The sequence below is a fragment of the Ursus americanus genome, chromosome 2 (assembly GCF_024610735.1).
Source record: "Ursus americanus isolate L20-20 chromosome 2, mUrsAme1.1.p, whole genome shotgun sequence".
NCBI classification, from domain to species: Eukaryota; Metazoa; Chordata; class Mammalia; order Carnivora; family Ursidae; genus Ursus; species Ursus americanus.
Window position 1 is genome coordinate 4,672,109 of NC_142128.1, and position 60,827 is coordinate 4,732,935.

Sequence of the window (60,827 nt, forward strand, 5' to 3'; positions counted from 1 at the left end):
GGGCGCCTGGGTGGTATAGCGGTTAAGTGTCTGCCTTCGGCTCAGGGCGTGATCCCGGCGTTCTGGGATCGAGCCCCACATCAGGCTCTTCCTCTATGAGCCTGCTTCTTCCTCTCCCACTCCCCCTGCTTGTGTTCCCTCTCTCACTGGCTATCTCTCTCTGTTGAATAAATAAATAAATAAATAAATAAATCTTAAAAAAAATAGGGGATTAGTGAAAAAATTATGCTTGCCAATGAGTGACCCAAAATACTAAGACTGGTCTCAGATTTTCACTTACCAGTTGGTAGAAGTACTTGAAATACATAATACTTGTAAAAAACATACTACCTAGTTACCAAAAGCTGTCTAAAGTTCCCAGAAATAAATGAGAACATTTATACCTGCCTCAAGAGCCATTTCTCACGGGCTCGAGAAAGTCATCCCAAAACCTTGGTTAGCCTTTCCTAATACTAAGGACTAACTGATGTCTCTGGAAGAGGGTGTGTAAGTGGACACTAATTAATACAATGCTGATTCGGGAGCAGAACTACTGAGTCATAAGGGATCGCTGGTATAGGAGATATTTTTAATTTTGTCAGTTTTTTCTCAGGAGAAATGGAAAGCTCCATCCTGGGAAACAATCGGGCCCATTGTGTCCTGGATGCAGAGAGTTTGCCTAATGAAAGGCTGGCTGCTGGGCTCTTGTGTTATTCTGGGTCTCCCAGTTTTCACCACTGAAGAATTCTTATCTTCACATTCTTCTCAGTTGTCATCCTTTCTTCCTTCTTGGGATCATTTTCACTCTTCTCAAGTGCATATCTTACTTAAGAGCTTTTTTTAAAAAAAAGCTTTTCTTCATTAATTTAAGTAATCTCCACATCCAATGTGGGGCTCGAGTTCAAGGGTCACATGCCCTTCTGACTGATCCAGCCGGGCGCCCCTATTTTAGAACTTTTTGTAGTGAGAGCCTGTCGGGGGTAGTAAATTCTTCTGGTTTTTGTATCTGAAAATGTCTTTTAAAAAAAGATTTATGTATTCATTTGAGAGAAAGAGTGGGGGAAAGGGCAGAGGAAGAGAATCTCAAGCAGATCCCCCCACCGAGCTCAGAGCCCAACTAGGGGCTCTGTGCCATGACGCACGAGATCACGACCTGAGCCAAAATCAAGAGCCCTGCGTCCAGGCTCCCTGCTCAGCGGGGAGCCTGCTTCTCCTTCTCCCTCTGGCCCTCCCCCTGCTGGTGCTTCCTTGCTCGCTCTCTCTCAAATAAGTAGATAAAATCTTAAAAAAAAAAAAAAAAGAATTCTCAAGGGAGGGTCACCTGAGTGGCTCAGTCAGCTGGGCGTTCGACTCTTGCTTTCAGCTCAGGTCATGGTCTCAGGGTCCTGGGATTGAGCCTACATTGGTCTACAAGCCGGGAGTCTGCTTCAGGATTCTTTCTCTCCTTCTCCCTCTGCCCCTCCTCCCTCTCTCTCTCTCTCTCTCTCTCTCTCAAATAAATAGATCTTAAAAAAAAAAAAAAAATTCTCAGGGAGACTTTGTTTTTGCTCCGTTCACCCAGACCCACGGCTAAGAGAAACCCTTCACCCTCTGTGCTTCCCACCCTGGTGCACCTCCTGAGAATGCCATCTCTTGTGGGACCCACTTTATAGGCAGGTGTCCAACCCTCAGCCTCTCCCATATTATACAGGCTTTTTCTCCTGTGTCCTTCTGAGCCAAGACCCACCCGCACAAACCTCCCCATCTGATTCTAGATCCAGGCCTTCTTTTCTTCTCTGGAGTCTTGCTCTTTTGTCGTTCTGGTTTTTGACAATATTTTACCTTTCTTCCAGCTCAGCCATGTTGTGTAGGTCTCTCCCCATAGCCTGGCGTCCCCAGCAGGGTAGCCAGAGTCCTCAAAGAGCTGCCCAGGGCTCCCAAAAACACATTTCCTAAGAGCGAGGACAGGGAAAGTGCCAGTCCCCTTGAAGGCCAGGCTCCGAGCCAGAACAGCCTCCCTTCTGCTTCATTCCATGGGTTACCGTGAATGTCAGGCACATGCCAGAACCAGTCAGAAGAGGACCCACGAGCACACGCCTGCCATTGGTGTGGTTATTGAGTGTTACCACATGTCGTCGCGCTCCCCAGTACCTTGCCAGTGCTGAGGCCCTGCCCGGCCTGGGACTCCATCTGCCGAAATCACTCCACCCCAGCTGCCAGTCAGTCCCCCCTCCCTTCCACCTGGAAGCTGGGGGGTAGGGGACAGAGCCTGCAGAGGTCTCCAGCCACATCCCCCAGACTCACAACCACTCAGCGCTCTGTGGTGAAGGAGAAAGGTGAACCCACCTTGCCACCCCCCCAAGGTTTTGCTACATCGAAGAGCCACAAAGCAAAATGGCTAGGACCCCAATTACAGGCTGCAGTGGTATAGCTGACCCGGGCCTTCCACCTAGATCTTCCTGCCAGGATGACTAGAAGCAGGCTGTTCTAGTAGCAGCCTCTTCCTCCTCGCTCTTCTCATACAGAGAGCCCCCTTGGGGCTCACAGGATTCTCTGGAGCCGGGCTCCCATTGCTTCCCCCCAGGCTTCCCAAACAAGTCCATATTTGCAGAACACCCAATTCAAGACATGGTTTAGATTCCCCTCACCCCACCCCACAGTTGGCAAGACTCTGCAACTCTGGCCGTTCCCTGGGAATTGGGGTGTTATCATATGGGGGACCCCACTCAAATACCACAACTTCTCTGAGCTTCTGCCCTGGAGCAGACAAGGTCTCCATTAACTACGATTATCTCTAAGTTGTGGACTTACCAGTGATTTTTTCCCCCTGTTACTTTTACCTTTTTCTATTTTCAAGTTTCCCATAATGAGCATGCATTCCTTTCTGTTAAAGAAGAGGAATAATAAAAGCTTAAGTTCCACGGAACAGTCGTGTTCAGAAAGAATTAATGATGAGGAAGAATGATTATAACTGTTTTAAACTATTACAACCAAGATGCAACTTGACATTATATGTGTGGTATATATTTAAAAATAATAATAACAGGACGAAGTGTCCCCTGGCAGTCTGTTTACTGTGGAATGACTGAAGGTGAAGCTGTGGGGCCCTCACTTACCCAGGCTGCTTCCAAGACCCTGGCAGGGGCACTTCTAACGCTGCATTCACAGGGTCATATGTTTTTGCAAATTTTGCAAAAGTGAAATATTTGAACTTGCTGTTTCTCCTCTACCTCTCCTTCCCTCACATTCTAAGTGTTCCTGGAGAGGCCACAGGCACTTTGGGGTCTGGCTAAGGGGAGGTTGCATTGGGTATATGTTTGCTTGAGGTTCAGTGGGACATATGCAGGGGACCTGCAATCCTCTCCACGTGCAGTTATGTGACTGCTAGCTGTCCCCGTGGCTGAATGGCTTCCAGAAACAGGGGCACCAACTCCCTTGGTGTAGGGACAAGGCCATGACACAAACATGTCAGGACTGGTCCTGAGAGGAGCACGTGTTGCCTGGTGTGGAGAGGCCTTTGTGTGGCCTTCCAGCTCCCAGGAGTGCTAGCTCTTGGGGGAGGGTGGGGAGTGTGGCATGGCTGCGGGCTTGAAAGTTTCAGGGAAGCCCAGGGAGCTAGAAGCCTCCACCCAAATACCTCCAATCTATGTATCTGGATTCCAGGTTTTTTCAAGCAAGGCCCCAGGACAGACTCATCTTGGTTGGGCAAGTTCACCAAGTTTCTTTCAAGTTCAGCCCCAGGAATGTGATGGTTTGGGCTTGAGCCCTGACTCCCCCCTCCCACTGCAGGGGCCTGGGGGGGTTTCTTGCGTACAGCCATTGTTGACTTTCTAGCCTGCTTTTCAAGGGACTGTTAAATTTGTTCTCACCTCTTCATTGTCTTTCTATAAATGTTAAGTATCAGTGGCACTTAGGGGCAGCCAGTCGAGCCCATGTCCTCCTTGTGCCTACTGTTTCCTCCATGAAGTTCATCTGACTGATACATTGTACCCACCAGTGTATTCTCTTCCACTGATACACCCTCCCAGCCACTGCCAGGTATAGTTTTCATAATTGAATGTCTACGTTCTGCCAGGGGCTGTCTGTGCTCCCCCCACCAACGGGGTAGCCACTGCCAGCCAGCTCCAAGACCACAGCTAATCACCTGCTTTCGTGGACCCCTCCCTGTTCCAACTGTCATGGGATGGGTTCTCCAGAAGCAGCCACTGCTGAGACAGTGGGAGGTATGGCAGGGAATCTATACCTGTGGAAAGAAGAAGGAGAAGCAGGAGTGGGCGTGGAGAAGGCAAATGGTTACACAGGCCCAGCAAAGTTCCGGCCACATGATGGGAGTTCTGGACTAAGTGCGGCCTGCTGGAATGTCCCTCTTTGAGGTGAACTGGCCAAGCCTTTACATCCAGCCCACTCAGTTACAGAAGCCAATACGGGCTGCCCCACGGAAGGGGTGACCTTGGGTAAGGTGGCTCTCTGCAGGTGAGGCCAGCCCCGAAGATGCTGACAGCTGGATCTTGACCACACTTCCTACAGCTGGGCAGCAAGCCCTTTCTTGAAAGGGGATCTGGGGTGCAGGGTGGTGGGGCGGGGGCATCTCTGTAAAGGAGAAACAAGTTGCGAGGGTAGAGGGCCAGAAGCTCATCTGCAAAAAATCCTTCCAGCCAATAAAAGTGTAAAAGGGTAAGTGGAGGAATGAGTTCTCCACAATGCTGTGTCAAAATGGAAATTCCCTTCTGCGTGAATAGATGCAATTATCCAGCTTATACAGTTATGGACACATGACCCATTTTTGTCTTTATGGAAGTTCAGGGAAATAGAATGTTCACAATTCCTCTGTACCTCTGTGTGAGGCATGAACCCTGGTGGAACTCAAACACCTTGTGTCTTTGGACGAAGTAGTATGCTTTAGGCATCACTCTTGTATTGGTTATCTGTGGCCGGGTAACAAATCACCCCAAACCTTAGTACCTTAAAACAGCAAATATTCATTATATCACAGTTTTGGAAGGCCAGGTATTTGGGATTGACTTAGCTGGCTGCCTCTGGCTCAGGAAATATCATAAGGTTGGGTAAATAAAAATCTAAAAAAGATTAAATCCCTGTACCAGAAGGGAAAGATACCCCCCCCACACACACATACCTTTTCTTTCAGCATTTCCTTTAGAAAACCTGTAATTTCCAATCTTTTCTGTCTCTTTCAGATGTATGTAAATCTTTTTAAAAGCTAAATAAATCTCTTGCCAGTTGTGCATCCTGGGACAGTTTTTCTTGGGGGCTGTGGAGCCACCTCTTTGAAATGCGAACACCAAGGAGGATGGCATCTTGTCTCCCTGTCTCTGTAGGAGTTTAGCTTATGCGCCCGGTTCCAAGTTATAACTTTCTGCTTGTTGAAAAGATATGAGAAGGGGTGTCTGGGTGGCTCAGCCAGTTAAGCAACTGGCTCTCCATCTCAGCTCAGGTCTTGATCTCAGGGTTGTGAGTTCAAGCCCAGTGTGGAGCCCACTTAAAAAAAAAAAAAAGATGAGACGTTTTCATTTTGCTTCTGGATAAAGACAACTCACATGTGTGTAACGGATTGTATCTGCTTGGCTATACCAAAGCATGAGGTTTCTCTCCATCTTTGAAATTTCTTTAGCAGACCGCCTGTGATGCACACCACAGTTTGGTTTGATACTTATCCAATAATAAAACTGTTTCATTCTTTCCTACATTTTGAGCAGAGTTTTTACTGGGTTGACAGGAGATTTCATTAATGTATTTAATTTATTTATCTTAAGATTTTATTTTTTAAGTTATCTCCACACCCAGTGTGGGGCTCGAACTCACAACCCTGAGATCAAGAGTTGCATGTTCTACCGACTGAGCCAAATAGGCATCCAGGAGATTGTTATTTTTAATTATATTTTCCCAACCGGTGCAGTGAAGATGTCAGCTGAAGTTGCATTCATCCGAAGGCTGGGCCGGGGCTGGAATGCTGCTTCCAAGATGGTTCAATCACAAGGCTGTTGGCAGAAGGCCCCATGTCCTTGCTGGCTGTTCACAGGAAGACTTGGTTTCTTACCACGTGATTCTCCCCATACAGCAGCTTGAATGTCCTCATGACCCGCAACTGGCTTCTCTCAGAGTGAATGGTCTGTGAGAACAAGGAGGACAAAAGAACACCTTTTAGGGCCTCGTCTTGGAAGGGACGTCATATCACCTCTGCCATATTCTATTTTTTTTTTAAGATCTATTTATTTATTTGAGAGAGAGAGAGAGAGAGAGCACGTACACACATGAGCAAGGTGGGGCAGGGGGAGAGAAGGAATCCCAAGCAGATCTGCTGAGCACGGAGCCTGGGGCTCAACCCCAGGACCCTGAGATGATGACCTGAGCCAAAACCAAGAGTTGAATGCTTAACCGCCTGGGCCACCCAGGCCCCCTGCCATATTCTATTTATTAGAAGCAAGTCACTAAATCAAGCCCACATTCAAGGGGAGAGGGATTAAGCTCCCCTCTTTTTTTTTTAAACTTTTTATTATATGTTAGTCACCATAAAGTACATCATTAGTTTTTGATGTAGTGTTCCATGATTCATAGTTGGCATATAACACCCAGTGCTCAATGCAATATGTGCCCTCCTTAATACCCATCACTGGGCTAGCCCATCCTCCACCCTCCCTCCCCTCTGAAGCCCTCAGTTTGTTTCCCAGAGTCCATAGTCTCTTGTAAGCTCCCTTCTGAAGTGAAGCATCAAGTCATCTGTGGACATATTTCAAAACCATGAAATACAACAAGAAGTGCCAACAAAGCTGGTTAATTAGCATCACTAATTCAAAAAGTATCACGTAAGTCCCTGAACAGGAAAAGTGGAAATGCCCCGAAATCTTGCAGCTTTTACCTGAAATAACTTGAGGTTTTCCCAAATGTGACAACAGTCCTAAAAATTTCCATGATATTACCCATGACAATTTGGGAAGATGAAAGAAACATTTCCAAAGTATCATTTGAACTATTTTTGATTGACTGAAGTATTTTTCAATCAATCATGCTGGAGAAAAGATCATTTTCTATTCTCTCTATAGAAAATATTTCAAAATCATTGTGTGGACTGGAGTGGGAGAAGTAGGTGAAGGGGGTCAAAAGGTACAAATTTCCAATTATAAAATAAATAAGTCCTGGGAATGATATTTAAAGCTCAGTGATTATCGTTAACAATACTGTATTGTATTTTTCGAAGTTGCTAAGTGAGTAGATCTTCCAAGTTCTCATCACGAGAAAAAAATTGTAACTCTGTATGGTGACGGATGTTAACTAGACTTATTGTAATGATCATTTCATAATATACACAAATATCGAATATTATTATGTTATATACCTGAAACTGATATAATGTTATATGTCAATTATATCTTAATACAAAAATAGAAAAAAATTACAATGTTCTGCACTATTAAAGTTTTAATCCCAACACACAGACACACATAAAAATCATTGTCATAGGAAGAGGTGTCCAAAGAGTACACACTAAAAAAAGGAGGTAAAAGGGTATTACAGAATTGTACAAGGTCATTCATTAAAATATTGTGATATTGTCAGGATTTTGTGCTGTTTGCAGCATCTGTCAGCAGTGCTAAGTTCATGAGTGAGCGACCAATGAAGTTTCACAGGGACAGAAGGGACCTACAATTAAGGCTTAACCGTCTTCAGATTCTTAATAATTTTATTTTTGAATTTGTATTTTGCAGGTGAGGTCCAATGAGACAGTGGGACATACAGCGGGGACTTGGAGCTTTGGCTCCTGCATGGTTCCTCTCTTGCCGCCTCCTTACCTCCTCAGGATGGGTTCTAGGCTGCCTGCTCCCCTGTGCCCTGGCACCTCCTCCTCTCTCCTGACAGTGACTGCTGCCATCCTCCATTTTGGTAGGGGCCTGGGTGCAGGTATGGGGTAGGTCTGGCTGGGTTGGAGTGGGTCTGGTTGAACTCTCCACCCCTGTGGCCATCCCACCATTTAGGGGCCAACTCGGCACGGGCAAGGCTTTCACCCTCCCCTGATCCAGGCACTTCATGTCTCCTGGTATTGAGGTTCCAATACCCTTGAGGGTTGCCCTCCACCAATGGGTTGAGCATGGAAAGGGTTGCTGCCTGACTTGACCTCCCTGCTCCGGGAATATCAGCTGACTGAAGAGGGAACCAGCCTGCAGCCATCAGGCCCATGTGCACACTCCAGTGGAATCTAGAGCAGACCCTGGCTCACATGCGTAATGGCACTAGCTCGCCCAGTAACTCCATGCCCAAAGGTGTGCTCCCTGGCCTGCTCTGTGCCTGGGGGAACCCCCTCTTCATCCTTCCCATCTTCTGGGTCAAGCCTGTGTCGAGCCTGTGTCCATCTCTCCTGGGCGGCTCTAGGACAAGCCCTGAAATAGGAATTGGGGTCTTTCAGTGATTAAGCATTGGACTTATGTGTTTTCTGGTGTTTGCACTCAAAACTGACATGGCCCAATGTAAAGAAAATCTGTGAAACTCTAGATCATAATTTAAGACTTTTTCTTATTCAGAGCATAAACTAGCAACAGAAAATAGCCCGAGACAGACTGCAAAAGAAAAGGGAAAACTCTGTATTTTGGCACTTGTAACCAGCACTTTTTGTTTCTGCTTTTGAACCCGGGACCCCATGTTTTCAGTTTGCACAGGGTTCCGCAAATCATGCAGCGAATCCAGTTCGTCAGCCTTGTTCCGCTTGTAATTTATTTTCTCATCCTACAGAAATGTTCACTTTTGCACCTAATTTTGCTGTCTCTTTCTCAAAGAGAGTCCCCAGAATGGCAAAAGCTTCAACCCCCCCAGCAGAAGCCGCATCCTCCCGGTCACCCCCAGTAACGACCTTATCTTGAGCGAACCCGTGGCGGATTGTTTACTTTCCTCTTAGACTTTTTCATCCAGTAACCCTGCATAGCTTTTAAGATCAGTGAGGGCGGGAACCCCTCACAAGGAAGTGTCATTTCAAAAATTAGAGAAAATAGGAGCGCCTGGGACGCGGTTGAGCGTCTGCCTTCGGCTCAGGGCGTGATCCCGGGTTATGGGATCGAGCCCCACATCAGGCTCCTCCACTCTGAGCCTGCTTCTTCCTCTCCCACTCCCCCTGCTTGTGTTCCCTCTCTCGCTGGCTGTCTCTCTCTCTGTCAAATAAATAAATAAAATCTTAAAAAAAAAAAACCAAAAACAAAAAACCCCCCAAAATTAGAGAAAATAGCTGGCACCCGAGGGGAAGACGGAAACCGGCAGGGGGAAGTTGGCTAGGGGTGGGGTTCTGGGGTGGGAGCTCCGGAGCCGGAGCTTCGGGCCGGGCCTGCTCTGGGCGCGGCCCCTTTAAGGGGCGGGGTCGGGGCGGGGCCTGGCAGCGCCCCCCCCCCCCCCGGTCTCCCAGACTGCCCCGCGCGCGCCGGCAGTTCGGCCACGTCCCTGGCCACGTCGCGCCCGCTCTCGCCATCTTCGCCGCTTCCTCTCAGGGGCTGCTGCCGCCGCCGCCGCCGCCGCCTGAGCTGCCGAGCCCCGGGCCGCCCCGCCGACCGCCGCCGCCATGAACATCTTCCGGCTGACGGGGGATCTGTCCCACCTGGCGGCCATCGTCATCCTGCTGCTGAAGATCTGGAAGACGCGCTCCTGCGCCGGTGAGCGGCTGGCCAGGTCCCGGAGAGGCTCAGGCGCCAGGCCGGGTCGCTCCGAGGAGCCGCCGACCTCGGCCGCCCCACGGCCAGCGGGCCTGCGGCGCCCGACACACCCCCTCGGCCGGCCCGGCGGCCGGTCGGCCCCGGCGGGGCAGGGGGGACCCTGCAGCCCCTCAGGGTGGGCGCCCAGGCCGGGCGGGGTGTCGCGGCCCTGGGCCCCGCTGGGCGCTGGGTCGGCTCCCGAACTTGAGCCGTCGGAGCGGGGGAGGCGCCAGCCAGACTGCGCGGGGCCCTATTCTGTCTGAAAAGTTTGGATGGGGCGGGGGCCGGGGGAGTCCGGCAGGCTTGCCCCCACCCACACCCCCAGCCCTCGGCTCTCATGGGCGCAGCTCCGCGCGCCTGGGCGCCTGGGCGCCTGGGCTGCTGGTCGGGAGGTGCGGGCAGCCCGCGAATCAATGGGACGGGAGGGAGGAGGATGGGCAGGATCGCGGCCCGCTGGGCCTGACGTGGCAGCCAGGCCAGCCCGGGAGGTGGAGCGGGCGCGGGGAGGTCACCCCGCTCCCTACCCTGCCCCTTCGAGGACTGGCCTTTAAATTAGGGTGGAGGGTCAGGCCTGACACTAGAGTTCTGTGGGCTTCACCCCAGCTCTGGGGTCCAGGATCACGCCCTCCACGGGAGGGGGTGTGAGGAGGCCCCTAAGTGAATTTCTTGGGGACAGTCAGTGCCGCTTTGAAAAATGAACTAGTTCGTCGAACTCTAAGCGCCTCCATCTAATAACGGGTTCTCTTAAACCTGCGGCGCCGGGTACCGCTGAGGTCTCGTGTGGTCTCCTGTAATTCCTCACTCCACGTCACCAGTGAGTTGGCGACTCCCTCCTCTGGAGTACACATTTCATGCATGCATTGCTGCGAGGCAGTGGCACAAATCTTTCCCAGATAATAGCTGTGAAGGTTTACATTTCATTAACCCTAAAAGCTTCAGAGGGGCAAATTTTTAAATGATTTGTTGAAATGCAGTGTCGTCTTTAAACTTCTTCTTGATGCCATGGCCTCAGTGAAATAACTTTTGAATTAAAAGAGCTTGATTTTTGCAGAGGCAGTAAAAGATGGACCTGGGTGGCAGAGATCCCATTTCCCTTATCAGTTTCTAAAAATTTCCACATCTAGAGTAACACCCCACATCACTGACTGCTGTCTTCAGGACTCACCTATCTCCCCAGAACATACCTGAGATCAAGGAAGTAAGCAAAAACAAGAGACCTTTGAACGGTCAAAATGGATGTTACAAAGTCCATGTACTGAAACCAGTGTTGTCTGGCATGGAGGTGATCTCTCATTTTGTACATATTCTGAGAGATTCAGGTGTAAGATTTCCAGTTGCAGCAATTGTGATAGCTGACAGTTAAGCACTTGCCGTGTACTAGGTAGTGCACTAAAGGCTTTGCGTAGCTTTTTCCACCTAGTCTTTAACATGATCATAAGAGCTAGGTGCTGTTGTCCCCATTCTGTGGAGGAGGGAACTGAGCCTTAAGGGAGGTGAGGAAATTAGTGGTAGAGCCAGGATTGAAACACGAGCAATCTAACTCACCGTTAAGGATTTTGAATCAGTATCTGTCTATTTTGGCCTAAGTAATTTTAGTTTAAACTTTGATGTCAGACCGGTAGTTTAGGTCATCTTTTTCGTTGCACTCAGAAAATGTGTTCTCCCGCGCCACCCCCACCCCTCGCTTTATTGAGATATAATTGACATATAACATTGTATTAGTTTTAGGTGTGCAGCATAATGATTTGATATATGTACGTATTGTGCAATGATCACAATAAGTTTAGTTAACGTCCATCACCACACATAGTTAACCATTTTTTTCTTGTGATGAGAACTTTTAAGATCTATTCTCTTACCAGTTTTCAAATACAGTACAGTGTTATTGACGATAGTCATTATGACATTCCCCAGGACTTATCAAGTCCTTAAGTATTGAAGCATGCTGTCTCTTAAACACGTATCTAAACTAAGATGTTGGGGAGAAGCTAGTGTACCTCCACGTATAGATTTCTTAAGGGAACCTTGAGTAATACGGAGAAAGTCAGAGGGTTTGCTGTTTTATTTGTTTTTTAATATTTACTATCTTCATTTGGGAGATTTAGGAGCATTTAGGAAAACAGAAAATACTTCAGCCAAAATAATAAGATAAGTAGTTAAGTTCCTCTGTGTTTGTCAAATATTCCTACAGTTAACCTGTAGTTACAGGGCATTTTTAAATTCTTCTCTTTGTCAGACTTAGGATCATTTTAGTTCTTACACATGAGATTTCCCAGCCTTTTAAAAATCAAAACCGCCGAGATCATTTATTCAGAATTAAATGCTAAATTTGATTGGCTACTTTGTTTTTCCATTCTAAATTATGAAAGTTGTTTAGAAGCTTTTGGAAGAGTAAGAATTTGATATGAGTTTCTCAAATAACTGGAATAAGAGACTTGTGCGTTCAGGTTGTGTTTCTCACTTTGACAGTACTGGTATTGGGGTTCAGTTTAGGATTTTGGCACCTGTTTTGAACATGCCTGCTGCCAGAACCATGGGGCTTTTTCTTTTTTTTCTCTTAGGGTAAGGGATGAGACAGGGTAATGAGGAAGCTGGAGATTCTGTTTTCCTGACCATCTAATTTGAGAATGGCCACCTTAAAGGGCCTGTTTTAAAGTAGGGGCAGGAGAGCTGATCTTGGTTTAGCTCTCTGTGTCTTTGTCTGCTATTGTCATTACAAAGGGGTGCGCAGATGAAATGTGACTTTCTCATATCCCTGAACTGTCGTTGCAACAGGATCTACAGTACGCTCAGGTTATCACTTTATCCTTGTCCTAAACACTGACCTGGATAGCCTTGGGAGAACAAACCTTGGTTTTGTTTTGTTTTTTTTAAAGATTTTATTTATTTATTCGACAGAGATAGAGACAGCCAGCGAGAGAGGGAACACAAGCAGGGGGAGTGGGAGAGGAAGAAGCAGGCTCATAGCGGAGGAGCCTGATGTGGGGCTCGATCCCATAACGCCGGGATCACGCCCTGAGCCGAAGGCAGACGCCTAAGCGCTGTGCCACCCAGGCGCCCCCAAACACTGGTTTGTAGTTGAATAACTTCCTAGCAACATTTTTCTGTAGGCTGGCTGATAGTTATTAATAGTGCTATATCTGTTGTGCTTAAATTACTAGTGGAGTCCTTTTGAGATCCATGACTCCCAGCTGCCCTCTCCTAGTCTCCTCTCCTCTCCCATCTATTGCTTTGATTGTTGTTAGCTGTTGTTATGTAGGTTTTGTTGTAGACTTTTTATCTTTCCAAACATGACAGGAACATCCAGTGTCCCCTGCATTTCTCATAATTGGACAGCTTATAATTTTGAATACAAAATCTCATCTTTTATTGTGGTCATTGAGTACTTCAGGAAGTTACTGTATCACATTCCCAGCTCCCTCTTTGTAGCAGCTGTCACCTCTGTTCTTTTGAGTGCCAGTCTGTTGACTAATCATTGCTCTCAAACATCTATTGACCACCCGTTGTGTCCAAGGCCCTGGGGACACAATTCGGAGCAGCACCTTGAAGCTATCAAAGTCTCTGCTTTCAAGAAAGTTGCAATTTACTTGAAATAATAAGATACATATAAAAAGATAAAAATAGAGGGTATTAAATATTAAACCCTTTAGGCATTAAATCCTGTGTATGTGAAGTGGCTAGAAGGATCCCAGGGAAGGTTCCCATGACTTCCCAGCAAAGTGTATGTAAGACCTCTGTGAAGAAAAGTCTGAAACTTTGTTAATGAATGTAGAAGATGACCTGAATGTATCTTCATAACCGTGGTTCTGACTAGGACCAGATAGGCTGGTAAGGAAGCAAGATGATTCATCTCCCCAAATTAACTTGCTAACTCAGAATGTCATCAAAGTTAAAAAACAATAAACTGAGAAAAAATCTATAACATATCTAAGTGACAAAAAGTTAACATACGTAATAAAATACTCCTACAAAAAAAAAAAGGCTAGAAAAATGGACAAAGTTGGCAGTTGACAGAAGAATAACAGAAGGCCCATTAAGCGTGAAAGAATGCCCAGCCTCACTAACAGTTAGGAACTCGGACAGTAAGACAGCAATACATACCATCATTTCCTCACTGGGTGAGAAAAGTAAGAGGTTTATAACATGTAACATAGGTAAGGGTGTGAAAGGCCATTCTCATTTGGTGTTAGTGAATATGAAAATTGGCACAGCCTTTCTAGGGGAAATCTAGATAAGAACTTAAAATCTGATAAGAACTTAAAGTTGATGTTCATATATTTTATCCCAGTAATTGTAAGGGATCTGAACCACAGAAATTGCCATAAATGTAAATAAACTATCTATAGGTATAAAGATGTCCTTGTACCTAAACAACTACAAAACACTGTTTATAGATAAAAAGATGTTTGTGTAGTATTCATAAAAACAAAAGTTGTAAACGACCTAAATGTCTGTTAATGGAGTGGTTGCTCAAATGTGGCATTGTTACACTATGAAACACTATGCAGCCATTAACAAGAAGGAGCTAGAAGTTTAACAGGGGAAGATAAATCTGAGAGGTTAAGATAAAAAAGCAAATTGTAGGGGCACCTGCGTGGCTCAGCTGGTTAAGCATCTGCCTTTGGTTCAGGTCATGATCTCAGAGTCCTGGGATCGAACCCTGAATCAGGCTCCCTGCTCAGCGGGGAGCCTGCTTTTCCCTCTCCCTCTGCTGCTCCCCCTGCTTGTGCTCTCTCTTGTTCTCCCTCTCAAATAAATAAAATCTTAAAAAAAAAAAAAGAGAAGAAAAGAAAAGAAAAAATTGTAAAGCAAAAGACTCTGTGGCCCCATTTTAAGGGGCAAACATATATGCCCCGTAAAAGGTCCTTTTGTTTTATTCCATATATTTTAGCCCAGTTGGAATTTTTAATTAAGTAGCATGGATTTCTTTGAAAACAAGAAAAAACAGCAAAATAGTACATAGTAAAAGCCGTCATTTATCAAGCATTTGCAGGGTGGCAGTTGTCATAATTTGTCCCCATTTGACAGATGCAGAAAGTGAAGTGGTTGGGGGGGCAATGTTTGTAATGGGCCCAGGCTTACCCCGTATGTTGAGGGGCTGAGCTTAAACCCAGCCTGTCTGGCTCCAGAGACTCTTTTTCCTTAAGTCACAAGAGTTGTGTTACGAGTCAGTTCCTGACTGTTAGGCTGCTGGTTCCAGGGAAAGTTAATGGCCTTTAGGAGAGCATCCACATCCTTAGGGACAGTGGGTTGGAGCATGGTGCCTGGGGCCCTTGTCGAATGCTGCCTTGTTGCCGGTGCGGACTGTCCTGGTGGTCTAACCTATGGGATTGGTTGCAGCTCAGCTGTTACCAGGACAAAAGTAATTCATGGAAAGCTTTTCTGCTTGGTCGAGGGATCCTGTTCTGTAAACCACTGGGAATATAAGAAATGCAACTTTTAACCTGCAGCATAACTTAAAGTAATACACACTGTAGTGTATAGTTGTAGGATTTTATTAAACCTAACTTGGCCCAATGGGAAAAGACAATGGTGTTAGGTTTAATGACTGATTTCCATTTAACATGTCATACTCCTTAATATGGATATTTGGTGCAGTTGGTATTGGGATGGCCATTTCAGAAGCATTTAGAATGAGTATTCTTTTTTTTTTTTTAAGATTTTTTTATTTATTTATGTGACAGAGAGACAGCCAGCGAGAGAAAGAACACAGCGGGGGAGTGGGAGAGGAAGAAGCAGGCTCCCAGCGGAGGAGCCCGGTATGGGACTCGATCCCGGAATGCCGGGATGATCACGCCCTGAGCCGAAGGCAGACACCTAATGACTGCGCTATCCAGGCGCCCCTAGAATGAGTATTCTTTTTTTTTTTTTTAAAGATTTTATTTTTTTATTTATTTATTCGACAGAGATAGAGACAGCCAGCGAGAGAGGGAACACAAGCAGGAGCAGTGGGAGAGGAAGAAGCAGGCTCATAGCGGAGGAGCCTGATGTGGGGCTCGATCCCATAACGCCGGGATCACGCCCTGAGCCGAAGGCAGACGCTTAACCGCTGTGCCACCCAGGCGCCCCTAGAATGAGTATTCTTGAGAGCCTGTTACCTGCCAGCCTTCACATGCTTTGATCCCGAACAGGGAGAAAGTGACTGTGGGAGCCCCTCAGGCTTTGCAGGAGGTTCTTTCCCTGGAAGGAGATTCCTGCGCCCGCCCTCTCTGTCTTCAGCTGGGGTCTCTACCATCTTGTGAAGACAGGACAATTTTTCCGTCTTAAAGGAAGAAGCTGCTACTTCCTAATCAGGATCCCAGACCAGGAAAAATAGGGTAGAACTGTATAGGCACACTTAGATTTCCAGCATGGCAGTTCCTACATGGATTCTGCACCATAAGATAAGCTACAGGCCACATACTGCCTGTCTCTCGCTCCTCTCCTGCTTAGGGGGCTCTCCCAGCCTCTGGTTGGCAGTAAATTAGGGCAGAGCCCACAGAACATTGCCTATTTACAGTCATAGAGACACAGTATGACTTAGACACTCTTCGGAAGTGTTATCCGAAATACCACAAAGTGAGAATTTACCCTATGACATGAAAATAAAATGAATTCTGTCTTTTTTTTTTTGACCTTTGTTCATTCGTTCAGCAGATATTTCCTTAGCCCTGCCGCGTGTCAGGCCCAGTGGTGAGCACAGAGAATACAAAATGGCTAAGACATGACCCCAACCTTTGGAGATCTCAGTGACTGTTGGGGGAGAAGGAAGACAGGCAACCAGATAATCGCAGTGTATTTCATAAGACCATAATAGGAGCTAGGGCAGCAGCTGGTGGGAAGTAGTTCCCATTATGTCCTTGCTGAATGAATAAACAGCACCAAGGGAGGGTGTCTTCAAAGATGACTTCTCAGAGGAACTGGTATGTGAGTTGGGTCTTAGAGGGGTTGGTAAAAGCGATAATGATAGTCCTGGATTTTTAGTATAGGAATGCTGAAAATGAGGAAAAATTGCAAATCTATCTGGCTTCCAAAGTTCCATTAGAATAAACCATTTGTAACGAATTTGCTTGTATGTACCCTATAATTTTTTATTTAAAATATTGGAAAGAACCAGATGGGAAAGGAACTGGGAATTTCTTTCACAAAGCTTCAACAAATATCAAATGTGAACTGCATGTTCCCTATCCTTTTCCTCTTCATCTCGTCTTCTCTCTCTCCCATGTCTCTATGTGAATGGCAGCCTCATTGTTCTCCTTTGGAACATTGATCTCTGATAAGAAAAAAAGCTCCCCATTACTGGGGGAAACTGAAAGGAGCAGACTGTCTGTATCTCCACCTTTGACCCTTGAAATTGGTTACTATTGATGGATCCAGAAGGAGAGAGTCAACTTTTTCTTCAGGTTCTGTTTAGGTATTTTTGCGAATAGACTAGAACTGTAATTATTCATATGTAGAAAGTAACATTCTTGCATCCAGGCTTTTAGTTTCAACAAGCTGCAAAATTGTTTTGTAAAATATCATTTAAAAACAATGTAATTTTCACATTCCGTAGGAGTATTGCCAATAATTTGGTGCAGCAACATTTCTGCAAAATACATGCTTGCTTAAATGTTGAATGGTGTGAAGTTTGCAACATAGAGGAAGGTTGGGTGGGTTCTGACGTGTAGTAAGATTCAGTTTCCTTAATGAATTCGCTCAGTGTTCATCTGAAACCCATAGTTCACATCCTTTGTCACCTAAATATTTGGCCAAATATAGATGTCAGAAAAGTACACAGGCTATGTGACCTTTAGCACGTCCACAGCTGAGTCTCCACGTACCCCAGCAGTGCTCTGGGGGTGGACTGGTGGTTGGAGGTGGAAGCAGATTTAAGATGGTGTTTTTGTTTTGTTTTTCTGGTGTTTTTGTTTTTGTTTTTGTTTTAAAGACTGCTGCTTTTGAGGACTGACTATAGTAGTAGGTTCCCACCCTCTTGTTGCCATGGCATCCATAGCAACATTTTTATTGCTGTGGGATGACTCTAAGAGATGGAATTTTTAAAAATCGTAACATGTCCAAGAAATGCTGCCCTCACAAAATAAGTCACCCTGGGAGGCCGTAGCACTGCTGCAGGGGTTGCTGCGCTCACTCTTCCCTGCCTCACTCTTCCCTGCGCCAGTGTTCCTCACTCGTCCCTCATCTCCTTAATCAGATTAGACCCCGGGGCCAGGAAGGATTTGTCACCGGGAGATACATTGTTTGAAAGTGGAAAGAAAGATGCTGAAGGTAGCAGACAGGTTATAACACTAAATACCAGCAGAATTAGTGAAATAATTCTTACCTAAAGTATATATTTGAAAAATACAATGTTCAGGGGCACTTCGGTGGCTCAGTCGGGGAAGCATCCAACTCTTGATTTCAGTTCAGGTCATGATGGTGTCGTGAGATTGAGCCCCGAGTCAGGCTCCGCGCTCAGGGCAGAGTCTGCTTGGTCCCTCTCCCTCTGCTCCTCCCCCACTTGTACTCTCTCTCTCAAATAAATAAATAAAATCTTCTTTTAAAAAAAAGAAAAATATTCATTTGAGCAGTACATCCTGGTATACTGGTGCCGGCATAATGAAGGCACTTTCCCGTAGTCACCCAGCACGATAAGACTGCTAGAGCCTCCCCGCAGGAGCGCGTTCAAGAATGTTAAGTGAAAGGAAAACTATAGCTGCTCTCATTCATGGAGTCATCGCAAACATCAGCCTTTGACCCTGGAGCCCACTTTCGGAATCTGCACTTCCTGCGGTGTTCTCCACGGGAAGCATTCGGCTTCTCTAAGAGAGGCTTTTCTAATACTTTCCTTTTGTTTCTTCAGGTATTTCTGGAAAAAGCCAGCTTCTCTTTGCACTGGTCTTCACAACTCGTTACCTGGATCTTTTTACTTCATTTATTTCATTATATAATACATCTATGAAGGTATGGTATGGCATCCAATGGAATGCATTTTATCCATCATTCACAGGCCTATGGAAACTGTTAAGTTTGTATCAGTTGTGTACTTAGACATCTTCTAGAATAACGTCTAAACATGCTGTTCTTGAGCTAAGCACTTTTAGACCACCTCGTACATAGAAATGGGAATGGCGTTATCATTAAGTACATTTTCTGTTTCAGAGGAGTATCTGTTTAATTAAAGTGTTTTGCAATTCGAGATTTTTTCATCTTAAATTCCTTGAGTATGATAAACTTCTAAAGCTCTTGATAACCCCATAAGAAAGAGGGATAACTATTATGTTTTCAAGCAGTGGGAAATTACAGACTCCCGGGGAAACCCGGCAGGTTGATTCAGAACAAGGAATGAAAGCCAGGGCTCCTCGCTGCAATATCTCGTTTTGCTGTTGTGGGAGGAATTATGTGTAGGCTTCTACTTCTTTTCTTTCTTTTCCTGCTAAGTCTGTTTCGTTAACTTGTGTGCCATCTTTATTACTCTTTCCATGCCTAAATAGCATCTGTACCATAATTTGCTTAACATGTTTTTAAAACCTTTTAACTTGTCCTAAGCGTTAGTATCCATGGCTTCAGTGTCCTACCTTTTCCGAATCCACATGAAAACAAATGTGTAATTATTAAAATGCAACGTGTTCGTGTACCACCTCACATCTTGTGGGCCTTTGGGGGTGCGTGCTTCCTGCTTGCCAAGGCCTCGGTTTCACGCAGTCATTGCACTTACGCTTACTGAACACCCACAGCGCCGGGCACTTCCCTCGCTCTGAGGACAGGGCCGAAAACAAGCAGAAGACTTAGTGTCTGGTTGGCAAGAGTAGACCGATCATCCCAATACTCAGTGACTGACGGCGGCTTGCGATGGGTGCTGTGATGGAGAAGTATGGGGCTCTGAGGGTGTGCAACAGGAGTCTCATTTCTTTCCTTCATTCGTTCTCCATAGCTTACCGAGCACCTGCGTGCGGGGCAGTGTTGTAGGCGCTTGATTACTGACACACCTGAGGAAGTCATGTTTAATCGGAAGTCTATTGGGGTGGTACAGGTCACAGTAGATAAAGCCATATTTGGGTCTGTGGTCTTTACTAAGAAACAAATTTGAATTACCTATAATCGATTCATTCTTCATCACTAAGTGACCAGAGCCTTGGTTCAGGAAATAATTAGCTTGCTTAAAACGGTTAGGTCCCTGCTTGTCGTCCAGGTAAGTTAAAACTGCAGGTATTACAAGCGTGTGAGCAAGACTCCTCCTCCGTGCCCCTCAGGATCCTGGCTTTCAGAAGAATCCTTGCTTGGTTCTAGTTTCCAAGCATATCCTGAAAATCAGAGGAGTGGGAGCCAAGTTTTATGTGCTTATTGCTTTGACTTTAAATGCCAAGCACAGGTGAGAGGAGGAAAAGCAGCTGCTTGGCCCCGTTGCTGCGCAAGCCTTTACGGGCAGAATCTTGGCTGGCCGTGTTCCCGGCGCTGCGGAGGGACCCCCGGCTACCACGTGCCTTGGCCGGATGTTGTGTGGCGATTCTGTGTATAAATGTATATATATTTTGTTGATACATGTAGATTATATGTTATTTTATTCATATACATGTACACATATATTTGTATGTGGAGAGAACTCCAACAATATAAGATATTAATCTTGATTTTTTTTTTTTGGTGGTTTGGTATATGGGTATGACCAACAATTTTAATACCTTGTCAACTGTTTATTTGCAAATATAACTTCATGATGAGGTGCCAGGGATAGTTTAGTGTCTTTGTTTTGTTTTTAAGCCTATGAGGGCTTGATGATTGCTCTCATTTTCCTAATAAGTCGTTTGCCCAGATGTTTTCCTCGGTAGTACCGGGTAGCCCAACTGATATCCCACTTGTTTCCATTCAGAGGCTAAACCTGCCCTTTGCTTCTTGGGCCTAAAATTCTGCATTCTGAAAATTGCTATAATTTCAGAATAACAGACTTTTCTTTTGGGTCACATAGCTATATGGTGTTTGACCTTTTGAATGTGAAAGAACATAACTTGATTGTAAGTCTTTGAACAGCTGTACTGCTATATGAGCTCCCTTGTAGGCGGCATTTTTGACAAGTTATCCCTTACTTTTGGTTTTGCTTTTGGTATGCTACCAGACAGAATTTCATAGAAATGCTCTGAATGTTCTGTGTTAAAGTAACACAATGTAAGTAAAAATGATCCTTGTGAAGTTAAATGTGAGCTCCGTTGTATCTTCTCTTTAGAAAAACACTCGCTAGGGGCCCCTGGGTGGCTCGGTCAGTTCATCCTCTAACTCTTGGTTTCAGCCCAGGTCATGATCGCATGGGTCGCGGGATTGAGGTGTCTGCCTGGTGCAGCGTCTCAAGATTCTTTCCCTCTGCCCCTCCCCTCTTTCTCTCTCGCTCTCTCAAATAGATATATACATCTTGGGGGAAAAAAAGAGAAAAGAAAGGCACAAGCTAAGAAAGCCTCATGCTGGAGGCAGGGGCACTGGTTTTGAACTGCATTGAACTTCATGTTCTTTTTTTTTTTTTCCTTAGGCTGCTATCTTATAGTTTAAAGTGAGATTAAAAATACATTCTTTGGCAGTTTCTCATAAAGTTAAAGGTACACTTTTAGCATACGATCCAGCAATCCCATTCCCAGGTATTTACCCAAGAGAAGTGAAAAGTTAGGTTCATAGAAATGGCTGTACGTAAATGCTCATAGCAGCTTTATCTACCGTCCCCCAAGCTGGCAGCACCCCACCGTCCTGAAGCTAGCGCGTGATGAACACACTGGTACACCCATCCAGTGAGCTGCTCCTCGGCAGCAAAAAGGAACCAGTTGTTAATACACACAACAACATGGTTGGATCGAGAATGCAGTATGGTACTTGAAAGAAGCCAGATTAGGGGGACATACTATATGATTCCATTTATTTGGTATTCTGGAAAACTGCAGGGACCAAGAATACATCAGTTTCCCGCCCCCCCCCCCCCCAAAAAGAAGAATAGATCAGTTATCGCCAGAGGTTGGGCCATGGGGAAGGGCTTGAGCGCAAAGGGGCAGCATGAGGGAGGTTTTTTTTTGGGGGGGGTCACATGATAGGACTGTTCTGTGTCTCGATTGTGGTGGTGGTTATATGACTGGTAGAACTATATACTCCCCAGAAGTGAACTGTATTGTATTTAACTTTCAAAATGAAGAAGCTAAGGAAAACAGTCTTGCTTTTGTGAGCATATGCATGATGTGGGAAGCCAAGGGAGTTGGAGCCGTTGTGGAGTGGGGGTGACCTGGTGCTTTTCTTCTGTCCTTAGCTCATCTACATTGCCTGCTCCTATGCCACGGTATACCTGATCTACATGAAGTTCAAGGCGACCTACGATGGAAATCATGATACCTTCCGAGTGGAGTTTCTGGTGGTCCCTGTGGGAGGCCTCTCCTTTCTAGTCAATCATGATTTCTCTCCTCTGGAGGTTAGTTAAGAGGTTATGTAGGGAAACAGATGTGTTTGCAGATAATGTGGGTGGTTCTGGTTGGTCGGTCGGTTGGTTGGTGTGTTTGGCAGGCTTCTGGCACAGCGTACACTATTTGGTGTAAATAAATCACAGACAGGAATTGAGCCCCCAGGTATTCGGGCGTCTGCTGACGGACGATTGCCGGATTTTCCTCTAGAGAATAAACCAGGCTTCTGTGGTAGCAAACACAGTGCCTTGCCTGTCCAAGTGCTTGAAGAACACGGTCTTCTCTGCACTCTGACCCAGCTTTGTTTCCTCTTCTCGGAGGGGTGTTGCACGATGATACTGTGTGCAAATCCCCTAGGCAGTGTTGCTACCCTGCGGGTGTTGAGGAAAGGTGGTTTGCATGGTGCCCTGCACTCCTGGGTGCCTCGCCCTTCGCTTAGCGTCCTGGGGAAGCCACTGCTCATGGATTCGGAACACTCCCAGGGCTACCTGCAAGGCCTCCTGTCGTCAGCGTGGATCAAGTTGGGCAGAGTGCAGAATGACGATTCCCGTTACTTAACCTTTTGATTTAACCACACTAAGAAAGCCCCAAGACTAAGAAAGATGATGAAAATATTGAGATAGTCTGCGAAGGAGACCAACTCGTAAGGAAAAGCAGCAGTGGAGAGTAGAAGGCCCGGGCTGTTAGCCCGTGCACCCTGGCAGAGAGCACCCTAGATTCGGAGTGGGACAAGCTTACCCGGGAGAAACACATATGTAGATTCACAGAAGATTGTACCGGGAAGATGTTGGAGAGATGGGTAAGGAAAATTCACAGAGGCAGAGGTGTCTGGGTTACCCAGCTTGTCATTGGGAACGTCATGCCTCTTCAGTGTAGCTCACGTTTGTGTGACTTAGTCCATCGCTGAGCTGCTGTTTTGTGCTCCGATGCCCAGACTCCTCCCTCTTCGTGCTGCTCCACAGTAAAGCAGGAGTATTTCCTGTGACCATGCGGTGGGTACCAGGCGTTGACTGAAGCCTGTGGTTTCCCTTACAGATTTTGTGGACCTTCTCCATCTATCTGGAATCAGTGGCCATCCTTCCTCAGCTCTTCATGATCAGCAAGACAGGGGAGGCGGAGACCATCACCACCCACTACCTGTTCTTCCTGGGCCTCTACCGCGCTCTGTATCTGGTCAACTGGATCTGGCGCTTCTACTTCGAGGGCTTCTTTGACCTCATTGCTGTGGTGGCCGGCGTCGTCCAGACTATTCTCTACTGCGACTTCTTCTACTTGTACATTACAAAAGGTACCTCGGGCTGCCTCCTCCCTGCTTTGCTCCTACAGCCGTGTGTTTTTAGGTGCTCCCTGGCCCAGCACGCTCCTAATCTGGCACTAGCTCGTCAGGCACAACTGGTTTCAGAAAAACATTTTAACTGACTGTCAAATAAAATTCTGGGTCAGGATTTTCAGCCTTTTTTTCTTTTCTGTAGCTTTATTGTTTTTCTATAATAGCATGTTTTATTGTGAGAAATTTAATCAGCTTTTGTAATTCTGAAAACAATCACCTGAAACCCTACCACTCAGAGATGATCATAGTTAATGTTTCAATAAATGTTTCCAGATAGGTTTATGCATATACACAGATACACGAGTTAAACTATACATGCTGTTCTGTAATCTGTTTCTTTCCCCCATTCGCATTTTTTCAAGTCAGTAGATAGAAATCTACATAGTTTTCAGTAGCCGTAGAGTATTTCACTATGTGTATTACCATAATTTCCTTACTCAGCCCCCTGTTCATGGTTATTCAGGCTGTTGCTAATTTGCTGCTATTAAAATCCAGTGCTTGTGGCGTCTGGGGGCCTTAGTTGGTTAAGCGTCCAGCTCTTCACTTTGGCTCAGCTCATGATCTCAGGGTCATTAGATCGAGCCCCAAGTTGGGCTCTGCGCTGAGCTTGGAGCCTGCTGAACATTCCCTCTGCCCCCAACCATCTAGCTCTCTCTCTCTCTCTCTCTCAAAAAAACAAAAACACAACAAAACAGTGCTTAAGTCAGTATCCTTGTATATGTATATTTTCACATTTACATGGATATAGGACAAATGAACGTCACAAAAATCTGATGAAAACTGTGGTCCTTGTTAAAAAAAAAAAAGGCGTATTAATGCATGTGCACACAAATGTATGCATATAGTTTTAGGGGATTCAGGAGCCCCTGAAACCTAACCACAGACTCAGGCTAAGAACTCTTGCTATACCGTTACAGCGCCTAACGGTGGAATTGCTAGCTACAAGGGCATATATATCTTCTCTCTTTTTTAACATCCAAAATTTCATAGGCCTCTGTGCATATTAACAGTTCCATTTTACTATATGTTGATAGGGGGGAAAGTAAGGATAAGAAAATGCTATTGTAAATTTAGTGACAATTTCAGTCGAATTTGTATTTAATTCTTAAGTTAGATCTAAGAATTCAGTTGCTATGACATCAAGGTACATGAAAATTCCAGTATATGTGTGCATGACATACTCATAGTTCAGAGTTTATTGACACTGAAATCCAGTGATTCTTGGTGCCAAAGACTTATTTCCTCGTACCTTGCTCTGTAGTGTCTTGAGTGTGACAGACCTCTAGGAACAGGAAGAAGGAAACTCTAAACTTGTCAATACCAGTAACCTTTTGTTTTCTCTTCCTCTCTTTTGAACATTCTAGTACTCAAGGGAAAGAAGCTCAGTCTGCCAGCGTAAGTGCCAAAGACCATCGCCAGCATCTGTCCTTCAGGGTGCTCGGACAGAATTCTTACCACAGCAAAGGCACAAGATGCTTGATACGGAAAATCAGAAACGTAACTCTTTTGTTGCAGATCGTCATCAGTGGCTCTGTAAGAACCCAGAGGAAAAGAACCAGAAGGTTTCTGTTTAATGCATCTTGCCTTATCTTTTTTTATTACTATGTACAAAGATTTTTTTACACAAAGAAACTTAATGCTGTATGAATAAATTCAGTGTGTAGCTTCAGTTGGGGTAGTTCCAAAAGTGAGGATTTTGTGAGGAGTAAGTGCACAGTTTTTTTTTTTTAAATTCTTTGAAACTGTTGATTCTTTGTGTCTGCAATGAAATTGTACTCCTTGACCGTTGGTAGATTATATATTCTTCCATCTATCAAACTTGCATTCCACTATATTTATTTTTTGCCAAAAGATGAGTTACATTTGTTTGAAATCTGAGACACTATGTTCAATTTGGTCTTTGTTCAAAACTCTTCCGAACACCCAATGTGGAAATCCTTCCTTGGACATCACAACACTACATGTAAGGATGACTCACAAGCTTATGGTTTTCAATACCCAAATTTTCAGATTCCGAATGTAGATGGAGTCTCGTTTAAGTGTCACCAGAGGTGCCTGCCCCGCTCTCCTGCTAAGAAGAGTGAGTTTGAGGCTGTCCCAGGGTGTCCGAGAACTCGGTGGGCAGGGGTTCTGGGCTGCTTGCCATCTGAATGTGGGATGTGAGGGACATTAATGATTATGTTGGATCTAGGACTCTGTTCCTCTGAGGAATGGAACACAGGTTAGTCACCTGTCACTTTAATTTACAGTTCCAAAAGATTACTACAACCATGTCCGCGCTTAGATCCAAATGGTATTTCATATCACTTTCGGGTAGTAAGATGATTTACATTTGTTTCTTAATTGGCAGCACCAGTTGCTATGCCTTATACTCTTTGATTTTTGTTTTTGTTTTGTTTTTACTGAGCTCTTGCATGATTTATCTTGTGTTTCCATCCTAAATAAACATTTTATTAAATGTGGAATAAATTGCCCTTTTTTTTTTTTTTGTGAATTAGGCTTTTGGAACATCCTATGTCAGGATGATTTTTTCATTTTTCAATTGGCAACAAAAGCTCTATATAGGGCCGCAAACGTTTATTGTCCACGAATTAATCTAAAACTTTCCAAATTTTGAGGGAAAATTGGAATTTTTCCTCCTGATTTTGCCATTTTATTGATTTGCTACATTTTTTTGATTTGTGCAAAAGCACATGACTTTGTGTTTATGTGATGCCCCGTAAATGTTGAAGTGTTGAATACTAACAGTGCTTACTACAAGAAGGATGTAGTATTTTTGCTTGCTGCATTAAAATATCTTGTGGAAGGGAGCTAGATGGGTTTTATTTTTATCTAGTGTGTCTCTTAACATTTTTCTAAATTGGCAGTGTGCCTGCATAGTTGAACCTCTTGTCTTGATCTCTCATCTTGTGTGCACCCCCTCCCCCCCACCATGCCTCATGGTTGTCCTTTTGTGTATCTGTATCTTCCCAGCATTCTAGTCTTGGTTTAGTTTCTGTTTTCATCCTCTTTGGAAGATTCTGAGAGCGTGGAGGAAGGGTGGGAAATCTTGGCGTAAGTGGAGCAGACTGCTGCCCACGCTGGGGGCGGGGTGGGGGGCTCACACTGTTTCTGTGCATGTAAATTAAACACAAGCTGGGATCATTGTGGGAGAGCACAATGCAGACGACAAGGGTCTAGGACCTCGTCTCCGGAAGTATCAGTGTCTTCTCTAGTCATTCGGCCCACGTAAAATTAAAACTGGCTAAGATGTTACCACCATTTCGTGGCCAACCAGGATGACATCTTAATAAATACTGTGGCTGAGTAGGAGTGCGGGACTGGGGCAGCGTCCTCACACACATAGGAAACAAAGGCCTTGTATGATGCGCCTTACAAAGCACTGTTTCAAAGTTCCTTTTACTTCTCCAATAAAGGTTATCAGGTAATTAATATTTTTTATCCAGCTGTTTTATTCGTGTGAATTTTCTTTAATGAAAGCATGAAGAGAAATAAAGTTAACAAATTTACCTACTAAGTGGGCTGTTGGCTGCTTACAGACACCAATCCATTCCCCATCCAGTAAAATCACAGTGTCAGAATAATGTTTCCTGCTTCCTTGCAGGCTGGTCAAGAGAGGAGTAAGCAGAGAAATAGGTGAGGGGGAAAGAAAAGGCTGCAGGGGGAAGGCCTTGGGAGCAGATCCAGCCCAGCCTTTCCAAAGATGCCACTAGGCTGGACGACTTCTTGGAAAGGCCAAGCAAAGATTTTGTTTCAATAGGAGTCATGAGTGGTTGGTGGGAACCCTGAGTAAGGAAAGCACAACTTCGGGGTCACTCCTCACACTCTAGCTCCGTGACCCTGGATTTAACGTGAGTCTCCATCTCCCTCAGTTACCTGCAGAGACTCCCGCCACAGTTTTGTGAGGCGTGAATGAGCCCGTTAGTGAAGTCAGATTCGAGCCTGATGCACACACACGAAGTGCTCAGCACCGGTGTGACCCCTTTTTCCCTCCCCCTGTGCTTAGTTTGGGACAGCTGACTCGAAAGCTGGCTGGAAACGACTTCTGGCAGGAGTCCCTGTCGCCTGCTTGATGCTATTGGTCAGTTTTGCCCTTGGGAGAGCAGTGCATCTGTAGAGACTGCCTGGTACCTTCCCGAAGCCCCTGAGTGAATTCTACTGAGGTTGATTGGACTGGGGCTCCAGGTGGGGTTTTTCCTGTGCGCTTCGCCCTCTAGTGACTGAATGTGGAATTAGCAAGGAACCCTCGCTCTGCTCAGTACGGGCAGCGCTCCTTCACCCCTCTGAGCTAGCCTTTGTCCGTGGGGTCTTGTGTGGGTGCTGTGGGCTCGAGTTCTGAAACCATTCCTTCTTACCCCTGCAATTTAAAAGCAAGTGCAGCATAATACAGCACTAATGCTTTAAACAATGACAGGGATACTTTTGTGTAATACTAAGATGCTCCAGGTCTCTACCACTAATTTCCCCTTGGGCACTGGAAAGGTGAGAGTCTCTAGGCAAGTGCTACACTACATTTGACTCTGTTACCAAAACAGAATGGAAATACGAAATGTATTTATTCCTCTAATAAGGGATCTAAGAATAAATGATTGGGTAATAGGGAAACTGGTGCGCCCTGAAATGAAAAAAGGCACTTGTTTACTTTGAATTCTGAGAACTGAAGATCCCGGGGCTGTAAAGAAGGGCTTAGAGAAACAACTATCCAATTTCTCGAAAGATCACCTGGCTAACAATGCCCTGCCCCCACCTGAAAAGACTAAATACGAGGATATTAACTTTACTCAGGACACAGGCATTTTCTCAAACCAAAGAAAATTAAGTCCCAAAGGGAGAAATAGGGGAGGAAATGAACCGATTGATTTGGAAAAATAAAAGAGTAAAGATTACGGTTTCTCCAAGTTAATATGAAGGTAAAATGAAAAAGCCAAGAAAGTCTCTGAAGAATACCTAGTGTATTTTGCAAATACATAGTGAAATTAACCCGAAAGAACAAGCAGAGAAAGATACCAAAGATTTTTTTTTCCTCCAAAATTCAAGATGGAGCAACCATGGCAGGGTGTTATTATCTCTTGTTACAGCTGGATGGTAGATCCTTAGGTGTCAGGCATCTTCTCTGTATCTGAAAATTTTCATCATTTAAAAAAAAGTCATGAAAGGGGCGCCTGGGTGGCACAGCGGTTAAGCGTCTGCCTTCGGCTCAGGGCGTGATCCCGGCGTTCTGGGATCGAGCCCCACATCAGGCTCCTCTGCTATGAGCCTGCTTCTTCCTCTCCCACTCCCCCTGCTTGTGTTCCCTCTCTTGCTGGCTGTCTCTATCTCTGTCGAATAAATAAATAAAATCTTAAAAAAAAAAAAAGTCATGATGGTCCATTTACCTTTTCAAGAGCTGTGCTTTGACTTGGATATTTCATTTTGGAAGTAGGAAATACAGTTGACCCTGAACAACATGGGTTTGAACTGCCTGGGGCCACTTCTAGGCAGATTATTTTCCATAAATACAATACAGAACTGTAAATGTATTTTCTCTTCCTTATGATTTTCTTAATAATATTCTTTTCTCCAGCTTACCTTATTACAAGAATATGGTATGTAGGGGCACCTGGGTGGCTCAGTCGGTTAAGTGTCTGCCTTTGGCTCAGGTCATGATCCCAGGGGTCCTGGTATCAAGCCCCATGTGGGGCTCCCAGCTCAGCCGGGAGCCTGCTTCTCCCTGTCCCTCAGCCCCTACCCCCTCCTTGTGCTTGCTCTGTCTCAAATGAATAAAATCTTAAAAAAAAAGAAAAGAAGGATACAGTATATGCTACATATGACATACAAAATATGTGTTAATCAACTGTTATTGGTAAGGCTTCCAGTCAACAGTAAGCTATTGGTTAAATTTGGGGGAAGTCAAAAGTTATACTTGGATTTTCAGTTGTATGGGGTCGGCACCCCTAACCCCCACAACGTTCAAGGATCAACTGTAGTTATTTTTAAAGATAAATATTCTTAAAAAGATCTATTTTTAAATTTTTGTTTATTCAAAGGTTTTATTTATTTATTTGAGAAAGAGAGAGAGCATGAGCAGTGGGGAGGAGCTGAGGGAGAGAGAGAAGCAGACTCCCTGCTGAGCAAGGAGCCTGACATGGGCTGGATCCCAGGACCCCGGGATCATGACCTGAGCTGAAGACAGACGCTCAACAGGCTGAGCCAACCAGGCTCCCCAAAAGATCTATTTTTTATAAAAAAGCTATTTTTAATAGCAGACAATTGAAAAACTTGTCTAAAATAAGGGAATTAATATGTTTTGTATGAGATACCCACATGATGGAATAATGTTTTAAAATAGCGCTAATTCAACCAATGGAATAATGTTACAAGGAAATGGCAAAATATACTTGTAGAGATTAGAACTATACCAAATACAGGGGCGCCTGGGCGGCTCAGTCAGTTAAGTGCCTGACTCTTGGTTTCGGCTCAGGTGGTGATCTCAGGCTTCTGAAATTGAGCCCCCTGTGGGGCTCTGCACTCAGAGCAGTCTCCTTGGATTCTCTCTCCTCCTCCTGCCTCTTCCCACCACCCCATAAATAAATAAATCTAAAAAAAAAACAAAAAAACCCAACAACTATACAAAACACATTTTTTTTTAATTTACCTCTTCGAAACCATAGTTTTTGTTCCTAACATTAAGTCATCAGTATCTTCATCTTTCCTAACAAAAAAGCTTATATAGAAGAATTATCTTATTACTAAGCCTTACAAATCCCGTTTTCAAAAGGGAACTATTACATTTGAGAATATTCAGATCATAGGCACAGCTCTCTAGCTTCTGAATCACTCTCTTCCACTGAATTCCTATTTTTCCTCCAGATCTCATTTTATTATCTTCTTCAGGGAAGTCTTCCCTGACGCCTCTGATTAAGTCACTTCTGGCCACACCAAGTACCCAATGAATACTTATTTTATAACGAATGGTTCTCTTTTCTATAGAAACTTTGTAACTTCCCCATCTACAATTCCACGTATGATTTCCACAACCATCAATATCATTTCGATATTATTTTTAACTCTGAAATCCTGCCCTGTAGCAGATCCCTGAAGGAACTTCAGACTTAGAAAACCTTGACATTCAATGAGTTTGTTTATTCGTTCATCAAGTATTTAGTAAGTGCCTGTAATTTGCTCTATTATGTGCATAGCAGTGAACAAGACGGACAAGGTAAATTGTTTCAAAATAAGAGAGAGGTGGGAGGAGAGAGGTAATAAACGTGGTACAATGTCAGGGAGTGATTAAGTTTCAGGAGGAAAACAAGCAGAGTGAGGGAATGGAAACAGGTGTGTGTGCTGTTTACATAAGGTGCCCAGGGAAGGCCTCTTTGAAACCGGGGCACTTGAGCTGAGGCCTGAATGATCTGAGACAGAGACATGGAAATAACTGGGGAGGAAGCAGAATGTAAAAGTCCTGGGGCAAGAATGAGCTTGATGTATGGGGGGGGGGGCGGGGGTCGGCAGGCAGTGGGGTGGAGAGAATGGTAACCCAAACCCAGGAAGCCAGAGAAACTCGCATTGACAGACTTGTGCTGTGTGACTGCCAGGGAAAAGCCTTTCGGGGTTGGGGTAGCGGAGGAGATTGGAATCAATCTCACGCACAAAATGCAGCCTTGCAAGATCCTAAGCGGAGGACGGGCCTGCTCTGACGGTTCAACAAAGTCGCCTCGGCTCTACAGGGGAAATGCACTGGAGGGCGGGGGGCGGGGGGGGGAGGAAGGGCAGAACGGGGGAGCGCAGCGGGGAGACCCGGGTAGGCACCAGACGAAGGGGGCTCGGACCAGAGTGGGGCAGAGTGGAGGTGCTAAGTGCTCAGTGCCGTAGGCTCTGAAGACCACGCTCTTCCCCACGCCCCAGCCCCAAGCTGCCGGGTGATTTCAGACCTTGAACTCGAAAGGCGTCCTAACGCGGCACTCCTGAACGCGGGGGGCAGCGAGAGTGAACTTCGTCACATGCTTGGAGGCCCACAGACCAGGAAGGAGCCCCAGATCCGCCGTTAACACCCGTGGATCTCTGGGGGGTGCTCATTCCTCCGGGCCCCAAAGAGTCCGTAACTACAAAACGCGAATATTATCAGAACTGACGTCGCACACGTGCGAAACAGCTAGCACGCCGACCAGCGCCTTCCGGGTCAGCGCCTCGGCGCAGGCGCGGAGGGTCCAGCTGCTTCGCGGGGCTCAGTGCGCGTGCGCCGGGCCCGACCCTCGCGCGCGCCTGCGCCGAGTCGCAGTCGGTTTGGGGTTGGATCCCGGAGGGCGCGGGGCTCCGAGTGGCCAGCGGCGCGCGGCGGGCCGGCCCGAGGCCGGGCAGCGGGGCCTCCGCCATGCCCGGGATGGTGCTTTTCGGTCGGCGCTGGGCCATCGCTAGCGACGACCTGGTCTTCCCGGGGTTCTTCGAGCTGTCCCTGCGAGTGGTGTGGTAAGGGCTGCGGGCTATGCGGGCGGCCGGGCGGCCGGGGCGCGGAGGGAGCGGGTTCCAGCGGCCCGGGAGGACTGACTGTGTTGCCGGGTTTGAGCGCGCGGTCGCGGTGCCCACGTTCCCTTGGCAGGGCCTCTCCGCCGCGCGGGGCCTCCGAGGACGTGCGTGCAGCCTCTCTCCCCACTTCTCGGAGGGCACACTGAGGCCGGAGCGGGGAGGCCGGGCCCGGGGTCGTCCAGGTGGGCCCCCGTCGTGTGCGGCGCCGAAGCCTGGCCCCGGGAGCCTCCGGGATGTGGTTGCCGACCAAAGGCCGTGGCCTTCGGGATCTGCTTCCTGGAGCCAGGTGCAGCCACTTGCATCATCACGGCGCTCGGCATGGAAACGCAGGGCATCCAGTGTCAACCAAAGGACAGGACGGGAAATAGTAGCCTGCCTGTCGTTCTGGAGCCGGTTGTGGCTGAATTCCCTGAGGAGCAGCCAGGCTCGGCACAGAGTGTGCAACCGATGGGAAGTGGAATTGGGAGCCTCAAGTCTGCTCCCAGAGGGGCTGAGCAGGGAATAAATAAATAATACAGCATTCTTGAAGTACGTGAAATACTGGAAGCCGCTCCTCAGTAGTTTCATAGTTTTCAGAGCCAAGTCTCTCTGAGATCATTTCCCATTATTATTTCCAGACCCAGAGTCCTAATATCACAAAACTGACAAAAGCATAAAATGTTCCCTAGTCCCAGTTCCACACGTGGGCTTGAATCCGTAATACAGTGTTCTTGCCAGCGGTGCTCTGCCCTTTGCTGAAATACCTCCAGTGACGGGTCACTGTTACTTTGCGGTGTTTGGTGCTGTCTTTCCTTGTTCTGCACTGAATTACAAAATATATAAGTCTGCAGTATGTGGCCTTTCAAGTTTATCAGTGTTCACTGTGGAACATCGTGGCATAACGTGATTACCACCTCCTGGTTTTTGCATAACACACAACAGAAGACAATGTGTGTTTGTCAATTTCTTGTTAATCTCCAGAAGTAAACATTGTCTTGTTAATATTTTAGCAAGGGTGTATTTTGTTGGTTTACACTTACGTATTTCTGAGTCATGATAGGGCTGCTGTTTTTCATCAGCCCACATTATGGTTGCCTGATTGTGACATTAAATGACTCTTAGGTATTAGAGCAGGCATCGAATTAGGAACAATCATGTAAACACAGAAAGTATAAAACTCGCTTTTTAAAAAAAGGTCACGCTCTTTAATTGACTTAGTAGATCTTTTATTATTTTTTTTTAGTAGATCTTTTATGGAAGATAATTATATTCCAAAACAAACTTCGCCTGGCTTTGGGAAATATTAACTCCTTTTAAAAAAAATTTTTAATTAAAAAATTTTTTAAAGTTTTTATTTATTCTAGAGAGAGAGAGAGAGAACATGAGCGGAGAGGGGGCAGAGGAGGAGGGAGAAGCAGGCTTCCCATCAAGCAGAGAGCCTGACTCGGGGCTCAATCCCAGGACCCTGGGGTCATGACCTGAGCGGAAGGCAGACGATTAACCAACTGAGCCACCCAGGCGCCCCTAACTAAAAATTTAAAAATATATATATATTAACTCCATTTCCTTCTTTCCTTGGTTTCCATTTCTGACCCTCCCTATCTCTTGGCAGGTGGATTGGCATTTTGACTTTGTTCCTCATGCACAGAGGGAAGCTGGACTGTGCGGGCGGCGCCCTGCTCAGCAGTTACTTGATCGTTCTTCTTGTTCTCCTGGCAGTTATTATATGTACAGTGTCTGCCATCGTATGTGTCAGCATGAAAGGTAAAGGGTAGCCTTTTCTATTTGATACGTGTTTTTTTTAACTGCCTTATTGAGATGTAATTCATGTACCGTGCAGTTCACGCATTTAAAGTGTACAAGTCCATGATTTTTAGTGTGTTCACAGACTGTGCAGCCATCACCACAATTTTGGTACGTTTTCATCACCCCAAAAAGAAATCCTATACCTCTTAGCAGTCACTCCTCCCTTTCCCCCAATTTCCTCAGCCCTAGCCATCTGCTGATCTTCACCTGTAGATCTGCCTCGTTGGGATCGGACAGGTGGAGTCACCCACTATGTGGCCGGTTGGTCTGGCCTCTGAAACTTAGCGTAACGTTTTCAAGGTTCATGGACCTTGTAGTGTGTATCAGCTCTTCATTTTTCCTATGGCTGAGTAATATTGGCTCAGTCAGTGAAGCGTCTGCCTTTGGCTCAGGTCATGATCCCGGGGTTCTGGGATCGAGACCCACATCAGGCTGCCTGCCTAGTGGGGAGTCTGCTTCTCCCTCTGCCCTCCTCCCCCAAGCCTGCTGGTGCGCATGCTCTCTTTCTCTCTCAAATAAATAAAAAATCTTTTTAAAAAATTACATTGAATGGTTTGCCACATTTTATCCATTTGTTAGTCCGTGGACATTTGGGTTATTAACACTTCTGGGCTGTTACAAATCACGAACGTTCACATACATGTTTTTGGAAAGACAGAGGTTTTGATTTCTCTTGGATGTGTGCCTGGGCGTGGAATGGCTGGATCATGTGGTGTCCCCGTGTTTAACCTTCCGGGGAACTGCCAGACTGGCTTCCAAGCAGCTACACCGTTTTTCTTTCAGTTTATAAAGAAGTCCAGTTTCTCCATGTCCTCAGCAGCACTTACCTTTGTCTGACTTTCTGACCCTAGCCGTCCTGGTGGATCTCACTGTGGTGGTGATTCGCGCTGCCTTGACGAGCATCCTTTCCTGGGCTTACCGGCCATTCGTGTACCGTCTTTGGGGATGTGTCTACTCAGATGCTTTGCCCCGTTTTTAGTTGGGTTATTTGTCCTTTTTTATTAATGAATTGTAACAGTTCCATCTATTCTTAATGTTTTTCTCCATGTTACAGTTTTCTGCGGTCACTTTGCGGAAAACGCTGGGAGCCTTCCCCGTGTGAGTGCTCAGGTTCATAGGAGGAGCCGAGCATTGTGGTACATGAGTAACTAAAAACTCCGCAGTCAGAGGCAGGGCTGAATGGCATGCCTCCCTCCAGCGCATTTCATCATTGCTTGAGTGGGGCTGTGGGAGGCAGACTCACACACTCCAGAGGATGGTGAAAGCGCTGGGAGGGAATAGCTGATACCCTGGGCGGCAGAACCATGACCTTGACGGTTTGGAATGACCAACTGAAACTTAAAAGATGGGGGTAGCTCATGGGGACTGATAGAGAAACATTAGTGGCCAGGTGTTTCATGAGAAAGACCGCAGGGTTTTGGATGACCGAGAGGTGTGGCGTGTGCCCACTTACAGAGGAATCTGTGGAGAAGAGAGCTCTGTGCATTTTAGCCCGCCCCTGAAAACGTGCGTGCGTGCAGGGATGTCCAGAGCGAGAAGGTCCCAGTGTTGTGGTCCGTGTCTGTCCCCGCCATGTGGGGTTAGCACAGTGGAGTTGTGGCTTTGGTGTTGTGGTGGTGTTTAGAGAGAGTGTGGGGGGTTGCAGCGGGAGAAAGAGAATCTCAAGGAGACTCCGCACTGAGCATGGAGCCCGATGCAGCGGTTGATCTCATGACCCTGAGATCATGACCTGAACGGAAAGCAAGTCACGTGCTCGACGGACTGAGCCAGCCCGGTGCCCAGCACTATGGGGCTTTTTCATCAAGTCTGAATTTCTGAAGGAAGAAGTGTCTAGGTTGGTGTTCACTGCAGCTGTGGCATCGTCTCATTTATTGGCCTGTTCTGGTTAGGAGACCAGTACGCTGCTGTAAGAGTGGGTTCAGATCTGAAGCTTTTTTTTCCTTAAATGTTTTTGTTTAGATATTTTTGGAGGCGTCAGGTTCGGAGGCTCCTCCGAAGCACTTGCCTGAGGCCTGCTCCACCTCACACTCCCGGTCAGGGCTCAGAAGACATCTGCCGGTGTGTGTGGTAGGCGTCGTGTGCCGGTGGTTTGTGTTGTGGGTGGGTTGCCCATCCCGCAGCCTCTTCCAGACAGAATCCGGTTTTATTTGGGACGTCCCCCATCCCTCACATATGAAGTAAGTGTGTCAGAGAAGCCAGGGCTCCACCCAGCTCAGGAATGACCCTCGTTTGTCAGTGATTGGTTCCAGGATGGACGCGTGACCCAGTTTGAGCCAGTTGAAATTCAGGAGTTTTCTGGAAAATTCTGGGCAGTCTTTCCTTGCTCCTCTAGGAAAGATCCAGAAACAATATACTGTTTTCATTCTGGGTGATTCTGTGGAGGGATGGGCTGCGGAGTTCCTGCTGTATCTGCACTCACAGCCAGGGTGAGCTGACAGAGGAGGGCAGAGCCGTGAGAGGCCAGAGAGCCGTGACACCTGTCCCGGCTCTGCACTTCCAGTCTCCGACGTCGGGGCAGGTCCCGGGTCCTTCCTGTTTTTAAGCTTTTGTTACTTATGGCTAGAGATCCCACACCTGAACCAAAAACAATGTTTTATAAGTCATATTAGTTTAAATGCCAACCCTGAGATCATGATCTGAGCCGAAATCAAGAGTCGGATGCTTAACTGACTGAGCCACCCAGGTGCCCTTGTTCGTTACATTCTTGCTACATGGATAACTTCTTTGCCCCTTTTGTTCCGTAAGGCGGCTCGGTAATGAACCTGTCACTTGTGCTGAAAGGCCGTGTTTGTGTAGCTTTGGCCTGGCGTTACTGTCTAAGAGAGACATGAGCTGCAGAGGGCGCATTTGGGGCCAGTGGGGTTCAGTCTTCCTTGTCCCGGAGACTGATGCTGTGCACTGACCTCTGCTCTTTTTCTTGGTCGTCAGTGTAGCAGAGTTGGGAGAATCTTGATACCACGGCAGTTTCTAGTTTCCCTGGTGAAATCCTACTGTTTCTACATGGAGGAGGCTTACGTAGGGAAGGCCCAGCCCCATGACCACCACGTTTTCATGGCAGAACACGCTCAGCCTGCAGCGTCTGCCATTCGCTGCGTGTGCTCCCGATCCTGGGACGTTTCCTCGTGTCACCTCTGTACGCGTATCGGGGGCTCGTTGCTCCCCTCACGCCAGGGAAGGTTGCTGCGCTGTGTAGAGGCGTTGAACCAAAGATTCTGTGACACAGGCCTGCCTTTTGTGGTCTTTGCACAAACGGCTCAGCCAGATGAAGACCCAGGCTGTGCTGAGAACACGGCATTCAGGGCGGAAGTTCTGCTCGTCCGTTATGGGGCCCACGCGTCTCTGTGCCCCCTGCAGCAGCCAGGTCCTCGCCGGCCCCTCTGCCTCGAGAGGAAGATCTCTTACCTCAGTAAATAACAATGTTCTCCTCGGCGGGTGTGACTTGATAGAGGAGGTTTTTTCAGTACCTTGATCTTTCTGGAATCTTAGAACTCCGTTTTCTGCTTTAATTAAAGCACACAGACCTCTGTGGATACTCGGGTTTAAGACACACGGTAAAAAGGTTGCATGGTGGGTTTCTTCAAGTGTTCTCGCGCGTCAGAATTGTTCACTTCCCAAGACTGCAGATGCTGGTGAGACGGAGAGCCGGGACCATGCAGACCTGGAATGGGGGGGGTTGTTAATATTTTATTTATTTGAGAGAGAGAGAGTGCAGGGGGAGGGGCAGAGAGAGAAAGGGAGGGAGAGAATCTCAGGCAGACTCCCCCCTGAGCACAGAGCTGGACGGACACAGGACTTGATCTCACGACCCTGAAGTCATGACCTGAGCTGAAATCAAGAGTCGGAGGCTTAATCAACCCTACCACCCAGGCACCCCCTGGGTTATGTTTTAGAAAGTAGTTACTAAGGTCTCTTAGCCTCAGTTTCCTCATTTGTAAAATGGGATGGTGACTGTCTTCAGAGTTGTGAGGATTACAGAATAATGGGTGTAAAGTGTTTCAGATGGTGCCTGAACACCATAGGTCTTGAGCAGATGGTGGAATTACTTTCTAGAACTCAGGTGACCGTGTATGTCTGTTGGCCCCGGACAGCTCTGTTATGTGCCCGTTGTCCCAGCATAATTAATAGCACCTCCTTCCTCTCTCAGAAGTGTCCTGGTTTGGGCAGTGATTATATGGTCATCCCAGTTAGAACTCTGAAGTATCTTGAAACCCCAGGAAGTCTAGGAAATGAATCTGAGGCTTTTTGTCCTATTTCCACTCCTCACTTGTTCACTTGCTCTCACCATGGGGCATCGATTTCCAATTACGAGGAGAAACCACCAGAGCACCTGTGGTACCAGCAGATGTCTGCGTGCTCTGTCTCTGTGGGAAGGAAGTCTCTGAGGAAGCCAGCTGCCCGGTGTGAATATCTTCTGTGTTTCAGGAACCATCTGTAATCCTGGACCACGGAAATCTATGTCCAAGCTGCTTTACCTCCGCCTGGCGCTCTTTCTGCCAGAGATGGTCTGGGCTTCTCTGGGGGCCGCCTGGATAGCAGACGACGTTCAGTGTGACAAGACAGTGGTGAATGGCATCATTGCCACCGTCATCATCAGGTGAGGTCTTCCGTCTTCTCTTTCAGCTTCTTGTCTCAGATGCATTTGAGATGTAAGGAAACAGACCTTTCGGAGTCACTGTAGATAGCCCAACGTCGTGCGGGCTCCTAACGTTGTTAGAAATCGGCCCTTTTTGAGTAAACCATAAAAATTGAGAGACGTGCATTTATATATAAGAAATAATTCATCTCCCGTGAACGCGTTTATTGATGTCATTGTCTTTCTTGCTGGTTCTCATTCTTCTGCGTTCCATCCCTTCTGTTATAAGAAGGAAGAAAACCCGAAGACCAAATCAAGGGCAAAAACTTAAGGCAGGTTGAGCAGAAATGCTGTGTCAGAAATTGCGACAGGGACTAACGCACGGGGTCGGGTTTTCGCGGTTTCCAGGCTCACAGTCTTAGGAACACAGGGGCAGCAGAGTCCCTCTGCAGAGGCGCGTCTTCCCGTGGGGCCCACGTTCGTGAACACACTGTGTGGCCCATTGTGGACAGTCTCGAAATACTTACAACGTATGAGTGAAAGACCCACCAGAGTATCCCACAATGTGGCAAAGTTCTTTCAGTTTTACCGAGCAGAACCCCGAGGCACTGAGGAGTAAGGGCCTGGGTCTTGGCCATAGGACCGTGGAGAGCAGGTTCTGGCTATTTCCGTGCCCAGGCTGCAGCCCTACCAGGCACCTCCTTTTTTCTTTTGTGGTCTTCACTTCTAAGGCTCTGATTTTCGTGGGGCCTGGGTCAGCCACAGGCTCAAAAAGAACTTTCTAGAAGAAACAAGTTGCTCACCTCAACCTGGTTCTGGGAGATCCGCATCTTCCTGGGTCACTGGAGCCACAGCCGTACAGATGCAAAAACCGGGCCCTGAGGAGGGAGCCGTGGCCCCCGCGTCTGGATATGGGACCCGGGTCATCACGCCTTCTCTTTCTGTTTTGCAGCTGGATTATCATCGTCTCCACTGTGGTCACCATCATCATCGTCTTTGACCCCCTCGGGGGGAAAATGGCTCCGTGTCCGTCCGCTGGCCCCAACCACCTGGATAGTCGTGAGTCGAGCCAGCTTCTTCACGGCCTCAAGACAGCAGCTACCAGCGTGTGGGAAACCAGAATCAAGTTCCTGTGCTGCTGTGTCGGAAAGGACGACCATACTCGAGTTGCTTTTTCGAGTACGGCAGAGCTTTTCTCAACCTACTTTTCAGTAAGCTCAAGGGGTCTGCTCTCGTCTCTGTCTCCGAAGTAAATGTCTCTCGTGTTGAGATGAATACTGTGTCGGGAGCTGATCCCCTGTCCACCCCAGGGAGCTCTTGCACATGTGTGGTCTGCAGTATGGCGGGTCCCGGGGGGGACAGGGGGCATCTCTCTAGTGAGTGCGTCCTGCTGTTGCCACCTGTTTGTTACACTGTCAGGATTGTTAGTTCTTTTTTTTTTTTTTAAGATTTTTATTTATTTGACAGAGAGGCAGCGAGAGAGGGAACACAAGCAGGGGAGTGGGGGAGGGAGAAGCAGCCTTCCCGCTGAGCAGGGAGTCTGATGCAGGGCTCGATCCCAGGACCCTGGGATCATGACCTGAGCTGAAGGCAGACGCTTAATGGCTGAGCCACCCAGGCATCCCTGTTAGTTCATTTTTAAGGAGCTACATAATGGAGCCCGCGTATCTTGGGGATGATTTGCCCGTTGTCTGAACTGTCTGTCCTCCGCGCCTCTGGCCCTCGGCAGGCGCCAGGTGTGGGCGGTGTCATGCATCCAGGGTGTCAGCCCTTGGTTGCTCCTTCATAGCATGATAGAAATGGTAGATTATTCTAGCTTTGAGGGAGAGTTTGAATATGTTATTACAGTGCAGGAAGTCGTCTTCGTTCTAGAGCAGTTTCTTAAGTGATTTGGAAAACCTCGTTTTTCTGTCACACCCAGTGTTTTCCTGTAATGTTCTGTGGTCAGCTGTTGTGTTCAGTACTGAGAGCAGGTGAGGGAGAGGAGTTCTCGTGACCTCCTGCACGATTGCCGGTCCCTCCTGGCCTCTCTGGCGTCTGCGTCTGCAGGGCCCAGAGCCGGCCCGTGGGCTGGCACCAGGCCGCCGCCGCAGCCTTCCGGGAGAGGCTGGAGAAGTGTCTCTCCCCAGACTAACCTTCAGGGAGTGCTTCCGTCTGGTCTTAAGACCTTGGAAGAACCCATGACTCAGGGGCAGAGGGGCCAGTGCCTTGTCCTTCCCTGTGACTGGAAGTGCCTGCGAGCCGCCGAGGATTCCCGCCTGCTCCAGCAGGGGGAGGGCGGGCACGGGGGACTCCCTCTGTTGCTTTCCTAGTTTGAGGTTCTTTGGGAGGCTTGCTGTAGCCAGTGAGCATGAGTTCAGTCTCTGAAATCTCTACCAGGGACTCTTTGAACAAAACCCCGGCATTTTGAGCAAGAGTCTTAAATTTGGGCTAAAATTGGCCATTAGTTCAAAGATGGTGAACTTATCTATTTTCTCCCAACTCTATAAAAGATGTGAAGTCAGTTAAGTTCCTTGAAGTGAAATTTAAAAATAATAGCTCGGCAACATGTCTGTGTTCTGCGGTGGGTTTGTCTGAGGGCAGGATAGTAAACATTGTCCAGCTCACATAGGGATGGAGTCGTGAAAGGCAAATACTTTTAAGGACCTCTTTACGTGTAACTGTGGGTGTGGGTGTGCGTGTGACCTGTATAAAACTGGATTTTAAGGAACTCGTGGGCCGTCCCTGCTGAGTTCTACGACAGGCCTCTGTTTTCGTCCAGGACACAGATCTGGTGCCCAGCGACATTGCGGCGGGCCTCACCCTTCTCCATCAGCAACAGGACAGTATCAGGAACAGCCAGGAGCCAGGCGAGGTGATCAGCCATTCCCCGGGGGCCCCCCAGGTAAGCCCCTTCCTGTTGATTTGTAAAGTTCTGACATTTATTCCTGTTTATACATCTTCAAAAAACAAACTGGCCAGCACCGATCTCAGGACAGGTGGTTGGAATGTGGTGTGTGGCTTCTGCTGGTTGTGGTTCGCTGGGCGGAGGGAGCCCATTCCTGGCCGCTTCACCCTCCATTGTATTTTTAAAGCATTCTCTTTTAGGAAATAGGCTGTTGACGTCAACACAGCAAACCTCGTTTCTGGGATGGGCCTGATTCCCCCTCAGTGTGTTTGCTCTCTTCTCTGGGCCGAGGGAGCAGAAACCGTTGGGGTTTGCTGGAGGAGTTTTCCTGCCACAGGCGTTCCTGCTTCTGAAAGAGAAGGTTGCACGCGGATGGATGGCTCTCTCTGTGCGTGACGCAGGTGTCCGGGCCTTCCGGCTCCGTTGCGGCAGGGCCTGGCGCGTGGCGTGCGCCACGAAAGTCAGTAGGGACTTTGCTGTTCATTTCCCCCGTACGTGCTACATTCCTATAAAATGAAGGGTCTGTTTCTGTGTTTAAGGACCAGTTTTCCGTGTGGAAGTCCGCTGAGAGGTCTCTTCAGTGAGGAAAGAAAGGGACGCCAGGAGTAGTCGGAGGTCAGGCATATCATCTTGAGGTGATCTCGTCCGTAGCGGGTTCCCTGAAACAAAGAGCTGTCTGTCTTCTCTTCCAGGAAGCTGATCTGGACTCCGAGTTAGCCAATTGTCAGCATTACATGCAGTTCGCAGCAGCGGCCTACGGGTGGCCCCTCTACATCTACCGGAACCCCTTCACTGGGCTCTGCAAGATCGGTGGGGACTGGTAGGTGGCCTCTGGGCCCCACCCGCCCGCCGCGTGTCACTCCTACGGTGCCGCACCTTAGTTTCTAAAAATAATCCCGTTTCCCCTTTCCAAAAACGTTCTGTTTGGAAATATTGCAAAACTGCGAGAGCAGTGCCGAGAACATGCATCGAGCCTTTATCTGGAGCCACCAGTTGTGACACAGTGTGGTCGCCTGTGCTGTGTCAGTGTCACTTCCTGCTGAACCTCTAGCGGCGGAGAGCGTGCCCCTTATCTCCAGCCGCTCTGGCCCATGTCTCCTAGGATCCCGGACCTTCTTTTGCATAGTACGAGACGCTTCTGTGCCAGCACCGCCAGCGTGCGGCAGTAGCTCGCTCAGCTTTTGTAGTCACATTTTCCCAGTAGTCGCCTTTAGAGCAAGGTTTCCTCCACGTCAGGCTTACGCATTGCACTTGGCCGTCTGTCTGGAATTTTCTGTCTTGCGTGATGCTGACATTCATTGCCTGATAGTCTAGGTATTGTGAATGGCCCTCAATTTGTATTGATGGTTTCCTCCGGATTAGAGTCGAGTTACACATTTTTGGCAGGAATTCCCTGGGAGGAACGTCGCGCCCTTTTCGGTCCATCATATCCGCAGACAAGATGCCCCACTCCTGGAGATTTGAGAGTCTCTCCCGTTCTTAATATCATTTATTTTTTGACTATGTAAAACATTAACGTGACTCCAGAAGTCAGATCTCTAGTAAGAGGTATGTCCAGAAATCGTAAAGGCCGCTGTATGGGAGCCAGAGGCGGTGCTGGACGTTGTGAGCTCTGGTCCTCGTGCTTGCCGGGGCGGCGGGGCGGCGGGGCTGACGCGCTTGCCCGTGTGTTCAGCTGTAGGAGCGGGACGACGGACTACGACCTGGTCGGCGGCGAGCAGCTGCACTGTCACTTCGGCTCCATCCTGCACACAACGGGCCTGCAGTACAGGGACTTCATTCACATAAGCTTTCACGACAAGGTCAGTATGGCAGCGCCTCATCGCTTCTCTGGGTCCCAGGGTCCTTCGAGACTGTGACAGAAGTTATAAATGACGTCCCCAGAACACATGCACGGACACACGGTTTGCATACCGTTTCGGGGGGCTCCTGGGCCCCCTGAAGCCCACATGGGCTTAACACGAGATGGAGCTGGAAGCCTTCGTAGATATACCATCTTGGGTGCCTGTGCAGTCCCCCCTCATGGAAGGACAGCACCACGGCCCAACCGTTAGAGACGCCGCGCAGCCCATCTCGGCCCCGTGGCCGCGCGCTCGCTGTCGAGAACTCATGCTGCTTTCCCTCGCCTCCAGGTCTACGAGCTTCCCTTTTTAGTGGCTCTGGACCACAGGAAAGAATCCGTCGTGGTAGCCGTGAGAGGAACCATGTCTCTGCAGGTAAGGAGCCTGATGCGCGAGGCCTGGGACTAGGGGTGGGGCGAACAGCCGGCCGCGGGTGCCAGGAGACCCGCCTTCGGCGGAACGGAGGCTAGAGCGCTCGTCAGTCAGAGCAGCAGGCGTAGCAGGAAACGCCAGGTAGACGGTGCAGAAGCAGACCCGGGGCTGTGAGGTGCTGCCTTTGGAGAAATGGACGGAGTCATTTCCTTTTCACCGAGAAGCGTCAGAAACAGACCAGCAGGGCATTGGGATCCCCGCTGGAGGACTTGCTCCAGAGGCGGCCGCCTGACTCGCGGGGCCTGCCGTGCGTGTCTGTCCCCCGAGCAGCAAGCCCTCTCCTGGCCTGCCCACGCCCCCGCCTTCTCTGCCCCTGCAGATTCTGGGCGGTGGCTGCTCTCTTTCCATGTCATGCTCTCTGGTCTGTTCTTGGCCATTCCTCAGGCTCATTTCCTGGTCCTCACTTCCCTGCTGACCCAGGAGGTGTAGTGAGGCACCACAGTGTGAGCCTTCGTCCCCCTCCAGGGCAGGGTCTGCCGCTGGGGCTGTCGGCTGGGACTCTGCACCTGCCCAGGGCTCTGCCCGGGCACTGAGGAAAGCAGACGCCTCACCACCTCCAGCCCCCATTTCTAGTAATTCTGCAGCATCCCCCAGCGGGCCCCTGAAGGAACTGTGGAGTTGTCCTTGCTTTCTCTCCTGGCTTCCTGTTTGGGTCTCTCTGGCTGTCTCTCCATTTGTGGCCCCACGGCCCTCACTGTGGCCACATCCCCCTTCCTGGGCCTGGGAAGCAGGTTCCTACTGTGGTCCTTGTCTCTGGTCTCTTATCTTTCCGGTCAGTCCTCATACCATCCACAGAGAACTCTTTCTAGAACATGGGTCACATGTTACCACTGCTTCTTAGAAACCTTCTTTGGCCCCCCATTACTTTTTTTTTTTTTAAGATTTTATTTTTGAGAGAGAGCATGTGAGTGGAGGGAGGGGCATAGGGAGAGAAGAGAGAATCTTTAGCAGACTCCACCCCCACCATGGAGCCCAGCATGGGTCCATCTCCACGGTCCTGAGATCCTGACCTGAGTCGAAATCAAGAGTTGGATGCTTAACTGACTGAGCCACACAGGCGCCTCACCCCATTACTTTTTTTTTTTTTTTTTGATTTTTTAAATTTATTTATTTGAGAGAGAGCGAGAGAGGTAACACAAGCCAGCGGGGGGAGTAGAGGGAGAAGCAGGCTTCCCGGCTGAGCAGGGAGCCCGATGCGGGGCTCAGTCCCAGTACCCCGGGATCATGACCTGAGCCAAACGCAGACGCCTAATGACTGAGCCACCCAGGCGCCCCCCCATTACTTTTTAATAGAAAATTCATGTGTCTTAGCGCAGCTGTGTTGGTGCTTTGTGACCTGACCCCAGCCTGCCTTTCCAGTTCCACCCCAAGTTCAGTCTGCCAGTGGTTCTCCAGGGCACCAGAGTCCCCTTGAGCTTTGCAGGGTATAGCTATGGAGTCCCATCCCCAGCAGCTTGGCTGCACTGGGTCCTGGGGACACCCCGCCTCCCAGGCTCTACACGCAGCGCCTCTGAGCACCCATGTGCCTGGCCCTCTGTCTGCTTCCTGTGCTCAGACACTCTGCTTTGGGTCCTGCTGGCCCGTTAGGTGTGGTTGCCCACCTCTCTCTGTTTCCTGAAAGCAAGTTTTCCCTTTAGTCTTTGGCTCAGGTGCCACCTCCTCCAGGAAGCCCACCCCCACTCCTGCCTTGCAGCACACCCCCCCATGCGTTTCTTACCCTCCCCTTAGGTTTCAGTGAGCCATTGATACCCCTTGAGGACAGGAACCATGCTTTGTTCAAAACCCAGGTACAGGGTTCTGTGCTTCGTGGGTACTTAGTAGAGGTCTGCAGTGAGGGAGGGCTGAACGTGTGTGTCTTAGCCGCAGCCCACACCCCCTTCCCTGCCGTGGGTCCCTCACGAGCTTCCTGGCCGCCTGGGTTTCCCTCCCAAGGTCAGGTGTCAGGTTTAATCCTCAGCCGTCTGACCCAGGAGACTGTAGCTCCGCAGTCCTTCAGAGGACCTGCCCCCCAGCCTTTGCGCACAGCTCGCCCCAACGGCCTCTTCCCAATGCACTCTTTGTAGGACATCCTCACGGACCTGTCAGCGGAGAATGAGACCCTCAACTTAGAGTGTGGGGTGCAAGACTGTTCGGCACACAAGGTACAAGCCCTGGGGTGTGTGTTCAGGAATGTTCCATAACTCTGACTCTCTCCCGGGAATGCTAACCATACAGCAGGTAGCTACCCTGTGCCAAGTGCTGTGCAAAGTAAGTGCCTTTCATTCTTTTCGTAGAAATTCTCACAACAACCTCACGGGGTTGCTTTTGTGTTTTAAGAGGAAGGCGCAGGTTCAGAGCCATCGAGGGAATTGCCAGAGGCCAAGCAGTTACTGGAATAAGTGTCGGTTGGCCTTTGAAGCCCCGTTGAACGCTCTTCTCCCCTCGATAGAAGTCACGTATTGTTGTGGGGAAGAGAAGCTTCGGCTCAGTATGGGGCCAGGGGCCGCAGCAAGGCCGCCCCCTCGGGAGCCCCCCCACCTCCCGCCCCACACCTCCGCCCCCTCCCCGGAGCGGCAGGCGCCCCCAGCACTTCCCTCCGCCGGTGTCACAACACGCGGGTTCTCCTTTCGCTCTTACTGGGCGGCGGTACGGGCTGTGGCGGCCCCTCCTCCCGGGACAGAAAGGGCCTGCCTGGAGCAGCTGTTTTGTGAAAGGGTTTTAATCATGTAACATGTTTATCGTTGGAACCGTTTGTGAGCATACGATTCGGGCGGCAGAGACCTGCAGGAGGCTGTGTACCCGTTACCGCCGTCTGTACTCAGAACCTTCTCATCATCCCGAACATAAAGGCCGCATCCATTAAGCGACAGCTCCTCGCCGCCCCCAGCCACCTCCATGTTAGTGCCCCCCACCGCGTGCTTGTTCTAGGGACCTCACAGAAGTGGAGTCAGGCAGTTATCTGGCCTTTCACTGAGCCTGGTGTCCCCGAGGTCCATCCAGGTGGGAGCACGTGGCCGAGACCCCTTTCCGTGCTGGCTGACGGACGCCCCCCTGTGTGCGTAGACCACCTTGGTGTGAGCCCTTCGTCCGCTGATGGACATGGGGGTCACGCCCAGGCGGCGGCCGCTGTCAGTACTGTTGCTGTGAGCAGGGACGTATGGACAACTGTTCGAGTCCCTCCTTCCAGCGCTTTAGGGATCCTACCCAGAAGTGGGGTTGCCCTGTCTGGTGGCGTTGGCCGCGTTTAACGATTTGGGGAACCACCGAGCTGTGCTGCAGCGTAGCTATGCCATCTCACGTCCCACCAGTGAGTGGCCAGGCTCTCGTCCACACGTGCTCCTTGCCACCAACTTTCTGGTTTCTGATTCTGCAGCCGTCCTGGGGGGTGCGAGGCGGTATCTCGCTGTGGTTTGGGGTCACATTTCCCGGGTGACGAAGCAGATTGCAGAGCACCGTGTTTGCACATTTGAGGAAATGATTCGGTCCCAGAGGTTACAGCAGCTCCTTCCGGGGAGAGGGATGTCGGGGTGAGGCCGTTGGGCCTGTGCTGCTTTTACACACTGTGTGTTTTTTAACCAAACCCTGTATTCTGTGGTGACCATTTTCTAAGTAAAATGCTTAATCTTTATAAAAATATGTGTCAGAGTCGGAGTGTAGCTTATGGAGTCACAGTGTCCCGCCCAGATGGTTTTCAGTACGGAGCCACACTGGAGCCAGACTGCAGGCTTTCGTTGTGCCACCAGTTAGAAGCGGGACAGTCCTGGAAATGTGAATTTTCCCCTTTAACCCTTAACAGTCTTTTTGGGCTTCACGTCATGGAAGAGTCCAGTGTAACTACTGGGGATGTGTGAAGAAAAACAAAGAAAAATGTTATATTTTCTTTTTTAAATGTTTATTTTATTTTTAAGGTTTTATTTATTTATTTGACAGCACAAGCAAGGGGAGCAGCAGGCAAAGGGACAGGGAGAAGCAGATCCCCGCTGAGCAGGGAGCCCAGCGTGGGGCTCCATCCCAGGACCCTGGGATCATGACCTGAGCTGAAGGCAGACGCTTAACCGACTGAGCCGCCCAGGCGCCCCCTGAGATGTTATGCTTTCTTACAGACGCACATCAGTTAGCCAACCGCACAGTATGTGTCAGGATCCCATGGGCTGGGCTGCAGCTTTGTTCTTAGAATCTGCCCGCAGGTCCGGGCTTTGTGCATCTACAAGGTGCGCTCCGGGCCAGGCCTCCAGCCGGTTCCTGCCGGAGTAGCTCGTCCTGGGCCAGGAAGGCAGCCATGTCAGGCCTGAGGGCATGAGCGTGTTGTCCTCCGCCTCTGATACCGGTGAGGGTGGTCAGAGTTCAAAGTTGTGCCGCTGAACGTAGTCTTGGCCTTTCACGTGTGTGACACAGGCCGGGGCCTCCAGCCTTGGCCATTGTGTCCAGGTCACCTTGGGCTCCCCCTGTCCCGAACTGGACACGTGGTACGTCCCTGAGGTGGGTGGGAGGTGACTGCACTGCCAGCCGCAGAGGAGGCTGGGGAAGCGTGGTGATCCCGCAGCAGGTGCTCCTCGCAAACATTAAACCCTTCAGATCTCCTCTTAGCTTCTCGTGTAGGCAGCCAGGGCCAGCCTTCTCCCACAGTACCCGTCAGGACCGACTCGGGAATTTGCAGGAGCTTTCAAGGCAGTCCGGAGTCTCCCATCTCAGCACAGCATTTCTCCCACTTGGTGCCGGCAGAGAAGACAGGCCTGGCTGTTCTCATCCACGGGGTGCTCTCCTCCGTGGAGACGGCTTCATTTTCAGGAAGCCTGTTTCTTAGGGCTCTATTTGTTAGGCTTTACATTTCATTTATTTTTTGAAATTAAACTAAAACCTAATCTCCCTAGAACTCAGCTTCCAGTGGTCTTAGTTTTGCTTCTGCAGAAACTGGATGCTTAATCAGTTATCACCAATTCAGAACTTTATGTTTTAACATCAGGTTAAAAGATCAGTCATTTATAATCTAAATCGGACCAGCCATCGGGACTTGGCGGAAGTAAACTGTGGTCAACGCATACAGCAAAATACCGTGTAGCTACAGAAAAGCCATAGCAAGATCCGTGGGTATGGAATGGTGTTGCGGATGTCACCCGTTCCTTCGTCCCCGGAAACAGTCACAGAGCACCGGCTTCACGCCCAGCACCGCGCCAGGGACCGGGGACACCGCGGGGCGCAGGAGCTGCGGTCGCCGACCCCCAGATGCGCAGCTCGGCTTTGGGGAGACACAGAAGCTGCACGGCGTAGTCCTGTCATGTGATGGAACCTGTCTCGTCCCATGACCAACATGACCTTCTCTTGTCTGCGCTTTTAGGGGATTTCTCAAGCCGCCAGATACGTTTACCAGCGCCTCGTCAACGATGGGATTTTGAGCCAAGCATTCAGCATTGCTCCCGTGAGACTTTTATTTTTCTTTTCTTTCATTGTCATCCATCCGCTTGCCTTTGGCATTTTCTCCCCCTGACCATCCGCCTTCCGTGCTGTCCTGCAGGAGTACCGGCTGGTGGTGGTGGGCCACAGCCTGGGGGCGGGCGCCGCGGCGCTGCTGGCCATCATGCTCAGGAGCTCGTACCCGCAGGTGCGCTGCTACGCCTTCTCCCCGCCCCGCGGGCTGCTCAGGTACGTGCTGGGCGGGGCCGGGGCGGGGCCGGGGGCGGGGCCGCGCTCCCGGCTCGGCTCTGAGTCCATCGTGCTTTCTCCTGCCGGCGCCGCTGTGTCTCCAGCACTAGTCGGTCTGGCTGAGCCGAGCGCCGCCTCCCCGGCCGGGGCCGCACTGAGATTGTTCCGGCAACGGACATGCCGTTGACGTTGCGTTAGTATCAGGTGCACGAGGTAACGGTGTGGTATTTGTGTGTATTGTGAAGTGATTACAAGAAGTCGAGAAGAGAACTTCTATCACTTCACCTACTTACAGAATTTATTTTCTTGTGGGAGGAACCTTGAAGATTTACCCTCAGCAACTTTTAGACGCGCGGCACAGCCCGTGAGCTGCAGCGGCCGGGCTGTGCGTTCGTCCCCTCGGTGCCCGGTGCCCGTGACTTACGGAACTGGGAGTGTGTGCCCTTGGGTCCCTTCACCTGCCCCACAGGCCGCACCTCTGCAGCCGCCAGCCCGCGTTCCCGGGATCTGTGAGCTTGGTTTGGGGGTTTTAGAGCTCACGTGAGATCGTACGCTGTGTCTGACTGCGCGCGCCGTGGTCCCTCCGTGAGGTTGCAGACGCGGGAGCTCCTTCGGCTCTGCTCTGTTTTCCCGGTTTGACGGCCGCCGTGTGCGCGCGCAGCGCTGGGTGATGCGGTCACGTGCGGACGGACACGCCCGTCGTGGCGGCCGCGTCTCGGCTGTTGCAGATGGCGCTTCAGTGACCACGGGGGCGCAGCCATCTCTTCAAGTCCGTGTTGCCGTCTCCCTCGGACCCGTACCCCAGAGTGGAACTGCTGGCTGACGCGGTGGTTCTACTTCGCACTTGAGGAACCTCCGTACTGTTTCCCCAGTGGCTGCGCCAACTTACACTCCGCCCAGCAGGGCCCGGGCCCCCGTCCTCCACAGCCTCACCCCCACGTGACACTTCTTGGTTTGGGGGGGCTTGTGTGTGTTTTTGATACCAGCCATTCGAACAGGTGTGAGGTGAGCTCTCCCTGTGGCTTGGATTTGCATTTCCTGCCAAGTCGTGATGTCGCACACCCTTCACGTCCCTGTGGGTCGTGTGCGGGTCTTTCTGGGGAAAATGACTATTCCGAGCCTCTGCCCATTTTTTAATCTTACTGGGGTTTTTTTTGCTGTTGGGTTGTGTGAATTCTTTATATATTTTGTGTATCAGCCCCTTGTCACAGAGAGGATTGGCACCTGTCCCCTCCCATTTGTTTTGTTGGGGGGTCCCTTTGCTGTGCAGAAGCCTTTCAGTTGGATGCAGTCCCTCTTGGTTATTTTTGCTTTTGTCGCCTTTGCTTTTGTTGTCAAATCCAAAAAATCACCACCAGGACCCAGGTCAAGGAGCTTACTGCCTGTTTTCTTCTAGGAGTTTTCTGGTTTCGGGTCTTATATTCAGGTCTTCAATCCGCCGTGACTTTTCTTTGCGTGTGTGATGTGAGGCGGGGTCCGGCTTCATTTTTTGCACGTCGCTTCAGTTTTCCCATTGCTGCCAATTGGAGACTGTTCTTTCCCCATCGTGTATTGTTGGCTCCTTTGTCGTCTGTTAGTTGGGTGTATTTCTGGGTTCTGTGTCTGTGTTTATGCCAGTACCATACGGTTGTGATTACTGTGGTTTTATAACGTAGTTTGAAGTCAGGGAGCGTGAGGCCTCCAGCTTTGTTCTTTCCTCTAAAGATGGCTTTGGCTATTTAGGGCCTTTTGTGGTTCCACATAAATTTTAGGATTATTTGGCCTATTTCTTGAAAAATGCCATTGGAATTTTGATAGCGATTGCACTGACTCCAGGTTGCTTTGGGTGGTGTGGACATTTTCACGGTATCCATTCTTCCGGTCCATAGCACGGAACATCTTTCCATTTCATTTGTGTCTTCGGTTTCTTTCATCAGCATCTTACTGTTTGCAGGGTGCAGGTCTCCACCTCCTTGGTTAAATTTATTCCTTCATATTTTTTCAATGCAGTTGTAAGTGGGATTGCTTTCTTATTTTTCTTTCTGACAGTCCATTATTTATAAAAACAGATTTCTGCACACAGGCGTACCTTGTTTTGTGCTTTGCAGGTACTGTGTTTTTTTTTCTTCTTCCTTCCTTCCTTTCCTTCTTTTCCTTCTTTTCTTCCTTTCTAAATTGAAGATTTGTGGCAACCCTGCCTTGAAAGCAAGTCTGTCGGGGCCGTTTTTCCAACAGCATTTGCTCACTTTGTGTCTCTGTCACATTTAATACTTCTTGGCAATATTTCAAATATTTTCATTATTTTATATTTTGTTATGTTGATCTGTGATCTGTGATTATGACTCGCTGAAAGCTCCAATGGTGGTTGGCATTTTTTAAGCAATAAAATATTTTTTAATTAAAGTACGTACGTGGGCTTTTTTGACACGTTACTGCACACTTATTGGACGGCAGTGTGGTGTAAACATACCTTACAATTCATTTTCCTCGCTGTGTTGCAATATTTGCTTTTCTGCAGTCTGGAACTGAACCTGCAGGGCTCCCCAGGTTGTGCCTCTTGATGTGTCCACGTTACTGAATTTGTTTACTGATTATTTTTTTAAGCTTGAAAATTACATTTTTCTTTTCCTACCCAACATACTGAATCCTATGTAATCTTTTGCCCTAAGTTTGTGCTACAACTAAAAAAGAAAGAAAAAAGAAATTCATATCCATCATAGAAATTTTGGAAAATATTAAAAAGTGGAAAGATCAGAGATCTTCTACCCAGAATCCACCATTGTAACTGTTGGTTTACTTCCAGCTGTGTGTTTTACAAATTAACATATAATATTCTATATACATTATATTGTTAAGTGTTGTTTGAGAACATGTTTTTTATAGAGCTGCTTAGTATTCTATCATCTGGTTATGCCATTTTTATTTAGGCTGCTGATGGGTATTTACATTACATGTCAGTTGTATTTATATATAAATATTGGTATACCTTTTAATTTTAGAGGTTAAGTTCTTTTTTTTTTTAATTTAGAGAGAGAGCGCGTGCAAGAGAGAGCAAGAGTTGGGGTAAGGGGACAGTGAGGGAGAAGCAGGCTCCCCGCCAAGCTGGGAGCCCGATGTGGGGCTTGATCCCAAGACCCCAGGATCATGACTTGAGCCAGAGGCAGACCCTTAACTCACTGAGCCCCCAGTGCCCCTAGGTTCTTTTTATATTAAAATATATACTTGTACATATGAAAAGACATGAGGAACTTTTATTTTTTATTTTTTTAAAGATTTTATTTCATTTTATTTATTTATTTTCTCAGAGAGAGAGAGACAGCCAGCGAGAGAGGGAACACAAGCAGGGGGAGTGGGAGAGGAAGAAGCAGGCTCCCAGCGGAGGAGCCTGATGGGGGGCTCGATCCCAGAACACTGGGATCACACCCTGAGGCAAAGGCAGACGCTTAACGACTGAGCCACCCAGGCGCCCCTGAGGGACTTTTAAAAATACCTGAATTTATAAATTGTGAAACATAAAACACATTTTTGAGACTAAGCAGCAAACATCCATACAGCTTGGATGCATTTTGGGATCTGAAAAAAGCCCTACGCAAAAGACCTATTGTATGATTCCATTTATATGACCTTCTAGAAAAGGCAGAAGTATAGGATGACAGAAAGCCTACCAGTGGTTGCCTGGGGTTGGGGGTGGGATTGATTTCCAAGGGACACAGGGAGCTTTTTGGGGGTGATGGAAATGCTCTTTATTTTGATGGTGGTGGTTATATGCATTTGTCAGAACTCATTGTACACTTAGGTGGGTGATTTTGCTGTGTATGCTTCAGTAAGGCTGATTTAAAAATATACACACATGGGGCGCCTGGGTGGCTCTCGGTTAAGCGTCTGCCTTCCACTCAGGTCATGATCCAAGGGTCCTGGGATTGAGTCCTGCATCAGGCTCCCTGCTCGGCAGGGAGTCTGCTTCTCCCTCTGCTCATGCTCTCTCCCCCATTAAATAAACACACACACACACACACACACACACACACACACGTCTGTACCCAAGTTGAGAAACAGAGCAGTCCGTGCCTTCGAAATTCCCCGAGCATCCTCTCCTTTCCTGTCCACAGATCGTCACCATCCTGATTTTTGTGAAAATTCTTCCTTCGCTTTAAAAAGTAGTTTTACCACCTGTATGCAGGTCTCCACGTAATAGTTTGGATTTGTTTGGTTTTGATTTTGAGTTTTTTGAAATTTGTAGAACTAGAATCGTACTTAATTTTATTCTGTGACTCCCCTTTTTTGTTCCACATTCTGTTTGATGCCTGTAAGATGTGATTCGGTCCGTTCTGGTTATATTTCGTCATGTATCGATCACAAATGGTCTGTGTCACTGGTGATGGCCGCTGGTCGTTTGGACCCTCTCTGGGTGTAGACTGAGGTGGGAATTACTGGATCACGGTGTGTGCGCATGCCCCACCTTCACGTGTGATGCCGGTGCTCCTTCTGCAACGTGGCTGTGCTAGTGTGTGCTCGCCTGCCGTGTATGTGAGTTCACCACGCTCCAGTCTCACCAATAGTTAATCGCAGATTTAAAACTTTTTTGCCAGTCTGATGGGTGTGTAGTGAGTGATGTTTCATTGTGGTTTAATTTGCATGTCCATGATTGCTAATGGGGCTCTTTTCATGTATTTATTGGCTGTTGAGTTTCCAATTTGTGATGTTCTTTTTGGCCATTTTTCTGTCGGGTCGCCTGTTCTTTCTCACTGATTTGTAAACACATGGATTCTGTAATCGGTTCTTTTGGGGCTGCAAGTACGTGTCACGAATATGTTCTTCCAGTCCTTGAGGTGTTTTGTATTTTCCTTGAGTCCTGTCTTCAGGTCATTAGTTCTTAATTTTTATGCTAATTTGTCAATCTTCTCATTTATGATTTTTGGATTTTTGTTTCTTATTTAAGAAATCTTTCTATATTCTAAGGATATGGAGCTTGTTTCCTTTATTCTTACAGCTTTTAATCTGGCCTTTCAACTTTATGCAGGTCTGTAATCTATGTTTGTGTTTTTGTGCGTGGTGTGAGGCAGGGATCCGGTTTCACTTTTCCCCTCACACAGTGCATTACTGTAGCCCTTCCCCTACTGCTAACACGAGGCGCTGGCATCTAATACTGCAAATCCCTGTGCCTTTTACTTTTGAAAAAGCATTTTGGCTATTCTTAGCCCTTTACACCTCCATGTCAATTTTAGAATCAATTTTGCAAGTTCCATAAACAAAAAGCTTAGAATTTTTATTTCAACTGCCTCTATTTTCTAGTTCAGTTGGGAGGTAACTGACGTATTATAGGGTTTTCCCACCTTTGAATGTGAACTCACTTTTCAGATATTCAGGAACTCTTTAATATCTTTCAATTAAGTTTTATAATTTTCTTCATAGTCTTACACATCTTTTGCTGACATGTATCAATGTCATAGAAATTTCTTTTCCTCTTGTATCCAACAGCCTTGTTAAATTTGCTTATTATAATTCATCTGTAGACACTTTTTTTTTTAACTGTATAAACTAATTGCATGAATCACAGTTTTGTCTTTTTTGCCTTTCGGGGCTGATAGGATCACCATTAATATGTCCTGTGTCCCTTTGCCATCAGTCCCTTCCACCCACCCCCAGGGGCATAAGGATCTTTTTTGTCACTCTAGTTTTGTCTTTCTCAGAATGTCCTGTAAGTGGAATCCTACAGTATGCAGGATTGTGTTGCATTTTCTTTTACTCAGTAAGATGCATCCAGGCTATGTGGGTGTTTGCCTTATTCTTAAGTGTGTGTATGATCTTCAGTGCATCTCACTTGAAAGTTCTAGATTCCGGGGCGCCTGGGTAGAGCAGTCGTTAAGCGTCTGCCTTCGGCTCAGGGTTGATCCCGGCGTTCTGGGATCGAGCCCCGCATTAGGCTCCTCAGCTGGAAGCCTGCTTCTCCCTCTCCCACTCCCCTGCTTGTGTTCCCTCTCTCGCTGGCTGTCTCTATCTCTGTCGCCTAAATAAATAAAAATCTTTAAAAAAAAAAAAAAAAGTTCTAGATTCTCTAGTCTGTGACGGCCTAGTCACACGTGACTGCCTCTGCTCTGTTCTCCCACTTTCGGAGCCTCCCATCAGACAGGCATCACGCCCCCTTGCTCTTGTTTTTCGTCTCCAACCTCTCGTTCACACCTCTGTACCTTTGCTTTTAGTGCTATGATTTGGATACTTCTTCAGATCTGCTTACTAGTTCACGGATTCTTCGTGCTTATAACGATCTGTTAAAACTACTGCCTTATGATAGAATTTTCATACAAAAATTAAAAATTCAAACCAAATTAAAGAGAATAGTATAATAAGCATCATTTCATGAGCTTCAGTATTTGTTAACTTGACCAGTCTTCATGTGCCCCACCCTACTTCGCACAGATCCCCGTGGCTGGAGTACTTGGAAGCTAATCTGAGGGCTCTCATTCATCTGTAAATTACCCTAATATGCCTCTAAAGCATAGAGCACTTAAAAATTTGATTCCAATAATTGATCATGTTCTCTTAACTATCTCATAAATGTTTTACAGTTGATTTCTTTAAATTCCAAAGAAGGTTTGTCTTGGAGCTGTATTTGTTTTTAAATCAAATTTAAAAGCATGTGTACAAGGGATCCACAGAGACATGGAAATCTGTAGTCTCCTTGAATGTACACGTATCTCAGTTCCCTCTATTTCTGACACCAGGTTAGTTTTCTGGAGAATCCACATTCCGGATTTCTCTTGTATATTTACCATTCATTTAACATGTTCCTCTGTACTGTTGGCTGTATGTCCTAGAAAATGGTAACCCATCTAGAGATTTGATAGATTCAGGGTCGATTTTCTGACAGTACCTGCTAGCCGTGGCGTGTGGTTCCTACCGCAGCACGTCTGCTGGCCTCTGCGACGTGAGCAGTAATGATCGGCACATACGTATTCTAGGAGAGGTTGCAAAATGTTGATCTTATATCATTCCTTCTACATTTATTAGCTGACAATTAAAAAGAACTTTTCTTCCAAGTAGTTGGTTACGCGTGAACCTTTCCCTTTATTGAGCCGTGTTCAGAGTAATGAGCTGGTGCCCCAGCAGCCCGCAGAGGTGGACGGGAATTATCTCAAAGTCCGCCAGTGCATGGCAGGTACTCTTTTATGTTCACACTGTCTTGTCTTTGGCCAGCGGGAATCCCTTCCAACTAGGCTTCTCACCGACACAGTCCCGGGTGTCCGACAGTTTTCTGCTTTCTGGCACGGTAGAATGTTCGCAGGTTTTAAACGTCCTGTCCTGTTACGTGGCCTCCACCATTTCTCCATGCAGTATTGGGTGTTTTGAGTGGGAAATGGTAGAGACTATAACCCAGGCACCGGGTGTCTCATCACCAAGCAGGTCACGGTTTCCAGGCCTTTTCGGTGGGCTGAGGTAGGAAACGCTCTTGTTGTTCCGAAGAGAAAATGTGTCCTTAGTTCACATTGATACTTTCACTTTAAAGATCACGGTTTTTACTGAAATTACTTGATTAGGTACTTGGTCTTTACTGAAATTGTATCTTTTTTCTAGTATGCTGAAAACCTTGGTGTCCGTAAATCTGAATTCCTAGGTCGTCCACACAGCCGTGTGTGCACGTGCGTGTGCGCAGATATGACGCGGACCGACGGATAGTTTCGGGACGATTGCTGAAGGCAGTTGGAGGCTTTTTTGCAGTTTTGTTTTGTTCTTATGTGATATTCCCACGAGGGATGTACAGCCAAATTTCTGTTGTCATTTGAAATAATTCTGTTTGCTTCATGGCACTGTTAGGTTCGTTTCATTTGGCTTTTGATTTTAGAATTGCTTTTGTTTAATTTTTTACAATTATGTGAAAATGACATGGTTCCACAGACAGCTCTATAAACGAGGTACGTTCAGAAATCAGCCCTTCTGCCCTTGTTCGCTGGGGCGGCCATGAGTTTTTGACTTAGTGTTCCGTTATCCTCACTTACATGTGAAAGCGAGTCTGTATCTTTGCATCCCTCCCACTCCCCTCTTGGAGAAAGGGTGGCATACCCTTCGTGCCCTCGCGCATCCGGTTGTTTCGACTTGACCACCCATCCTGAGATCGCCCCACACAGCACGCCGCCGCTTGCTCTCCTGCAGCCGTGAGGGACTCGGTACTGTGTGGGCCGGCGTATGAGCTGAACTGCTGTCCACAGATGGGCGTTCGGGTTTCCAGCCTCTGCTCTGACAAGCAGTAGGAGCTACAGTGAATACACTTGCATCTTTCTACCATTTTGCCAGAGTCTTCCATGCGGCGGTTGCTGGGTCAAAGGATACAAGCAAGGCTTGCTCTGCCACCGTGATCTGGTTGATGGATGTTGTGGCCTTACTAGAATCCGGCAGACGAGTTACTCTGATTGGAGTATCCCCATTTTATTTCTCTTCCCCTTTAAAGGGTAGAGAACGGTTTTATTCTCTGAAAATTTACCTCACTGTCCTGGCAAAGTTACTTGATTTCTCTTTGGAATTCTTTGTGGGCAATATAATCCTAAAACTAAACTAATTTTTATTTTTCTAAAATTTCAGCAAATCCCTGTATGAATACTCTAAGAACTTCATCGTGTCCCTTGTCCTGGGGAAGGATGTCATTCCCAGGTGAGTCAGCTGGATGCTTCGTCTGGGCTTGGGGCGGCTGAAGGACCAAGTACCAAGCCTCAGTCTGGTCTTTTGCTAAACAGGTTAAGTGTGACTAACCTGGAAGATTTGAAGAAGAGAATCTTGCGAGTGATTGCTCACTGTAACAAGCCCAAGGTAACTTGGGGGGAGGGGGCGTAAGGGGATCTAAGGAGTTTGAGGCCGTATGTGCCAAGGGGAGGATGTTTCTAAATTCAGAGCCTCTTCGACCAGGGCATTTGATGCCATTGCCTAAAGCTCTTCCTACCCGCCGTACGGACTTCTGTCTGGTGTTCTAGACGATGCTGAAGAAAGTAGACGGCTAAATCAGTCATGAAATGCGACAGTCAGAAAATGCTATAGTAGGACTATTCCTGTTCTAGTTAAGTGATTTGTTTTCTGTCCTACTGTCTTAGCCCTGTCTTGTGACCAACAGTATTCTGATGCTTCTGGTCCCAAAGCTTAGAAAATAAGGCTGCCAAACAGAGTTTACGAAGTACTAGTATGTGTATACTGTGGAATAGTGTAGTTGTTAAAAATGACGACTGAGTTTATGTTTACCACTAGAGACAGACAGCCAGGACGTATTGGAAAGTTTCTAAAAGGGCAGGTTTAAAGAAATGATTCTTCAGGAATGAATATATCCCCTAAGGCAGGGGATATAAAGAGTTTTTAGAAGTGATTTTCACTTTTTAACATGTTTTCTGACTTTTGTTGTTGCTCAAAAAAATTCTATTTAAAGTAATCTTCTCCTTACCAACTAGCCCCCCTCAGAGTTTTAAAAATTAATAGACATCATTAGGGAAAGAGTGAAGCTGCTTGGGAGAACTGCCTGAAAAGAACGAAGGGTGATTTTTCCTGCATCGGCAGGATCTGGTGTTTTTTGCATATTGCTTCACGTTTGACGTGGCTTCGTGGCTCAAGAGCCGCAGGAATTTAGGCCATTGACCGCCCCTCCCCTGAGATCCAGGCTTTAGAAAGACCATTGGTTTGAGCTGAGGATCACCGTCCGCCAGCACGAGCTTCTGGGGCCGAGGTCGGTGCTGAGCGCAAAAGCCTCCGGAGTCCCCAGCTGTGTCCCCCGCTCTCTCCGCCAGTACCAGATCTTGCTGCACGGGTGCTGGTATGAGCTGTTCGGAGGAAGCCCGGATAACTTTCCAACAGAGCTGGACGGGGGCGCCCAGGCAGACCTGACGCAGCCGCTTCTGGGGGAGCAGAGCCTACTGACGCATGGGTCCCCGACCTACAGCTTCTCCAGCGACTCCCCCTTGGAGTCCCCCACCAAGTACCCCCCTCTCTACCCTCCCGGCAAGATCATCCACCTGGAGGAAGAAGGCGCTTCAGGGAGGTGAGTGTGGGCAGCGTGGGCACAGGCCAGTGGGGCTCAGGCCACGCGGCAGGTGGCACACGCACAGGCGGCCTCAGCCTGAAGGGCCGCCCGGCTAGTCCCGTCTGTCTTCCCCAGGTTTTGCCGCTCTGCTGTTCGGTACAGTGCGAGGTGGTCACATGAATCCCAATTCAGCAGAATACTCATCGGCCCCAAGATGCTGACCGACCACATGCCCGACGTCCTGATGAAAGCCTTGGACAGCGTGGTGTCGGACGGGGCCAGCTACGTTTTCTGTCCAGCCGGAGGCGGCTCGAACGTGGACGTGGTGTAACCGGGGCTAATGCCAACTACTCCGGGCGCCAGACTCCCACTTCTGTTCTTACACGGACAAATCAGTGATTCCCATGATGCCAGTGCCCCGATGTCCAGCGGTGGGAATCTGATGGGTACTGAATTTGATGGTCTTCTAAATCACTGAATAATCTGGGAAGTCATTTTGATCCCATATTAGCAGGATCAGCTCTCAGGAGAGAACACGGAGACGATGGGACTCATGTCGGAAGCTTCGGGAAGCTCCAGGGCAATTCCTTGCTGATCTGGGAACTGTCCCAGGAAAGGGTGGGAATCCAAGGTCAGGGTTAAGATCCTGAGGGATCCCTAGATTCCCACCCCTGGCGCCACCTCTTCGCTGACAGGGTCTGACCTGTTTAGGAGTCTGAACTGGGCATAGGTGTGTGTTTCTTTTGCAAACTGGATTTTCCCGGCTGCACAGACTCCGCACTCCGCGGTCAGGGCACAGATGGGTTTTCTCCTGGGTGGCGTGGCCCCAAGGGTCGGCCCCGAGGTCGGGGTGGGAACTGGGACCACTGCCCCTGAGCACTCCGGTCTCCACATCAAGCTGACTGCCTCGTTCGCACATAATATTCTGGCTCTTGGAGGGCACAGTGGATTCAGAGTTAATAAAGCACTTACACGTGTTCTTCGTGTCTGGTCAGTGATGTGCTCGCCCACTGGATGGTCCAGGAAGGCCTGTTTTACTTGGTAGTTGTATAGCAATCCTGTTTTAAAAGTTTTGTCAACTGTAAAGAACAAAATGAAGCCTTACGCTTTCTTGGAGCTCTGGGCTAAAGGCTAAGATCACACAGGCATCTGATTTAACCACACCGAAGTGCCAGAAAATGACCGTAAGTGATCTTTTTGAAAAGCATAAACCCACAAGGATGGGGAAAGAAGAAAAGAAACTGGTTGACTAGAGGTAAAGAGAATCCTAAATGGAGGAGGAAAGACCAGAACTACCCTGGTTTACAACTCAGACCCCCCCCCCCCCAGCAGGGGATCAGCGAAAGCGAGGTGGCAAGCGAGGTGGGGGGGTGGGGGAGCCTGGACAGTCGCGCAGCAGGAGGCAAGGGGGTGATGCTCCTCCGCTCCTCACCCTCGGCTGCCAGAAGCCCCGGAAAGACTATCCAGGGCAGCCTGGCCTCTAGAGACCCCTCCCCTCGGTACAGGCACGCCAGTACCACCTTAGCCTGAGTACCTGCGGAGACCCGTTTAAGAAACGGATTGAAATGCCATGGTGTCCAACTGCCACGTTTTGTTTCTAAACACATTCCCGTACATTCCTAGTGGCAGAAAGCGAAGAGATCTCAGACACCCCTGAACACACCTGTGGTGCCCAGTATCCAATCTGCCCCCCCCTTAAGATTTGTTTTAGAGCAAGCAGGAGGGGGGGTGCGGAGGGGGAGAGAGAATCTCAAGCAGACCATGCTGTGGAACCCGACGCGGGGGCTCAACCCCAAGACCCTGAGGTCATGACCTGAGCCGAAACCAAGAGGCAGACACTTAACCACCTGCACCCCTGCCATCT

At 48.0% G+C, this 60,827-nt stretch overlaps 2 protein-coding genes across 3 annotated transcripts; both read left to right on the forward strand.

Moving 5' to 3' along the window:
* Positions 1–9,375: 9,375 nt before the first annotated feature.
* On the forward strand, positions 9,376–26,786 carry KDELR2 (KDEL endoplasmic reticulum protein retention receptor 2). 2 transcript variants are annotated; one of them, XM_045813303.2, is made up of 5 exons: positions 9,380–9,602; positions 18,463–18,563; positions 21,877–22,035; positions 23,060–23,312; positions 24,719–24,889. In XM_045813303.2, exons 1-5 carry the CDS (start codon positions 9,512–9,514, stop codon positions 24,751–24,753), a joined length of 639 nt encoding a protein of 212 aa, XP_045669259.1. In that variant the 5' UTR covers positions 9,380–9,511; the 3' UTR covers positions 24,754–24,889. The 2 variants fall into 2 exon arrangements, with proteins under 2 accessions (XP_045669260.1, XP_045669259.1); XM_045813304.2 differs by lacking the exon at positions 23,060–23,312 and having other exon boundaries at positions 9,376–9,602; positions 24,719–26,786.
* A 4,800-nt stretch (positions 26,787–31,586) lies between these two features.
* Positions 31,587–59,940, forward strand: DAGLB (diacylglycerol lipase beta). Its single transcript, XM_045813424.2, has 15 exons — positions 31,587–31,799; positions 33,448–33,599; positions 38,064–38,235; positions 39,167–39,425; positions 40,976–41,098; positions 41,794–41,921; positions 42,777–42,903; positions 43,234–43,317; positions 45,438–45,515; positions 48,689–48,769; positions 48,866–48,993; positions 57,547–57,615; positions 57,699–57,771; positions 58,731–58,981; positions 59,099–59,940. Exons 1-15 carry the CDS (start codon positions 31,705–31,707, stop codon positions 59,292–59,294), a joined length of 2,016 nt encoding a protein of 671 aa, XP_045669380.2. The 5' UTR covers positions 31,587–31,704; the 3' UTR covers positions 59,295–59,940.
* Positions 59,941–60,827: the final 887 nt, after the last annotated feature.

Bases quoted from the DNA above. Each gene is read 5' to 3' on its own strand.
- KDELR2 (XM_045813303.2), top strand. From the start codon at position 9,512: ATGAACATCTTCCGGCTGACGGGGGATCTGTCCCACCTGGCGGCCATC. The intron at 9,603-18,462 runs GTGAGCGGCTGG...TTGTTTCTTCAG, and splicing joins GAAGACGCGCTCCTGCGCCG to GTATTTCTGGAAAAAGCCAG. The intron at 23,313-24,718 runs GTACCTCGGGCT...TGAACATTCTAG, and splicing joins CTACTTGTACATTACAAAAG to TACTCAAGGGAAAGAAGCTC.
- DAGLB (XM_045813424.2), top strand. From the start codon at position 31,705: ATGCCCGGGATGGTGCTTTTCGGTCGGCGCTGGGCCATCGCTAGCGAC. The intron at 41,922-42,776 runs GTAGGTGGCCTC...CCGTGTGTTCAG, and splicing joins TGCAAGATCGGTGGGGACTG to CTGTAGGAGCGGGACGACGG. The intron at 48,994-57,546 runs GTACGTGCTGGG...CTAAAATTTCAG, and splicing joins CCGCCCCGCGGGCTGCTCAG to CAAATCCCTGTATGAATACT.